General features: G+C 39.9%; 7 protein-coding genes and 1 pseudogene across 8 annotated transcripts in view; 6 read left to right on the forward strand and 2 right to left on the reverse strand.

Annotated features, from left to right (window-relative positions):
* LOC145491519 (uncharacterized) overlaps positions 1-4,828 on the forward strand; it is a 5,626-nt gene extending 798 nt beyond the window's left edge. The window contains exon 2 of the mRNA XM_081470764.1: positions 3,347-4,828. Coding sequence (XP_081326890.1) covers positions 3,382-4,794 — 1,413 coding nt within the window. The 5' untranslated portion in view covers positions 3,347-3,381 and the 3' untranslated portion in view covers positions 4,795-4,828. The remainder of the gene's footprint in view (positions 1-3,346) is intronic.
* A 9,989-nt stretch (positions 4,829-14,817) lies between these two features.
* LOC145490436 (uncharacterized) lies at positions 14,818-19,380 on the forward strand. Its single transcript, XM_081469556.1, has one exon. It carries the CDS (start codon positions 14,818-14,820, stop codon positions 17,635-17,637), a length of 2,820 nt encoding a protein of 939 aa, XP_081325682.1. The 3' UTR covers positions 17,638-19,380.
* A 3,591-nt stretch (positions 19,381-22,971) lies between these two features.
* Positions 22,972-31,094, forward strand: LOC145490155 (uncharacterized). The gene is made up of 2 exons (XM_081469266.1): positions 22,972-23,148; positions 27,245-31,094. The coding sequence occupies exon 2, from the start codon at positions 27,280-27,282 to the stop codon at positions 30,877-30,879; it is 3,600 nt and encodes a 1,199-aa protein (XP_081325392.1). The 5' UTR covers positions 22,972-23,148; positions 27,245-27,279; the 3' UTR covers positions 30,880-31,094.
* Positions 31,095-36,439: 5,345 nt separating this feature from the next.
* LOC145489870 (uncharacterized) lies at positions 36,440-58,177 on the forward strand. The gene is made up of 3 exons (XM_081468939.1): positions 36,440-36,787; positions 40,354-40,412; positions 56,371-58,177. The coding sequence occupies exons 2-3, from the start codon at positions 40,364-40,366 to the stop codon at positions 56,667-56,669; spliced, it is 348 nt and encodes a 115-aa protein (XP_081325065.1). The 5' UTR covers positions 36,440-36,787; positions 40,354-40,363; the 3' UTR covers positions 56,670-58,177.
* On the reverse strand, positions 45,323-47,938 carry LOC145490920 (uncharacterized; annotated as a pseudogene).
* Positions 49,922-51,683, forward strand: LOC145489287 (uncharacterized). Its single transcript, XM_081468249.1, has one exon. The coding sequence runs from the start codon at positions 49,986-49,988 to the stop codon at positions 51,681-51,683; it is 1,698 nt and encodes a 565-aa protein (XP_081324375.1). The 5' UTR covers positions 49,922-49,985.
* LOC145489290 (uncharacterized) lies at positions 51,649-55,703 on the reverse strand. Its single transcript, XM_081468251.1, has 4 exons — positions 54,794-55,703; positions 54,639-54,658; positions 53,907-54,502; positions 51,649-53,784 (listed from the first exon to the last, which is right to left on the reverse strand). The coding sequence occupies exons 1-4, from the start codon at positions 55,375-55,377 to the stop codon at positions 52,111-52,113; spliced, it is 2,874 nt and encodes a 957-aa protein (XP_081324377.1). The 5' UTR covers positions 55,378-55,703; the 3' UTR covers positions 51,649-52,110.
* Positions 58,178-62,876: 4,699 nt separating the features above from the next.
* On the forward strand, positions 62,877-69,990 carry LOC145490125 (uncharacterized). 2 transcript variants are annotated; one of them, XM_081469229.1, is made up of 5 exons: positions 63,279-64,159; positions 65,328-65,598; positions 66,533-66,683; positions 67,549-67,673; positions 68,598-69,990. In XM_081469229.1, exons 1-5 carry the CDS (start codon positions 64,047-64,049, stop codon positions 68,805-68,807), a joined length of 870 nt encoding a protein of 289 aa, XP_081325355.1. In that variant the 5' UTR covers positions 63,279-64,046; the 3' UTR covers positions 68,808-69,990. The 2 variants fall into 2 exon arrangements, with proteins under 2 accessions (XP_081325354.1, XP_081325355.1); XM_081469228.1 differs by lacking the exons at positions 67,549-67,673; positions 68,598-69,990 and having other exon boundaries at positions 62,877-64,159; positions 66,533-67,153.
* Positions 69,991-71,180: the final 1,190 nt, after the last annotated feature.

The following is a 71,180-nucleotide window of genomic DNA, read 5'->3' on the forward strand; positions in this document are numbered from 1 at the left end:
TTCACTCGACTACAAGCTCCTGCAACTTTTTTTTTCAAGCTTTGTAAACTTTGCTGCTGCTTATTTAATCGAAATTAAATTCGCAACTACGAGATTTCTTATTCTCACGTGTCGCTCGGTAATTAACCGCTACAATGATTTCGATATCAGAGAACAGACAGACAGACAGATTATTATTTAGGCACGATTAAAATTAAAGCTCAGTGGCTTATGGGGTCGTGCATTATAAAGGTTACTTGCTTTACACCCCTCAGCCAATTTTTGAGTTGTTGCTTGATAACTGAACATGCCATAATGTAAAGATAATCTATCATATCTGGACAGTGGAAATGTGAATGAGTGACATTCTTAGACAACAGTAACGTTGGCTATTGGAGTTGGAAGGTGGCCTGCCATATCAGGCCCTCCATATCAGACCCCAACATAAAATAGGAGACCCAGACCTACCATATCAGACCCCAGCGTACCATATCAGACCCCCGGGGGGGTACTTTGGGAATTTCTGGCTGGGGATGTTCCGCTGGGACCCTGGAACCCTTAGCCTATACCAGAGCTAGTTCAGCTGAATTTTGCTACCCTATACTAGAGTAAACTCCCCAAATCCCCCCATCTGTCGACACTGTTGAGGCTGATTTGCGTAAATTTAAACTTGCCGGTTTGATTTTTTTATATTTTTGAGTGGCAATTCCTGGTTTCCTTACTGTAGACAAAATCTTCAACCAACCAGTCAGTTTTGTGAAAAACGATACCCTATTCTAGACCCAAACCGCTCTGATTTATAAACCTTATCCTAGAGTAAACTGCTTGAAAACCATACCTTTCACAGCGTCACATACCTATATAGCGCATATATGGCAGTGCCTTCCCCCGGATCAGACCCCGATCATATTAGTCGGGTTTGAGCGTTTTATGTGTCGTGTTTAACTTTGTGTCAACTCTTGTTCTAAGTAATACAGTAATTTTTCAGTAGTGTATTGAAATTATGAAATATGGCTATTACGAATAACAAACTGCAAGTTCACTGGAAGAGAAAGTCGCCATTGTTGCTGCTTCCTTTCTAGCCTAAAGACTTAACAACATCGCGTTTCTTATTACCGTATTCTGGCACTATTTTTTTTTTAAGGAAATATATAAATTATAAATGCTTTTAAAATATAATTTTGAAGCAAACATCGGTCCCAGAACGTTCTAAGATAATTATATGCATCACTTTGTTTCAAGTCACGCAACCAGCGTCTTGAAACTTTTTTTGACCTCGAAATGCCTTTGTTTATGAGCAGACTTCGCTGACAGATTGGTATCATGTCCGTCTCAGAAGTTATTATCCGATTGCTTCATGTAGTCACGCAATTCTCACACTCGCATATTACTCGTTTAATGTACCGAAGCTTTTCTATGCAATAAGGTAGACCGACGAGAAGTGTATAACACGTTGATAAAGATCAAACGTAAGGTGATTTTATAGCATTCTTTGTTGGGATATTTGTATAATTTCACGCCCGAAATTTTTATAGTTATATTCATCGTCAGCACTGGAAGGCATCTTTCACTATTTTCAAATACCGATTTAAGCAATGTCTTACAGGTGAAAATACGTCGTCTGCTTGCAACCAGCGGGTATGGACTCCCATTAAATGACCAATTTATTCCACATAAATACATGTAATTGACTGAAAATTTTAAAATGAATTTTCACGTTTGGCCTCTCCTTAATTGTAACAAATTCTAATTTCCCCACAGGGACAAACCATTTGCTTGTACTTCACTTGTCTACTGTAAACTAGAAAGACGTAGTTAAAGTTGCTAAATATACCTCAGTTATAGAAATAACCTCAGAAACAAGCTTGTAGGACGACCTAATCGGAATGATAAACGAATTGCCAGTTTATTGAACTTCTTCTATTGAAAAAAAAAAGAAAAAAAACTGAATATAACAAGTTCCGGAGTCTCGCTTAAATACTAAAATCTCTCGTGTTCCTTTCAATTAATCACCTCATTTGGTTGTTCATCCTCATTCGGTGGTTCAGCCGCATTCAGTTGTTCCCAATCACTCTCGAGGGGATCCCAATAATTGCCGTACCTACTCGCACAAGACTATGTACAGTAACCTGGGTGTCTTGCGTCTCCGTCGTAGGAATAGAACGCCAACGCACTGCCTTTTCCCGACCCTCTGAAGCCCGGCATGTCTTTGGACTGTCGGTCACATCCCAGACACTCGTATGGAGTGGGTTCTGAGATTGTAGGTGTCATGTTCGGGGCCTGAAATTGTAGTCTCCCGCGAAAAGCGTGGGGTCTGACATTATCGGGGCCTGATATTGTAATCTCGCACGAAAAGCGTGGGGTCTGGAATTGTGGATGTCATGTTGGGGGCTAGGTTAATGGCTTGATCAATGACTCACTGCACGATTTAAATAACTGAAATCAGAAGCTTCTGCTGAGATCCATTGTTGGTTGCAGAAGGACGCCGTGATATGGTCACTTTTAGCATTGGCAACACAAGGCCGAAGTCAATATCTTAGTTATTTTTGAACAGATTTCGCTAAGTTATCAGCACAAGACGGTAGAACTTGAAAATTTACTCTGACATTTTCCAATCGTCTACACGGGGGGGGGGGGGGGGAGGGAGGGCGAAGATACTCCCTTATATGGGTTATATAGGTATGTGCTGCCCCAAAGGGTAGAGTTTTTTTGGCCATTTTGGTCTTAAATAGGGTAGGTTTTTGCACTCTAGTCTTGAATTGGGTATGTTTCTTAGACGAAACTACTTTTTCATCATTAACAATGAGACCGTCAACAAAAGCTCTTCATAACTTATGTTTAGGGCAACTGTGCCAGCCGCAACGGTCATAAATATGGTATCGAACTTTTGGTCTGGTCATAAATAGGCTAGCAAAAATCGCAGATTTTGGTCATAAATAGGGTAAGGGTATTGGGAAGTGGGCCGCACACCCCACCCAACTTTTCTGGGAATACCCCCTGGTCGTCTACAGTGTTACAGATCATAAATTGTTCAAAACTCAAGTGAAGTCACGAGCCGAGAGATTTGAACTCAAAGCTTTAGACAGTTTTATGACGTCAATAAGTGTTGGAAGATGTTCGAAGCAGACAAAAGTGATCTTTCACACTATAGCAACACCGTACGATTTCACACTGAGCTTTGTTTTATTCGCCGGCGAATTTTCGGTGTTATCTTGAAAACAAATCAGCGCAATAACGAGGTAACTGAGGCCTATCCATTGCAACGAAAATCAAAGGTCACCGCGTCGGCGAATTGAGTTTTGGTGTCAAAGGAAACTACCTGGAGCACTTTTTTCGCTCACTGTTTTCTTCTGTTTTATTTTTTCAGCTTAGTAACCGTTACTGGAGATAAAAGACATCAACATGGCTGGCCTTGTTGCAAGTTATATTTTACCACGACGCATCAAAAGCACCAAATTAATCGGAATCGTATCTTTTGGTTTAATAATATTTTTCACCAATCTTTACTTTCTTAAATTTTGGCCTGTGACGAAGGAAACACCAAAGATAAAAACGGCAATACCACAAAGTGGCAGCCATCTTAAGATTGCAAGTAATCTCACTTTCAAGGCGGTTTTACAAAAGAATGAAAACAGAACATGTGCACATAGAATAAATGTAATGGATGGAGGGATAGTACTTTTTAGAAATATCACAATTCAATCAAAGCTTGGCCGCGCCAGGGTTCTTGAAACTTCTTTGGAACAGCCTGCAGCCGAAGATGAATTTTTTCACCTAAAGAAAGGCTTCTTCACGTTGTATTGTGTTGGTAATGTCAACGACGCGAAGGAGAGATTACATTCAGCAGAAGGATATTACGCGTTAAGCAAATGGATCTCGGCTTTTGAAGTTGCAAACCCTTCAATTTCTGTACTTCTTGGAACGAAGCAATCATTTCATGCAGGCCAATACCTTGCTATCCAAAGGTTTGAATATGCCAACGTTTATTGGACAATTATTGACCTGCTGGACATTTTTATCACGACTCAACGATTGGGAATCGAACCAGAGAAGCTTAACATTGTGCTAATGGATGCTCATCCTCCCTCTTCACTGGATCCCTTCTGGAGTGTCTTGTTCCAGAGGCTGATAAAGCTCGGCACTGATGATATCTTTAAGCACTCAAATAACGTTATGTTTGAAAACTTGGTTTGGAGATATCCGCGAGTGAACTGTCCTTTATTGGACAGGAATGCAGTGACTCCCAATCTCATTCAACCATTTAGGTCTTTTGTGTTGAAGCGGTTTGGCATTCCATCTGAACCAAGATTCAGAGACTGCGGTCTGAAGAAACTTAACGTGCTGGTCACCTTCAGAAGAGATTACCAGAATCACCCAAGAAATTTAGAGGGTATTATCGACAGGAAAATTGCCAACGAGGAAGATGTGATGAATGAAATGGAGAATAGCTTTCCAAACTTAAATATTACTGCTGCCCAGTTAGATTCATTGCCATTAAAACGCCAATTGGAACTTGTTGCCTCAGCAGACATTTTCTTCGGAATGCACGGGGCTGCTCATGCATTTCCTATTTTTATGGCGCCAGGCGGAGCAGTAATTGAAATGTTTAATTTTCAATCCAATAATTGGCATATGAAGAGAATATCTACTCTTTCAGGACATTTTCACATCATTTGGACAAGCAAAGACTTGAAAGCATACAACCGGATAACAAAATCAACGACAATCCCTGCGGGAATACCCTCGGCTCTATTACGAAATGCAATTGAGGATATTTGTGCTCAAAAAGTCAACATGGAGAAAGACAAGCCTTAATTTGCCTTAAGCCATCCTCCCAAATCCTTACACGTCGGTTAGTTTGGTTTTCAGTTTGCTTTTTTTCTTAGATATCTTCAGTTTATATAAACATTATTACAAAGTTTACCTTACTCTGAATTTTTTATTTTGGGTGAAACACTCGCATCTTCCTCACGAAAGGTAAATGTTTTAACCGTACAAAGAACTGTCGTTCATTGAAACTATGCAACGTTTGTAACACCTTTCGATGTGGAAATGTAGAAATAAAGAAGTAAATAAAATAAATAAAAAATAAGATAAACAAATAAACAAGTATGTAGGAATCCTGGTTACGTTTTTCGACCTATTAGTACATACACTTCATTTGCTGATCTAGGGGTGTAGCACGATGTCTCGGAAGCTCCGAGCCCGATGTAGTATATACTTTTCCTGTATGAGGTGAATTTATAAATTGGCTCATCAGCGCTTTGGACACCCAATATTACATCGGTGCAAAGAGCTAGAAAGAGTGGCTCAACTTTTTCTTTATTTGTATACTCTTTCTGCATGGGGTGAACCAATGAATTGGCTCATCAGCGCTTTGGACGCTCCAATCTTACACCGGTGCAAAGAGCTAAATTGAGTGGCTCACCTCAGCGTTCTGCATAGCGAGATTTGGAGCGCACAGGGAAGTAATCACAAACCTCCATTTGGTCGTAGACCAATTTGTCATGTTAAAATAATTTTCACCCGTTGAATAATGCAATAAAACAACATGGTTCTAGTTTTGTCAGTGAGCACTTTCCATTCGACCAAACATTCCGATTTGTATTTCTGGAAATTGCCAGCGGCGACTTGAACAACATCTCCGGAATTTCCAGAAAAAGAGGACAACCTTGCAAGGTATACCGATATTTTCGGAAATTTCTTACCGAGAATTTTCGTGCCCTTTGACTTTCTCCCGGAATTTATTTTTGGCTTAATGGTTCATTCTCTCGATGGGCCATTTGGTTCGTATGCAGACTTTATTGCCTTGAATGTTTTATGCCACGTACAGAAACCTAAATCAAATTAAATAATCCAGTTCATGTGATATCGCTTTTCCACAGTATGATGATAACCAAACCAAAATACTGCAATTTTTTGTTTAAGACATGAATGAAGTACATTATGAGCCTACTGAGTGGGAGGGCCGGAGGGAAAAAAATCATCTGGTCCGAGTCCATAGCTCCTGTCACGTTTTCCATGTGAAATAAACAGAGACATTTTCCCATCCAGTCAAACCTAACACTGTCTAGTAATCAATACGTATTTAATAACACTAACTTTATTGAGCTTGATTTAGCTTGTCTTTCAATAGTTTTTGCATCCTTTGTGACTTTTGGCGTAAATTTCTGAACTACCAAATTTCCGGTTGATTCCAATTAAATTTTATGAATGGTGGTTTGGCGATGCAATCAGCTATGAGAAATATCTCCAGGTTGGAACAGAAACTCTAGGAGAGCAATTTAGGCTGAAAAGTCCTGTTCTAAAATATTAAACATTTTTAAAAGTTTCAGAAAAGATTTGGGTCATTTCTTTCCAGGGGCGAGTTTTCTTTACCGATGAACGGATAATTGCGTAGGGAATTATAATAATAATTGTTTCAGACGAAGTACTTTGGGTCATTTAATGTTGGACTTCGAGGAACTAATATTAGTTTCTTTGATTCGACCAACGTATATTGAATGTCGACTTTGTCTTCGGGATTAATCACGTACCGAACTTATTCATGAAAATGTTTGCCCAATATCGTCAAACTTGCTCGTATCCCTCATTGATTAATCGAATGTTTAAAGGTTAGGTATATCAATATTTTTTTCTATTTACCATTTACTTAAATATATTTAAAGAATAAAGAAAAAAGAAATTAATACTTAATTATGGTTCAAAATAGCTTGATGGCAGCTTCCAAATATTTTCAATTTCAAGCTGAAAGTGGTTTTATCCCCTTAGCAATATTCAGTTGCACCATGAAAGGCTTTGGTAACTATAACAAAGTATTGAAGTGCTGTGTAGCACTGTGCCGATGACATAATTGAAATTCAAAAAAAGACATGTGGGGTGCTATAAATTTCCGTTTTGGTAATTTATAGGGCTGAAAATCTAACAAAGACTTAGACGAATTATTCAGACTAAGAAGGAAATTTTAGGGACTGTTTATTTGAATGAGAATCCGTATGGTGTGTAGGTACGGAAAGAAAAAATCTCATAAAAGCATTTTGAATTGCATAAACACTGACTAAAGGCTTGCCAGATAGAAGTTTAGATAACTCTGAACAATTGCTCTTAGATATAACAGGGACTAGATGGTCAGGCCGTGAAAACAATTAAAAAAAAAAGAAAAAAAAAAATCAGGAGCCCTTCCGCATCTCCGTAAAGAATAATTCGAGACAAAAGTTTCACGCATTGTCCCTAGCAGCTTATTTTCTTCGCATGAACAAATCTTTGTTCCACGGATGAATTGCGTGTGCTAAAGAAAGTATTTCGTGGGTGATTCGTAACGCGATCTTCCGGACCAGCTTTAGGCGTATTCAAACAGAATTGAATTAAACTTGTTTTCAATTTATAGATTCTGCTTTGGTCGCGAAATACACCTCCATACTCCGCTCCCTTTGTGTAAATCTTATCACTGATAACCATATGCCTTGGATGTTGCTGGACTAACATCAGGCCCGCGTCAGGGGAAGTCATGCAAGGGTTGAAGGTTCACGATATACAAATGCACCAATAACTAGCGAAACAAGAAAGATAAAAATAAGATCAATTTTTCCAGCATATACTGAACAAGTAGCTCATTAAAGTTTTCGCCATCAGAGGCCCTTCACAATTTTGCTGAATCCGTGCAATTTCGTGCATCCAGTGTGTGGAAACGCGCGCAAGAAATTAAAACACAAATTATATCTACTTAGTGCATTTATCAAGCACTTTCTCAGTAGTTTATAATTAAATGAAATTATTAGAAAGTAGAAACGAGCCGACGAAAGTGAATACTTTAGTGCTGCCACTTAGCAGTCGATCCTTATTGAATATTTGGCTCCTGCAGGGGACCAATCGCAATGCTACACTTGCATCGGCGGTTCCTACATTTATACCTTGGAAGTTCTTTTAATGATGATTTCCCCTTGGCTCTGTCTGGCCGACCTGAAAATCCACAAAAGAGCAAATTATCATGTCTTTTGTTGCGATACGCATCTTGAATTATTTAACGAAAACGCAAAAAAGGGAAGAAATTTGCTCCCTTACGATGGATTAAAGTATTAAATGTAACATAATGAAACACCTTCAAAAGCGTTTACAACCTTTAATATATAAAAGTTTGTTTTGAAAATAACGTATGTAACGTATGTAAACAAGTATACGCGGCAGAAAAACCCGCGTATACTTTGTCGTAATTTTGAAACGAATGGCCAACCATATATTTTTAACCGTCAAAGGGACCCCCGCTCATCCCCACTCGCAATTGAGAGTCTCTCTATGTTCATCATCTCAGACTGGATATTTGTTTTTCATGAATACAACTACCATGATTCCGTGCAGGCGACTCTCATTGAGGGAATAGGCCCTTTGCAGGATTCGGTCACATGGTACGGAATAAATCACGCTTGGACACAAGTTACACAGTGGGACTTCCAAAACAAAGGAAAGTCGGGCTGGACTGGTACGAATTTTTTGTTTGCATAATTAATTCAGTACCATGTGACCGGATCGTGCAAAGGACCCATTGGCCGTTACGCCCAATACGAGTCACGAGCGGGATTGCGAGAAGTCCACGCGTGATTTGTTGCTGTTTAACGAAGTACTTGATTTTAAGGGAGGTGAAATATTTTATAGTCAAATTATTTTAAAGTCAAATTGAAACATATGATATTTTCTCGACCTTTCTCCTTTATGAATGGGCATAGAGTCTCCTACTTCATTACTCCGTGCTAAAAAGATCATTCAAGACAACCGGCACAATCAATTTAACAAGTTTTTTTTTTTTAAAAGATTTAATTAGGCACTGCTTTCGTGCGACTGCATAAGAGAATGTATAAGAATTTCCCTTTTCCTGAGAGCGCGAAAGTAACTCAACCTGCACCTCATCGCAGGTTTTAGAAAACGAAGTTAAAATGTGATTGTATTTCCTTGAGTATAACTCACTTGATGAAAGCTCGAACTCAAGAGTTCCGTGACTTTGCACTAAAAGGGGACTAAGCTGAGTAACAAAAATCGTATTTTGCTCCTAATTTTTTCTTCCCCAAATTTTGTTTTCAGCCATGAATTTTGAATTGGGGAACTTCTTTCAATATAAAGCAATTACTTCCATTTGGGGTTTAGGAGATATTATTTTTCCGAGTGGAATTAATTAAATCTTTCCCGCCAATTATAATCTAGCTAAGTTTACCTTAAATTTCTTTTCGTTAATGTGCAATTTACATGAAGAATCAAGTAGTAATCACAGCGATCTTTGGATTTGAACATCAATTTAAAAAAAGGTTTGCGCTTTTTCTTAGAAAACCACTGACAATAACTCTCTTAACTTAGTGTCATTTTCTTTTAATTCGTTTCTGGCTCTCCAGCCAGTAAGAAAAATTATAAAGTGAATAGTGTTTTGCCGTAAATACATATTTTCACTTTTGATCTTTTCCACTTTAACGCTGTCGGAAACTCCAATTAACACCAAGAAGTAATTTTCTTTCGCAAATCCTCGCGTAGGCGTTTGATAACGGCACTTGGAAGTAATTACAAGTAGATTAAGTTTTGGACTGTCTTGAGTACTGATCAGTCAAAACTAAAGAGCTAATCAGTTTTTCTTGGGGTGGACGGGAAGGTTAGGATATTGTCAATATTGGACAGATAAGGTGAAAAGGCCGCTGTGAATTTGTTTGATATTGAAAAGGAACAAAACTGGTCAGTTAGCTCTGGTCATAGAAGCTCAGCTAAGCAAATAGTTACCAGACTGTTTTGACTGCCAGGCGGCCTTCGACGGAAGCCCGTGGTGGGGGGGGGGGGGGGTAACTCCCTTATATGGGCTGTATAGGTATGTGCGGCCCCCAAGGGTAGGGTTTTTCAGTCGTTTGGTGATAAATAGGCTATCGATTTTGGCCATTTTGGTCTTAAATAGGGTATGGTTTTAGCACTCTTGTCTTGAATTGGGTATGTTTCTTAGAAGAAGCTACTTTTTCATCATTATCAATAAGAACATCGACAAAAGCCCTTCTTAACTTAAATTTAGGGCAACTGCGCCAGCCGCAACGGTCATAAATAGGGTATCGAAGTTTTGGCCAGGTCATAAATAAGGTATGGAAAATCGCAGATTTTGGTCATAAATAGGGTAAGAGTTTTGGGAAGTGGGCCGCCTACCCCTACCCAACTTTTCTTGGAGTACACCCCCCCCCCCCCGGGGGGACGGAAGTCAAAACATCTTTGTACAGCGGTACCTTTTATGAAATATTAGACTGCGAAAGTGAATTCCCTCACGGCGTAAATGTCGGGAACAAGGAAGGTAGCTTCGAACAAAGGGAATATCGTGCTTTGGAAGGAACACACAGACATTGAAAAGTCCGAATATAAAAGTAAGTTTCTTATTTACTGTCGCGTCATGAAATCAGTTTGTACTTGTGGTCGGCGGGCCGAATTATCGTGACCTTTGCCGCGATACTATTTTCATTTCTAATAACACTTGCAGAGAGAAGATGAAATTAAGACTGTTGTACAGAAAAACTTTAGGTGAAAAAGGTGAACGCTGCGTACACGCACCATTTCGTCTGCCACATCGCTGGACTTTAGAGCATGGTATAAGCTAATGTGTCCGCACAAAAAATAAGAGTGCGCAACAAGGAGATAAGCATATCGGCAACATGCCGACAGATTTCACTTCCCCCGACAACAACTAGAGACAAAGCTCAAGCAGGAATAAATCGTAGCTATCATCTCTGTTCGCTTTCAAACGTACCTAAGAGTTCGCCATCGCCAACATTTTCGCTGTGTGAAACCGCTTCGGCAGAACAGTATTCTATGAAAAGTACCGCTATTTGATTGACGGAGAACATTACAAAGAGCGTTTTGATTTCGAAAGTCGTGTAGAAGCAGCGAAAGCAGTAATACAACACACAGAAGTTTGTCTTCAGGGCTTAGTGATGAGCTTTATTAAGCGTCTTGAGTGACAAAATAACAGAGTCGCTGGTTGTTTCAGTTATGAACAAACCCAGTTACAAACTCTGCATGTAAACTGTGTTCAAACTGCACGGAAAATCACTCGCTCAAATTATTTTTCACGTACAATTTCGAATAAATGACCGCTTATGTATTACAAATTTCACTCGACTACAAGCTCCTGCAACTTTTTTTTTTCAAGCTTTGTAAACTTTGCTGCTGCTTATTTAATCGAAATTAAATTCGCAACTACGAGATTTCTTATTCTCACGTGTCGCTCGGTAATTAACCGCTACCATGATTTCGATATCACAGAACAGACAGAGACAGATTATTATTTAGGCACGATTAAAATTAAAGCTCAGTGGCTTATGGGGTCGTGCATTATAAAGGTTACTTGCTTTAGACCCCTCAGCCAATTTTTGAGTTGTTGCTTGATAACTGAACATGCCATAATGTAAAGATAGTCTATCATATCTGGACAGTGGAAATGTGAATGCCTGACATTCTTAGACAACAGTAACGTTGGCTATTGGAGTTGGAAGGTGGCCTGCCATATCAGGCCCTCCATATCAGACCCCAACATAAAATAGGAGACCCAGACCTACCATATCAGACCCCAGCGTACCATATCAGACCCCCGGAGGGGGGGTACTTTGGGAATTTCTGGCTGGGGATGTTCCGCTGGGACCCTGGAACCCTTTGCCTATACCAGAGCTAGTTCAGCTGAATTTTGCTACCCTATACTAGAGTAAACTCCCCAAATCCCCCCATCTGTCGACACTGTTGAGGCTGATTTGCGTAAATTTAAACTTGCCGGTTTGATTTTTTTATATTTTTGAGTGGCAATTCCTGGTTTCCTTACTGTAGATAAAATCTTCAACCAACCAGTCAGTTTTGTGAAAAACAATACCCTATTCTAGACCCAAACCACTCTGATTTGTAAACCCTATCCTAGAGTAAACTGCTTGAAAACCATACCTTTCATAGCGTCACATACCTATATAGCCCATATATGGCAGTGCCACCCCCCCCCGGATCAGACCCCGATCATATTAGTCGGGTTTGACCGTTTTATGTGTCGTGTTTAACTTTATGTCAACTGTTGTGCTAAGTAATACAGTAATTTTTCAGTAGTGGATTGAAATTATGAAATATGGCTATTACGAATAACAAACTGCAAGTTCACTGGAAGAGAAAGTCGCCATTGTTGCTACTTCCTTTCTAGCCTATAGACTTAACAGCATCGCGTTTCTTATTACCGTATTCTGGCACTACTTTTTTTTTAAAGGAAATATATAAATTATAAATGCTTTTAAAATATATTTTTGAAGCAAACATCGGTCCCAGAACGTTCTAAGATAATTATATGCATCACTTTGTTTCAAGTCACGCAACCAGCGTCTTGAAACTTTTTTTGACCTCGAAATGCCTTTGTTTATGAGCAGACTTCGCTGACAGATTGGCATCATGTCCGTCTCAGAAGTTATTATCCGATTGCTTCATGTAGTCACGCAATTCTCACACTCGCATATTACTCGTTTAATGTACCGAAGCTTTTCTATGCAATAAGGTAGACCGACGAGAAGTGTATAACACGTTGATAAAGATCAAGCGTAAGGTGATTTTATAGCATTTCTTTATTGGGATATTTGTATAATTTCACGCCCGAAATTTTTATAGTTATATTCATCGTCAGCACTGGAAGGCATCTTTCACTATTTTCAAATACCGATTTAAGCAATGTCTTACAGGTGAAAATAAGTCGTCTGCTTGCAACCAGCGGGTATGGACTCCCATTAAATGACCAATTTATTCCACATAAATACATGTAATTGACTGAAAATTTTAAAATGAAGTTTCACGTTTGGCCTCTCCTTAATTGTAACAAATTCTAATTTCCCCACAGGGACAAACCATTTGCTTGTACTTCACTTATCTACTGTAAACTAGAAAGACGTAGTTAAAGTTGCTAAATATACCTCAGTTATAGAAATAACCTCAGAAACAAGCTTGTAGGACGACCTAATCGGAATGATCAACGAATTGCTAGTTTATTGAACTTCTTTTATTGAAAAAAAAAAAAAAAGTGAATATAACAAGTTCCGGAGTCTCGCTTAAATACTAAAATCTCTCATGTTCCTTTCAATTAATCACCTCATTTGGTTGTTCATCCTCATTCGGTGGTTCAGCCGCATTCAGTTGTTCCCAATCACTCTCGAGGGGATCCCAATAATTGCCGTACCTACTCGCACAAGACTATGTACAGTAACCTGGGTGTCCTGCGTCTTCGTCGTAGGAATAGAACGCCAACGCACTGCCTTTTCCCGACCCTCTGAAGCCCGGCATGTCTTTGGACTGTCGGTCACATCCCAGACACTCGTATGGAGTGGGTTCTGAGATTGTAGGTGTCATGTTCGGGGCCTGAAATTGTAGTCTCCCGCGAAAAGCGTGGGGTCTGACATTATCGGGGCCTGATATTGTAATCTCGCACGAAAAGCGTGGGGTCTGAAATTGTGGATGTCATGTTGGGGGCTAGGTTAATGGCTTGATCAATGACTCACTGCACGATTTAAATAACTGAAATCAGAAGCTTCTGCTGAGATCCATTGTTGGTTGCAGAAGGACGCCGTGATATCGTCACTTTTAACATTGGCAACACAAGGCCGAAGTCAATATCTTAGTTATTTTTCAACAGATTTCGCTAAGTTATCAGCGCAAGACGGTAGAACTTGAGAATTCACGCTGTCATTTTCCAACCGTCTACACGGGCGGGGGTGGGGGGGGGGGGGCGAAGATACTCCCTTATATGGGCTATATAGGTATGTGCTGCCCCAAAGGGTAGAGTTTTTTTGGCCATTTCGGTCTTAAATAGGGTATGTTTTTGCACTCTAGTCTTGAATTGGGTATGTTTCTTAGAGGAAACTACTTTTTCATCATTAACAATGAGACCGTCAACAAAAGCTCTTTATAACTTATGTTTAGGGCAACTGTGCCAGCCGCAACGGTCATAAATATGGTATCGAACTTTTGGTCTGGTCATGAATAGGGTAGCAAAAATCGCAGATTTTGGTCATAAATAGGGTAAGGGTATTGGGAAGTGGGCCGCACACCCCACCCAACTTTTCTGGGAATACCCCCCGGTCGTCTACAGTGTTACAGATCATAAATTGTTCAAAACTCAAGTGGAGTCACGAGCCGAGAGATTTGATCACAAAGCTTTATACAGTTTTGTGACGTCAATAAGTGTTGGAAGACGTTCGAAGCAGACAAAAGTGATCTTTCACACTATAGCAACACCGTACGATTTCACACTGAGCTTTGTTTTATTCGCCGGCGAATTTTCGGTGTTATCTTGAAAACAAATCAGCGCAATAACGAGATAACTGAGGCCTATCCATTGCAACGAAAATCAAAGGTCATCGCGTCGGCGAATTGAGTTTTGGTGTCAAAGGAAACTACCTGGAGCACTTTTTTCGCTCACTGTTTTCTTCTGTTTTATTTTTTCAGCTTAGTAACTGTTACTGGAGAAAAAAGACATCAACATGGCTGGCCTTGTTGCAAGTTATATTTTACCACGACGCATCAAAAGCACCAAATTAATCGGAATCCTATCTTTTGGTTTAATAATATTTTTCACCAATCTTTTACTTTCTTAAATTTTGGCCTGTGACGAAGGAAACACCAAAGATAAATTGGAACAATAAAGAACAAGGTAAATGGACGATCCCATTAAGAACTGGACTAGTTGGGGCGATCCCTTTGGAACGAAGAAAGACTTCTAGGACTACTGAAAATTTGCCTAAGAAGACATTTACAAGTGACTTCGCGACGAAGGGAACATCAAAGATAAATTGGAACAATAAAGAACAAGGTAAAAGGACGATGCCATTAAGAACTGGACTAGTTGAGGCCATCCCTTTGGAACGAAGAAAGAATTTTACGACCACTGAAAACCTGCCCAGGAAGACATTAACAAGTGACTTCGCAACAAAGGGAACATCGAAGATAAATTGGAACAATAAAGAACAAGGTAAATGGACGATCCCATTAAGAACTGGACTAGTTGAGGCGATCCCTTCGGAACGAAGAAAGAATTTTACGACTACTGAAAATCTGCCCAAGAAGACATTTACAAGTGACTTCGCGACAAAGGGAAAGTCAAAGATGAATTGGAACAATAAAGAACAAGGTAAATGGACGATCCCATTAAGAACTGGACTAGTTGAGGCCATCCCTTTGGAACGAAGAAAGAATTTTACGACCACTGAAAATCTGCCCAACAAGACATTTACAAGTGTCTCCGCAACAAAGGGAACATCAAAGATAAATAAAGAACAAGGTAAATGGACGATCCCATTAAGAACTGGACTAATTGAGACGATCCCTTTGGAACGAAGAAAGAATTTTACGACCACTGAAAATCTGCCCAACAAGACATTTACAAGTGACTTCGCGACAAAGGGAACATCAGAAATAAATTGGAACAATAAAGAGCAAGGTAAATGGACGGTCCCATTAAGAACTGGACTAGTTGAGGCGATCCCTTCGGAACGAAGAAAGAATTTTACGACCTCTGAAAATCTGCCCAAGAAGACATTAACAAGTGTCTCCGCAACAAAGGGAACATCAAAGATAAATAAAGAACAAGGTAAATGGACGATCCCATTAAGAACTGGACTAGTTGAGGCCATCCCTTTGGAACGAAGAAAGAATTTTACGACCACTGAAAATCTGCCCAACAAGACATTTACAAGTGACTTCGCGACAAAGGGAACATCAGAGATAAATTGGAACAATAAAGAACAAGGTAAAAGGACGATCCCATTAAGAACTGGACTAGTTGAGGCGATCCCTTCGGAACGAAGAAAGAATTTTACGACCACTGAAAATCTGCCCAAGAAGACATTAACAAGTGTCTCCGCAACAAAGGGAACATCAAAGATAAATAAAGAACAAGGTAAATGGACGATCCCATTAAGAACTGGACTAATTGAGACGATCCCTTTGGAACGAAGAAAGAATTTTACGACCACTGAAAATCTGCCCAACAAGACATTTACAAGTGACTTCGCGACAAAGGGAACATCAAAGATGAATTGGAAGAATAAAGAACAAGGTAAATGGACGATCCCATTAAGAACTGGACTAGTTGAGGCCATCCCTTTGGAACGAAGAAAGAATTTTACGACTACTGAAAATCTGCCCAAGAAGACATTTACAAGTGACTTCGCGACAAAGGGAACATCAGAGATAAATTGGAACAATAAAGAACAAGGTAAATGGACGGTCCCATTAAGAACTGGACTAGTTGAGGCGATCCCTTCAGAACGAAGAAAGAATTTTACGACCACTGAAAATCTGCCTAAGAAGACATTTACAAGTGACTTCGCGACAAAAGGAACATCAAAGATAATTTGGGAGAATGAAGAACAAGTGAAAACGGCAATACCACAAAGTGGCAGCCATCTTACGATTGCAAGTAATCTCACTTTCAAGGCGGTTTTACAAAAGAATGAAAACAGATCATGTGCACATAGAATAAATGTAATGGATGGAGGGATAGTGCTTTTTAGAAATATCACAATTCAATCAAAGCTTGGCCGCGCCAGGGTTCTTGAAACTTCTTTGAAACAGCCTGCAGCCGAAGATGAATTTTTTCACCTAAAGAAAGGCTTCTTCACGTTGTATTGTGTTGGTAATGTCAACGACGCGAAGGAGAGATTACATTCAGCAGAAGGATATTACGCGTTAAGCAAATGGATCTCGGCTTTTGAAGTTGCAAGCCCTTCAATTTCTGTACTTCTTGGAACGAAGCAATCATTTCATGCAGGCCAATACCTTGCTATCCAAAGGTTTGAATATGCCAACGTTTATTGGACAATTATTGACCTGCTGGACATTTTTATCACGACTCAACGATTGGGAATCGAACCAGAGAAGCTTAACATTGTGCTAATGGATGCTCATCCTCCCTCTTCACTGGATCCCTTCTGGAGTGTCTTGTTCCAGAGGCTGATAAAGCTCGGCACTGATGATATCTTTAAGCACTCAAATAACGTTATGTTTGAAAACTTGGTTTGGAGATATCCGCGAGTGAACTGTCCTTTATTGGACAGGAATGCAGTGACTCCCAATCTCATTCAACCATTTAGGTCTTTTGTGTTGAAGCGGTTTGGCATTCCATCTGAACCAAGATTCAGAGACTGCGGTCAGAAGAAACTTAACGTGCTGGTCACCTTCAGAAGAGATTACCAGAATCACCCAAGAAATTTAGAGGGTATTATCGACAGGAAAATTGCCAACGAGGAAGATGTGATGAATGAAATGGAGAATAGCTTTCCAAACTTAAATATTACTGCTGCCCAGTTAGATTCATTGCCATTAAAACGCCAATTGGAACTTGTTGCCTCAGCAGACATTTTCTTCGGAATGCACGGGGCTGCTCATGCATTTCCTATTTTTATGGCGCCAGGCGGAGCAGTAATTGAAATGTTTAATTTTCAATCCAATAATTGGCATATGAAGAGAATATCTACTCTTTCAGGACATTTTCACATCATTTGGACAAGCAAAGACTTGAAAGCATACAACCGGATAACAAAATCAACGACAATCCCTGCGGGAATACCCTCGGCACTATTACGAAATGCAATTGAGGATATTTGTGCTCAAAAAGTCAACATGGAGAAAGACAAGCCTTAATTTGCCTTAAGCCATCCTCCCAAATCCTTACACGTCGGTTAGTTTGGTTTTCAGTTTGCTTTTTTTCTTAGATATCTTCAGTTTATTGAAACATTATTACAAAGTTTACCTTACTCTGAATTTTTTATTTTGGGTGAAACACTCGCATCTTCCTCACGAAAGGTAAATATTTTAACCGTACAAAGAACTGTCGTTCATTGAAACTATGCAACGTTTGTAACACCTTTCGATGTGGAAATGTAGAAATAAAGAAGTAAATAAAATAAATAAAAAATAAGATAAACAAATAAACAAGTATGTAGGAATCCTGGTTACGTTTTTCGACCTATTAGTACATACACTTCATTTGCTGATCTAGGGGTGTAGCACGATGTCTCGGAAGCTCCGAGACCGATGTAGTATATACTTTTCCTGCATGGGGTGAAGTTATAAATTGGCTCATCAGCGCTTTGGACACCCAATATTACATCGGTGCAAAGAGCTAAAAAGAGTGGCTCAACTTTTTCTTTATTTGTATACTCTTTCTGCATGGGGTGAACCAATGAATTGGCTCATCAGCGCTTTGGACGCTCCAATCTTACACCGGTGCAAAGAGCTAAATTGAGTGGCTCACCTCAGCGTTCTGCATAGCGAGATTTGGAGCGCACAGGGAAGTAATCACAAACCTCCGTTTGGTCGTAGACCAATTTGTCATGTTAAAATAATTTTCACCCGTTGAATAATGCAATAAAACAACATGGTTCTAGTTTTGTCAGTGGGCACTTTCCATTCGACCAAACATTCCGATTTGTATTTCTGGAAATTGCCAGCGGCGACTTGAACAACATCTCCGGAATTTCCAGAAAAAGAGGACAACCTTGCAAGGTATACCGATATTTTCGGAAATTTCTTACCGAGAATTTTCGTGCCCTTTGAGTTTCACCCGGAATTTATTTTTGGCTTAATGGTTCATTCTCTCGATGGGCCATTTGGTTCGTATGCAGACTTTATTGCCTTGAATGTTTTATGCCACGTACAGAAACCTAAATCAAATTAAATAATCCATTTCATGTGATATCGCTTTTCCACAGTATGATAATAACCAAACCAAAATACTGCAATTTTTTGTTTAAGACATGAATGAAGTACATTATGAGCCTACTGAGTGGGAGGGCCGGAGGGAAAAAAATCATCTGGTCCGAGTCCATAGCTCCTGTCACGTTTTCCATGTGAAATAAACAGAGACATTTTCCCATCCAGTCAAACCTAACACTGTCTAGTAATCAATACGTATTTAATAACACTAACTTTATTGAGCTTGATTTCGCTTGTCTTTCAGTAGTTTTTGCATCCTTTGTGACTTTTGGCGTAAATTTCTGAACTACCAAATTTTCCGGTTGATTCCAATTAAATTTTATGAATGATGGCTTGGCGATGCAATCAGCTATGAGAAATATCTCCAGGTTGGAACAGAAACTCTAGGAGAGCAATTTAGGCTGAAAAGTCCTGTTATAAAATATTAAACATTTTTAAAAGTTTCGGAAAAGATTTGGGTCATTTCTTTCCAGGGGCGAGTTTTCTTTACCGATGAACGGATAATTGCGTAGGGAATTATAATAATAATTGTTTCAGACGAAGTACTTTGGGTCATTTAATGTTGGACTTCGAGGAACTAATATTAGTTTCTTTGATTCGACCAACGTATATTGAATGTCGACTTTGTCTTCGGGATTAATCACGTACCGAACTTATTCATGAAAATGTTTGCCCAATATCGTCAAACTTGCTCGTATCCCTCATTGATTAATCGAATGTTTAAAGGTTAGGTATATCAATATTTTTTTCTATTTACCATTTACTTAAATATATTTAAAGAATAAAGAAAAAAGAAATTAATACTTAATTATGGTTCAAAATAGCTTGATGGCAGCTTCCAAATATTTTCAATTTCAAGCTGAAAGTAGTTTTATCCCCTTAGCAATATTCAGTTGCACCATGAAAGACTTTGGTAACTATAACAAAGTATTGAAGTGCTGTGTAGCACTGTGTCGATGATATAATTGAAATTCAAAAAAAGACACGTGGGGTGCTATAAATTTCCGGTTTGGTAATTTATAGGGCTGAAAATCTAACAAAGACTTAGACGAATTATTCAGACTAAGAAGGAAATTTTAGGGACTGTTTATTTGAATGAGAATCCGTATGGTGTGTAGGTACGGAAAGAAAAACTCTCATAAAAGCATTTTGAATTGCATAAACACTGACTAAAGGCTTGCCAGATAGAAGTTTAGATAACTCTTAACAATTTCCCTTAGATATAACAGGGACAGGCCCTTCCGCATCTCCGTAAAGAATAATTCGAGACAAAAGTTTCACGCATTGTCCCTAGCAGCTTATTTTCTTCGCATGAACAAATCTTTGTTCCACGGATGAATTGCGTGTGCTAAAGAAAGTATTTCGTGGGTGATTCGTAACGCGATCTTCCGGACCAGCTTTAGGCGTATTCAAACAGAATTAAATTAAACTTGTTTTCAATTTACAGATTCTGCTTTGGTCGCGAAATACGCCTCCATACTCCGCTCCCTTTGTGTAAATCTTATCACTGATAACCATATGCCTTGGATGTTGCTGGACTAACATCAGGCCCGCGTCAGGGGAAGTCATGCAAGGGTTGAAGGTTCACGATATACAAATGCACCAATAACTAGCGCAACAAGAAAGATAAAAATAAGATCAATTTTTCCAGCATATACTGAACAAGATAGCTCATTAAAGTTTTCGCCATCAGAGGCCCTTCACAATTTTGCTGAATCCGTCCAATTTCGTGCATCCAGTGTGTGGAAACGCGCGCAAGAAATTAAAACACAAATTATATCTACTTAGTGCATTTATCAAGCACTTTCTCAGTAGTTTATAATTAAATGAAATTATTAGAAAGTAGAAACGAGCCGACGAAAGTGAATACTTTAGTGCTGCCACTTAGCAGTCGATTCTTATTGAATATTTGGCCCCTGCAGGGGACCAATCGCAATGTTACACTTGCATCGGCGGTTCCTAAATTTATACCTTGGAAGTTCTTTTAATGATGATTTCCCCTTGGCTCTGTCTGGCCGACCTGAAAATCCACAAAAGAGCAAATTATCATGTCTTTTGTTGCGATACACATCTTGAATTATTTAACGAAAACGCGAAAAAGGGAAGAAATTTGCTCCCTTACGATGGATTAAAGTATTAAATGTAAAATAATGAAACACCGTCAAAAGCGTTTACAACCTTTAATATATAAAAGTTTGTTTTGAAAATAACGTATGTAACGTATGTAAACAAGTATACGCGGCAGAAAAACCCGCGTATACTTTGTCGTAATTTTGAAACGAATGGCCAACCATATATTTTTAACCGTCAAAGGGACCCCCGCTCATCCCCACTCGCAATTGAGAGTCTCTCTATGTTCATCATCTCAGACTGGATATTTGTTTTTCATGAATACAACTACCATGATTCCGTGCAGGCGACTCTCATTGAGGGAATAGGCCCTTTGCAGGATTCGGTCACATGGTACGGAATAAATCACGCTTGGACACAAGTTACACAGTGGGACTTCCAAAACAAAGGAAAGTCGGGCTGGACTGGTACGAATTTTTTGTTTGCATAATTAATTCAGTACCATGTGACCGGATCGTGCAAAGGGCCCATTGGCCGTTACGCCCAATACGAGTCACGAGCGGGATTGCGAGAAGTCCACGCGTGATTTGTTGCTGTTTAACCAAGTACTTGATTTTAAGGGAGGTGAAATATTTTAAAGTCAAATTATTTTAAAGTCAAATTGAAACATATGATATTTTCTCGACCTTTCTCCTTTATGAATGGGCATAGAGTCTCCTACTTCATTACTCCGTGCTAAAAAGATCATTCAAGACAACCGGCACAATCAATTTAACAAGTTTTTTTTTTAAAAAGATTTAATTAGGCACTGCTTTCGTGCGACTGCATAAGAGAATGTATAAGAATTTTCCTTTTCCTGAGAGCGCGAAAGTAACTCAACCTGCACCTCATCGCAGGTTTTAGAAAACGAAGTTAAAATGTGGTTGTATTTCCTTGAGTATAACTCACTTGATGAAAGCTCGAACTCAAGAGTTCCGTGACTTTGCACTAAAAGGGGACTAAGCTGAGTAACAAAAATCGTATTTTGCTCCTAATTTTTTTCTTCCCCAAATTTTGTTTTCGGCCATGAATTTTGAATTGGGGAACTTCTTTCAATATAAAGCAATTACTTCCATTTGGGGTTTAGGAGATATTATTTTTCCGAGTGGAATTAATTAAATCTTTCCCGCCAATTATAATCTAGCTAAGTTTACCTTAAATTTCTTTTCGTTAATGTGCAATTTACATGAAGAATCAAGTAGTAATCACAGCGATCTTTGGATTTGAACATCAATTTAAAAAAAGGTTTGCGCTTTTTCTTAGAAAACCACTGACAATAACTCTCTTAACTTAGTGTCATTTTCTTTTAATTCGTTTCTGGCTCTCCAGCCAGTAAGAAAAATTATAAAGTGAATAGTGTTTTGCCGTAAATACATATTTTCACTTTTGATCTTTTCCACTTTAACGCTGTCGGAAACTCCAATTAACACCAAGAAGTAATTTTCTTTCGCAAATCCTCGCGTAGGCGTTTGATAACGGCACTTGGAAGTAATTACAAGTAGATTAAGTTTTGGACTGTCTTGAGTACTGATCAGTCAAAACTAAAGAGCTAATCAGTTTTTCTTGGGGTGGACGGGAAGGTTAGGATATTGTCAATATTGGACAGATAAGGTGAAAAGGCCGCTGTGAATTTGTTTGATATTGAAAGGGAACAAAACTGGTCAGTTAGCTCTGGTCATAGAAGCTCAGCTAAGCAAATAGTTACCAGACTGTTTTGACTGCCAGGCGTCCTTCGACGGAAGCCCGTGGTGGGGGAGGGGGGGGGAGGGGGTACTCCCTTATATGGGCTGTATAGGTATGTGCAGCCCCCAAGGGTAGTGTTTTTCAGTCGTTTTGGTGATAAATAGGGTATCGATTTTGGCCATTTTGGTCTTAAATAGGGTATGGTTTTAGCACTTTTGTCTTGAATTGGGTATGTTTCTTAGAAGAAGCTACTTTTTCATCATTATCAATAAGAACATCGACAAAAGCCCTTCGTAACTTAAATTTAGGGCAACTGCGCCAGCCGCAACGGTCATAAATAGGGTATCGAAGTTTTGGCCAGGTCATAAATAAGGTATGGAAAATCGCAGATTTTGGTCATAAATAGGGTAAGGGTTTTGGGAAGTGGGCCGCCTACCCCTACCCAACTTTTCTTGGAGTACTCCCCCCCCCCGGGGGGACGGAAGTCAAAACATCTTTGTACAGCGGTACCTTTTATGAAATATTAGACTGCGAAAGTGAATTCCCTCACGGCGTAAATGTCGGGAACAAGGAAGGTAGCTTCGAATAAAGGGAATATCGTGCTTTGGAAGGAACACACAGACATTGAAAAGTCCGAATATAAAAGTAAGTTTCTTATTTACTGTCGCGTCATGAAATCAGTTTGTACTTGTGGTCGGCGGGCCGAATTATCGTGACCTTTGCCGCGATACTATTTTCATTTCTAATAACACTTGCAGAGAGAAGATGAAATTAAGACTGTTGTACAGAAAAACTTTAGGTGAAAAAGGTGAACGCTGCGTACACGCACCATTTCGTCTGCCACATCGCTGGACTTTAGAGCATGGTATAAGCTAATGTGTCCGCACAAAAAATAAGAGTGCGCAACAAGGAGATAAGCATATCGGCAACATGCCGACAGATTTCACTTCCCCCGACAACAACTAGAGACAAAGCTCAAGCAGGAATAAATCGTAGCTATCATCTCTGTTCGCTTTCAAACGTACCTAAGAGTTCGCCATCGCCAACATTTTCGCTGTGTGAAACCGCTTCGGCAGAACAGTATTCTATGAAAAGTACCGCTATTTGATTGACGGAGAACATTACAAAGAGCGTTTTGATTTCGAAAGTCGTGTAGAAGCAGCGAAAGCAGTAATACAACACACAGAAGTTTGTCTTCAGGGCTTAGTGATGAGCTTTATTAAGCGTCTTGAGTGACAAAATAACAGAGTCGCTGGTTGTTTCAGTTATGAACAAACCCAGTTACAAACTCTGCATGTAAACTGTGTTCAAACTGCACGGAAAATCACTCGCTCAAATTATTTTTCACGTACAATTTCGAATAAATGACCGCTTATGTATTACAAATTTCACTCGACTACAAGCTCCTGCAACTTTTTTTTTTCAAGCTTTGTAAACTTTGCTGCTGCTTATTTAATCGAAATTAAATTCGCAACTACGAGATTTCTTATTCTCACGTGTCGCTCGGTAATTAACCGCTACCATGATTTCGATATCACAGAACAGACAGAGACAGATTATTATTTAGGCACGATTAAAATTAAAGCTCAGTGGCTTATGGGGTCGTGCATTATAAAGGTTACTTGCTTTAGACCCCTCAGCCAATTTTTGAGTTGTTGCTTGATAACTGAACATGCCATAATGTAAAGATAGTCTATCATATCTGGACAGTGGAAATGTGAATGCCTGACATTCTTAGACAACAGTAACGTTGGCTATTGGAGTTGGAAGGTGGCCTGCCATATCAGGCCCTCCATATCAGACCCCAACATAAAATAGGAGACCCAGACCTACCATATCAGACCCCAGCGTACCATATCAGACCCCCGGGGGGGGGGGGTACTTTGGGAATTTCTGGCTGGGGATGTTCCGCTGGGAACCTGGAACCCTTTGCCTATACCAGAGCTAGTTCAGCTGAATTTTGCTACCCTATACTAGAGTAAACTCCCCAAATCCCCCTATCTGTCGACACTGTTGAGGCTGATTTGCGTAAATTTAAACTTGCCGGTTTGATTTTTTTATATTTTTGAGTGCCAATTCCTGGTTTCCTTACTGTAGATAAAATCTTCAACCAACCAGTCAGTTTTGTGAAAAACAATACCCTATTCTAGACCCAAACCACTCTGATTTGTAAACCCTATCCTAGAGTAAACTGCTTGAAAGCCATACCTTTCATAGCGTCACATACCTATATAGCCCATATATGGCAGTGCCACCCCCCCCGGATCAGACCCCGATCATATTAGTCGGGTTTGACCGTTTTATGTGTCGTGTTTAACTTTATGTCAACTGTTGTGCTAAGTAATACAGTAATTTTTCAGTAGTGGATTGAAATTATGAAATATGGCTATTACGAATAACAAACTGCAAGTTCACTGGAAGAGAAAGTCGCCATTGTTGCTACTTCCTTTCTAGCCTATAGACTTAACAGCATCGCGTTTCTTATTACCGTATTCTGGCACTACTTTTTTTTTTAAAGGAAATATATAAATTATAAATGCTTTTAAAATATATTTTTGAAGCAAACATCGGTCCCAGAACGTTCTAAGATAATTATATGCATCACTTTGTTTCAAGTCACGCAACCAGCGTCTTGAAACTTTTTTTGACCTCGAAATGCCTTTGTTTATGAGCAGACTTCGCTGACAGATTGGCATCATGTCCGTCTCAGAAGTTATTATCCGATTGCTTCATGTAGTCACGCAATTCTCACACTCGCAAATTACTCGTTTAATGTACCAAAGCTTTTCTATGCAATAAGGTAGACCGACGAGAAGTGTATAACACGTTGATAAAGATCAAGCGTAAGGTGATTTTATAGCATTTCTTTATTGGGATATTTGTATAATTTCACGCCCGAAATTTTTATAGTTATATTCATCGTCAGCACTGGAAGGCATCTTTCACTATTTTCAAATACCGATTTAAGCAATGTCTTACAGGTGAAAATAAGTCGTCTGCTTGCAACCAGCGGGTATGGACTCCTATTAAATGACCAATTTATTCCACATAAATACATGTAATTGACTGAAAATTTTAAAATGAATTTTCACGTTTGGCCTCTCCTTAATTGTAACAAATTCTAATTTCCCCACAGGGACAAACCATTTGCTTGTACTTCACTTATCTACTGTAAACTAGAAAGACGTAGTTAAAGTTGCTAAATATACCTCAGTTATAGAAATAACCTCAGAAACAAGCTTGTAGGACGACCTAATCGGAATGATCAACGAATTGCTAGTTTATTGAACTTCTTTTATTGAAAAAAAAAAAAAAAAGTGAATATAACAAGTTCCGGAGTCTCGCTTAAATACTAAAATCTCTCATGTTCCTTTCAATTAATCACCTCATTTGGTTGTTCATCCTCATTCGGTGGTTCAGCCGCATTCAGTTGTTCCCAATCACTCTCGAGGGGATCCCAATAATTGCCGTACCTACTCGCACAAGACTATGTACAGTAACCTGGGTGTCCTGCGTCTTCGTCGTAGGAATAGAACGCCAACGCACTGCCTTTTCCCGACCCTCTGAAGCCCGGCATGTCTTTGGACTGTCGGTCACATCCCAGACACTCGTATGGAGTGGGGTCTGAGATTGTAGGTGTCATGTTGGGGGCCTGAAATTGTAGTCTCCCGCGAAAAGCGTGGGGTCTGACATTGTCGGGGCCTGATATTGTAATCTCGCACGAAAAGCGTGGGGTCTGAAATTGTGGATGTCATGTTGGGGGCTAGGTTAATGGCTTGATCAATGACTCACTGCACGATTTAAATAACTGAAATCAGAAGCTTCTGCTGAGATCCATTGTTGGTTGCAGAAGGACGCCGTGATATCGTCACTTTTAACATTGGCAACACAAGGCCGAAGTCAATATCTTAGTTATTTTTCAACAGATTTCGCTAAGTTATCAGCGCAAGACGGTAGAACTTGAGAATTCACGCTGTCATTTTCCAACCGTCTACACGGGCGGGGGTGGGGGGGGGGGGGGGGCGAAGATACTCCCTTATATGGGCTATATAGGTATGTGCTGCCCCAAAGGGTAGAGTTTTTTTGGCCATTTCGGTCTTAAATAGGGTATGTTTTTGCACTCTAGTCTTGAATTGGGTATGTTTCTTAGAGGAAACTACTTTTTCATCATTAACAATGAGACCGTCAACAAAAGCTCTTTATAACTTATGTTTAGGGCAACTGTGCCAGCCGCAACGGTCATAAATATGGTATCGAACTTTTGGTCTGGTCATGAATAGGGTAGCAAAAATCGCAGATTTTGGTCATAAATAGGGTAAGGGTATTGGGAAGTGGGCCGCACACCCCACCCAACTTTTCTGGGAATACCCCCTGGTCGTCTACAGTGTTACAGATCATAAATTGTTCAAAACTCAAGTGGAGTCACGAGCCGAGAGATTTGATCACAAAGCTTTATACAGTTTTGTGACGTCAATAAGTGTTGGAAGACGTTCGAAGCAGACAAAAGTGATCTTTCACACTATAGCAACACCGTACGATTTCACACTGAGCTTTGTTTTATTCGCCGGCGAATTTTCGGTGTTATCTTGAAAACAAATCAGCGCAATAACGAGATAACTGAGGCCTATCCATTGCAACGAAAATCAAAGGTCATCGCGTCGGCGAATTGAGTTTTGGTGTCAAAGGAAACTACCTGGAGCACTTTTTTCGCTCACTGTTTTCTTCTGTTTTATTTTTTCAGCTTAGTAACTGTTACTGGAGAAAAAAGACATCAACATGGCTGGCCTTGTTGCAAGTTATATTTTACCACGACGCATCAAAAGCACCAAATTAATCGGAATCCTATCTTTTGGTTTAATAATATTTTTCACCAATCTTTACTTTCTTAAATTTTGGCCTGTGACGAAGGAAACACCAAAGATAAATTGGAACAATAAAGAACAAGGTAAATGGACGATCCTATTAAGAACTGGACTAGTTGGGGCGATCCCTTTGGAACGAAGAAAGACTTCTACGACTACTGAAAATCTGCCTAAGAAGACATTTACAAGTGACTTCGCGACGAAGGGAACATCAAAGATAAATTGGAACAATAAAGAACAAGGTAAAAGGACGATGCCATTAAGAACTGGACTAGTTGAGGCCATCCCTTTGGAACGAAGAAAGAATTTTAGGACCACTGAAAACCTGCCCAGGAAGACATTAACAAGTGACTTCGCAACAAAGGGAACATCGAAGATAAATTGGAACAATAAAGAACAAGGTAAATGGACGATCCCATTAAGAACTGGACTAGTTGAGGCGATCCCTTCGGAACGAAGAAAGAATTTTACGACCACTGAAAATCTGCCCAAGAAGACATTTACAAGTGACTTCGCGACAAAGGGAAAGTCAAAGATGAATTGGAACAATAAAGAACAAGGTAAATGGACGATCCCATTAAGAACTGGACTAGTTGAGGCGATCCCTTCGGAACGAAGAAAGAATTTTACGACCACTGAAAATCTGCCCAAGAAGACATTAACAAGTGTCTCCGCAACAAAGGGAACATCGAAGATAAATAAAGAACAAGGTAAATGGACGATCCCATTAAGAACTGGACTAATTGAGACGATCCCTTTGGAACGAAGAAAGAATTTTACGACCACTGAAAATCTGCCCAACAAGACATTTACAAGTGACTTCGCGACAAAGGGAACATCAGAGATAAATTGGAACAATAAAGAGCAAGGTAAATGGACGGTCCCATTAAGAACTGGACTAGTTGAGGCGATCCCTTCGGAACGAAGAAAGAATTTTACGACCTCTGAAAATCTGCCCAAGAAGACATTAACAAGTGTCTCCGCAACAAAGGGAACATCAAAGATAAATAAAGAACAAGGTAAATGGACGATCCCATTAAGAACTGGACTAGTTGAGGCAATCCCTTCGGAACGAAGAAAGAATTTTACGACCTCTGAAAATCTGCCCAAGAAGACATTAACAAGTGTCTCCGCAACAAAGGGAACATCAAAGATAAATAAAGAACAAGGTAAAAGGACGATCCCATTAAGAACTGGACTAATTGAGACGATCCCTTTGGAACGAAGAAAGAATTTTACGACCACTGAAAATCTGCCCAACAAGACATTTACAAGTGACTTCGCGACAAAGGGAACATCAGAGATAAATTGGAACAATAAAGAGCAAGGTAAATGGACGGTCCCATTAAGAACTGGACTAGTTGAGGCGATCCCTTCGGAACGAAGAAAGAATTTTACGACCTCTGAAAATCTGCCCAAGAAGACATTAACAAGTGTCTCCGCAACAAAGGGAACATCAAAGATAAATAAAGAACAAGGTAAATGGACGATCCCATTAAGAACTGGACTAGTTGAGGCAATCCCTTCGGAACGAAGAAAGAATTTTACGACCTCTGAAAATCTGCCCAAGAAGACATTAACAAGTGTCTCCGCAACAAAGGGAACATCAAAGATAAATAAAGAACAAGGTAAAAGGACGATCCCATTAAGAACTGGACTAATTGAGACGATCCCTTTGGAACGAAGAAAGAATTTTACGACCACTGAAAATCTGCCCAACAAGACATTTACAAGTGACTTCGCGACAAAGGGAACATCAGAGATAAATTGGAACAATAAAGAGCAAGGTAAATGGACGGTCCCATTAAGAACTGGACTAGTTGAGGCGATCCCTTCGGAACGAAGAAAGAATTTTACGACCTCTGAAAATCTGCCCAAGAAGACATTAACAAGTGTCTCCGCAACAAAGGGAACATCAAAGATAAATAAAGAACAAGGTAAATGGACGATCCTATTAAGAACTGGACTAGTTGAGGCGATCCCTTCGGAACGAAGAAAGAATTTTACGACCACTGAAAATCTGCCCAAGAAGACATTAACAAGTGTCTCCGCAACAAAGGGAACATCAAAGATAAATAAAGAACAAGGTAAATGGACGATCCCATTAAGAACTGGACTAATTGAGACGATCCCTTTGGAACGAAGAAAGAATTTTACGACCACTGAAAATCTGCCTAAGAAGACATTTACAAGTGACTTCGCGACAAAAGGAACATCAAAGATAATTTGGGAGAATGAAGAACAAGTGAAAACGGCAATACCACAAAGTGGCAGCCATCTTAAGATTACAAGTAATCTCACTTTCAAGGCGGTTTTACAAAAGAATGAAAACAGATCATGTGCACATAGAATAAATGTAATGGATGGAGGGATAGTGCTTTTTAGAAATATCACAATTCAATCAAAGCTTGGCCGCGCCAGGGTTCTTGAAACTTCTTTGGAACAGCCTGCAGCCGAAGATGAATTTTTTCACCTAAAGAAAGGCTTCTTCACGTTGTATTGTGTTGGTAATGTCAACGACGCGAAGGAGAGATTACATTCAGCAGAAGGATATTACGCGTTAAGCAAATGGATCTCGGCTTTTGAAGTTGCAAACCCTTCAATTTCTGTACTTCTTGGAACGAAGCAATCATTTCATGCAGGCCAATACCTTGCTATCCAAAGGTTTGAATATGCCAACGTTTATTGGACAATTATTGACCTGCTGGACATTTTTATCACGACTCAACGATTGGGAATCGAACCAGAGAAGCTTAACATTGTGCTAATGGATGCTCATCCTCCCTCTTCACTGGATCCCTTCTGGAGTGTCTTGTTCCAGAGGCTGATAAAGCTCGGCACTGATGATATCTTTAAGCACTCAAATAACGTTATGTTTGAAAACTTGGTTTGGAGATATCCGCGAGTGAACTGTCCTTTATTGGACAGGAATGCAGTGACTCCCAATCTCATTCAACCATTTAGGTCTTTTGTGTTGAAGCGGTTTGGCATTCCATCTGAACCAAGATTCAGAGACTGCGGTCAGAAGAAACTTAACGTGCTGGTCACCTTCAGAAGAGATTACCAGAATCACCCAAGAAATTTAGAGGGTGTTATCGACAGGAAAATTGTCAACGAGGAAGATGTGATGAATGAAATGGAGAATAGCTTTCCAAACTTAAATATTACTGCTGCCCAGTTAGATTCATTGCCATTAAAACGCCAATTGGAACTTGTTGCCTCAGCAGACATTTTCTTCGGAATGCACGGGGCTGCTCATGCATTTCCTATTTTTATGGCGCCAGGCGGAGCAGTAATTGAAATGTTTAATTTTCAATCCAATAATTGGCATATGAAGAAAATATCTACTCTTTCAGGACATTTCCACATCATTTGGACAAACAAAGACTTGAAAGCATACAACCGGATAACAAAATCAACGACAATCCCTGCGGGAATACCCTCGACACTATTACGAAATGCAATTAAGGATATTTGTGCTCAAAAAATCAACATGGAGAAAGACAAGCCTTAATTTGCCTTAAGCCATCCTCCCAAATCCTTACACGTCGGTTAGTGTGGTTTTAAGTTTGCTTTTTTTCTTAGATATCTTAAGTTTATTGAAACATTATTATAAAGTTTACCTTACTCTGAATTTTCTATTTTGGGTGAAACACTCGCATCTTCCTCACGAAAGGTAAATATTTTAACCGTACAAAGAACTGTCGTTCATTGAAACTATGCAACGTTTGTAACACCTTTCGATGTGGAAATGTAGAAATAAAGAAGTAAATAAAATAAATAAAAAATAAGGTAAACAAATAAACAAGTATGTAGGAATCCTGGTTACGTTTTTCGACCTATTAGTACATACACTTCATTTGCTGATCTAAGGGTGTAGCACGATGTCTCGGAAGCTCCACGCCCGATGTAGTATATACTTTTCCTGCATGGGGTGAATTTATAAATTGGCTCATCAGCGCTTTGGACGCTCCAATCTTACACCGGTGCAAAGAGCTAAATTGAGTGGCTCACCTCAGCGTTCTGCATAGCGAGATTTGGAGCGCACAGGGAAGTAATCACAAACCTCCATTTGGTCGTAGACCAATTTGTCATGTTAAAATAATTTTCACCCGTTGAATAATGCAATGAAACAACATGGTTCTAGTTTTGTCAGTGAGCACTTTCCATTCGACCAAACATTCCGATTTACATTTCTGGAAATTGCCAGCGGCGAATTGAACAACATCTCCGGAATTTCCAGAAAAAGAGGACAACCTTGCAAGGTATACCGATATTTTCGGAAATTTATTACCGAGAATTTTCGTGCCCTTTGACTTTCTCCCGGAATTTATTTTTGGCTTAATGGTTCATTTTTCAGAAATTCAGCAATTTCCGGATAATCTGGAAGCTTAAAACTAACTCAGGAAGCGAAATCTACATCTCCTTCCCATTTGTCGAGTCCCCGTTTCGAAAATGCAGAATTTGTGGTTGAATGAGAAGCACCCAGTGTCTATGGAGAGGGAAGCTACTTATTTAATAGCATTCCTGACAAAGCATAAACGAGGCTTGGGGTCGACTTTTGAACAAGTGTCGTTAATTATGGGTGAGATATATTACAAAATTGTTGTTGTTGATACATATATTGGAGACGATGTCCGAAGGGCTGTAGCTGCGAACCGTAGACAACGCATTATAAGCTGTGCAAACGATAAGAGCTTGGAAACAAACTTGTCAAAGTGGTGAATGTAAAAAGCTTCATAGATACCTACATAATTGGAGCAAGTTCTCGATTTTTGTCAGATGTAATCCACTAATCCGTTCGTGTACAGTAGAGTAAAGTAAACCTATTCTGACATCAAGCGGTTTGTTAAAACATCACCTACGAACAATGGCCTCGCTTGGAAAATTTTGCAGTGTAGTCGTATCCAATGTGTCTGAAGTTGATCTTGAGACCAGGAGTACAGACAGCTCTATTTGGGTCTATTTCTATTTCTTTTCAAGAAATGTTAGATGCGGTACGAGTGCAATTGTTGCCCAAAGATTTGAATATGTAGGTAGGGATATCTTTGTTTCCAATATTTGCTTCATTGGCAAAAAGAGCTTCAGTTTCTGATCGAGCAACAAAAGTGTCAGCTTTCAGTACTGAAGAGGCGTGGAACGATAAATTGCACCAAGAGAATTGACCCCGACGAATAAAAGGCGTTGTTTTCTGTGGCACGGGGCAATTTTAGTAAAACTCAACATTTTATAAAAATAAATAGCTTTATTAGTGCTTTTACTGCTCAGAAATTTTGCGGTTTTCAAAAACCCATCGAGAGTTTTAGATGCAAGTTTCCCGCTAACGGCGAACCTTTAAGGGGCACGTGACCAGTACCAGACGCCACGTTTGAGGTTTTCAACTCGCATTTTGAGCTTCAAGAGGTAGGTTTTCACGTAAATCATTTGCCTCTAGCTTTATTGCGCGGTGGCCTCATGGCCTCATCCAACCAGGTGCATAAATGGGTACCGGCGAACTTAGAGTTGGGGATAACGCTGCGATGGACTAGTATCCCATAAAGGGGGGAGTAGAAATACTCCTAGTTACTTCATACTTCAGAAGCCGGAATAAGCTCCGGCCTGATGGGCCATTTGGCTCGTATGCAGACTTTATTGCCTTGAATGTTTTATGCCACGTACAGAAACCTAAATCAAATTAAATAATCCATTTCATGTGATATCGCTTTTCCACAGTATGATGATAACCAAGCCAAAATACTGCCATTTTTTGTTTAAGACATGAATGAAGTACATTATGAGCCTACTGAGTGGGAGGGCCGGAGGGAAAAAAATCATCTGGTCCGAGTCCATAGCTCCTGTCACGTTTTCCATGTGAAATAAACAGAGACATTTCCCCATCCAGTCAAACCTAACACTGTCTAGTAATCAATACGTATTTAATAACACTAACTTTATTGAGCTTGATTTAGCTTGTCTTTCAGTAGCTTTTGCATCCTTTGTGACCTTTGGCGTAAATTTCTGAACTACCAAATTTTCCGGTTGATTCCAATTAAATTTTATGAATGGTGGTTTGGCGATGCAATCAGCTATGAGAAATATCTCCAGGTTGGAACAGAAACTCCAGGAGAGCAATTTAGGCTGAAAAGTCCTGTTATAAAATATTAAACATTTTTAAAAGTTTCGGAAAAGATTTGGGTCATTTCTTTCCAGGGGCGAGTTTTCTTTACCGATGAACGGATAATTGCGTAGTGAATTATAATAATAATTGTTTCATACGAAGCACTTTGGGTCATTTAATGTTGAACTTCGAGGAACTCAATATTAGTTTCTTTGATTCGACCAACGTATATTGAATGTCGACTTTGTCTTCGGGATTAATCACGTACCGAACTTATTCATGAAAATGTTTGCCCAATATCGTCAAACTTGCTCGTATCCCTCATTGATTAATCGAATGTTAAAAGGTTAGGTATATCAATATTTTTTTCTATTTACCATTTACTTAAATATATTTAAAGAATAAAGAAAAAGAAATTAATACTTAATTATGGTTCAAAATAGCTTGATGGCAGCTTCCAAATATTTTCAATTTCAAGCTGAAAGTAGTTTTATCCCCTTAGCAATATTCAGTTGCACCATGAAAGACTTTGGTAACTATAACAAAGTATTGAAGTGCTGTGTAGCACTGTGTCGATGACATAATTGAAATTCAAAAAAAGACACGTGTGGTGCTATAAATTTCCGTTTTGGTAAGTTATAGGGCTGAAAATCTAACAAAGACTTAGACGAATTATTCAGACTAAGAAGGAAATTTTAGGGACTGTTTATTTGAATGAGAATCCGTATGGTGTGTAGGTACGGAAAGAAAAAATCTCATAAAAGCATTTTGAATTGCATAAACACTGACTAAAGGCTTGCCAGATAGAAGTTTAGATAACTCTTAACAATTCCTCTTAGATACAACAGGGACTAGATGATCAGGCCGTGAAAAAAATTTAAAAAAAAGAAAAAAAAATATCAGGAGCCCTTCCGCATCTCCGTAAAGAATAATTCGAGACAAAAGTTTCACGCATTGCCCTAGCAGCTTATTTTCTTCGCATGAACAAATCTTTGTTTCACGGATGAATTGCGTGTGCTAAAGAAAGTATTTCGTGGGTGATTCGTAACGCGATCTTCCGGACCTGCTTTAGGCGTATTCAAACAGAATTAAATTAAACTTGTTTTCAATTTACAGATTCTGCTTTGGTCGCGAAATACGCCTCCATACTCCGCTCCCTTTGTGTAAATCTTATCACTGATAACCATATGCCTTGGATGTTGCTGGACTAACATCAGGCCCGCGTCAGGGAAAGTCATGCAAGGGTTGAAGGTTCACGATATACAAATGCACCAATAACTAGCGCAACAAGAAAGATAAAAATAAGATCAATTTTTCCAGTATATACTGAACAAGATAGCTCATTAAAGTTTTCGCCATCAGAGGCCCTTCACAATTTTGCTGAATCCGTCCAATTTCGTGCATCGATCCAGTGTGTGGAAACGCGTGCAAGAAATTAAAACACAAATTATATCTACTTAGTGCATTTATCAAGCACTTTCTCAGTAGTTTATAATTAAATGAAATTATTAGAAAGTAGAAACGAGCCGACGAAAGTGAATACTTTAGTGCTGCCACTTAGCAGTCGATTCTTATTGAATATTTGGCCCCTGCAGGGGACCAATCGCAATGCTACACTTGCATCGGCGGTTCCTAAATTTATACCTTGGAAGTTCTTTTAATGATGATTTCCCCTTGGCTCTGTCTGGCCGACCTGAAAATCCACAAAAGAGCAAATTATCATGTCTTTTGTTGCGATACGCATCTTGAATTATTTAACGAAAACGCGAAAAAGGGAAGAAATTTGCTCCCATACGATGGATTAAAGTATTAAATGTAACAATGAAACACTTTCAAAAGCGTTTACAACCTTTAATATATAAAAGTTTGTTTTGAAAATAATAAAAAAAAACCAAACAAACATCGACACAGGCTTAACAGGAACATAGCACAGTATCATTTGGAAACTATTTTGGAAACAAGCCAAGTCTTCTAATCAAAACTGTGCACTATACATAAGCGGAAGAGGGTTTACACTTAACAGTAAACAGTTTTCGTTGTGCAATGTTTCCATTAGAAATGCAAATCAGCGATATTAATTCGCGAGAGGTGTTAAATCTGCAAAATACGTACCTCTTAGGTAACCAATTAAAATGGTGAAACTTTTTCACACGCAATACATAGCGTATTCACTGAGCATTTTTCGTAAGACATCAGAATAAACGAGAGCTTTCTCTCACTTAAATCATAGTTTGTTTTTGTTGACTCCGGCAACTACCTTTAATGTCTTTGATTTCACAACGAGCTCTGTTTAGATCACTGAGGCCCATGCCTGTCAGTCAACACGGAGCGTGTGCTTATAGTGTGCCGTGTTTCAAATGAAGTTGAATAAAACAAGTTTAGAATTGAACATATAGTTAAGTGAAGCCGTTACATTAGCGATATAAAGGGGCAAGACTTCACAGGACTTCACAGTATCGAGAAATGCTCTGATCAGATATAAACTCAATTGGAGTTCATTACAGAAGAATATTGCAGCTGCTAACCAGCTAATGCGTAATGAAAAAGTATTATTCGATGTAGATCGGTTACCTACGTGGCATGTATGAAAGCTTTTTCAGTATTGCACAATTACTAACACAGAACGCATAAGATATGTTCGTTGAACAAAACGAATTTTATATCTTAATGTCAGTTTTCTTGTTGTAAAATCAAAAGTGCACCTGTAGGCCGCCTTTACATCGAAATTAGCATCTGCGGAAAAAGATCCTTTCTTTGCCTTTTTTTTTGAGTTGTCATGCACAAAAGAACTTCATCATCCAGCCGTTTTTAAAAGTCCCCCAGCCATCGATCATCACAATGCAAAATTTCAATTTTACTGCTGCTGTTTACATGCGAGTAAACTTTTAATATAAAATTGTCATTACCCGTTGTGTCAGTGGGGCAAATTTGGATGATTTCTTTGGCAACACCTATTTCCAAAAATCGTTTACCGCTTGACTGTAAATGGAAATGAGAGGCAATACGGAAATTTATCGACCTGGGTGCATTGTTTGCGGTGGGACGGGTATAATACAGGTATTATGTATGATTGACAGCTTTCAACGGTCGACTAATAACATCCACAGAAAAGCAGTTCTCTTGATGATGCGTTGAAAGTTTTTCATTTTTTTTTTAATCGACCAATAGAATGGCAGCTTTTTATAATCATCTTATGCCTTTATATTTGAGTAGTATTGTGTGGTCTTTGCCATTCGCTGAAAATTCTTAAAGTCCAAACGGGATCAAGACCAGAAGTAAAGTTTCCGCATCGTTTCGCTGGTATATACGACGATATCGTATCCAGGTATGCGAAATTTTCGACACAAAAAAACTTCTTCTTTATATCTATAAATATATATTTTTTCTTGTTTCTCCGGCGTATTTTTCAACCTAGTTTTCCGTGGCTGTTTTAAATATATATTTTCTTGCGTGTAACAATAGAAATGATTGATCATATTTCTATTTTGTGAACACAGCTCATTTTCCGCTATAACTTTTAGCCTTGAGATTTTCTGAACATTTTGATTTGAACAAACTGGACCTCAAAGCTTGATGTTTGAACTTAAGGGCGTTTCTACTCGTTGACTATTAATCAGTCGTTTCGCCTCCATGAGTCACCCACAAAATACAAAATTAACACCTAATTCAGCTCCAAAAAAAGGAAAAAAGGGCACTGTTCAGAGCTTTTCACAAACCGAATCAAGTAATTTTTATCCCAAAGTTTGGAAGTTCAGGATCTCCGATTTATCAGAGAGTTGTTTTTTAAAAGCAAATACTGCCATTGGCGTTCTTTTTCTGCTGTGTTTTATACAATATCTGGTCAACCAAAGCACCTGGGACATGCTGAGTAGGTTCCCACGATATTTATCAATCAAGAAAATGCGCGTTTCATAATTCAAAATAACCCAGAGCACAACAGTCTTTTAACTCTACGATTATATCTGACAAGCTAATATCGCAAATTCACCCCAAGGAAGGTTGAAATATTATGTTTATAATGGTTAAATTAAAAGACTGATTTTCCATTCAAATGCAATGGCAAGGACTGGCATTTGGAAGTAATTTTGGAATCTTAGTGTTAAATAACATATGGTCAGTGATCGTAACGCATGATATATCGCCTGTTATTGGCGAAATCCATTTTAAACATTGAAATTTAAAAGGTGTTTATATTTGTCAATACGTAGGTCACTGTTTGTATTTTTTATTAGTGGACTTCAGATAGGAGTTTGATAAACGAAAGGCTATTAATTTCAGTTGTCATCACGGTGTCAAAATGCGAGAAAGACTGAACAAGTTCTCAGTATAACAGAAACCCTCTGCTTCTGTTAGGTATTTGATGTTAACTCTTAACAGAGATTTAACTTATATAAAATGAATCGAATCAGAAAACCCCCGAGTCTTAAGTGCAAATATATCCTAGCTTCTGTACAAAGAGAGTTAAAAATTCCGATTCCTTAGGTGAAATTAGATTATAAGGTAATATTTGCTTTTTTCGAGCTACCAAAGTATTTTATATTATTTCTTTCGAACCTAGAAGATGCTGACTAAGATTGATCAAGATATTTTGTGTTGTTATCTTGGTTAACGATTTCAACGGATGTCTTAGATGTTTCATATTAATCAATTTCCTTCCAAGAACAATACCATTTTTCATTAAAATATGTAGAAAACGTGGGCAATTTTCCATTTTGAAAGTAAGACTTTTTAAAACGAAAAAGTAGAAGATTATCTCTCGATAAACTTCAACACGAGTTAAGGAGCAAGTAATACGTTATTTGGCGATGAGGTTTTTTTTTTCAAAAACATTTAGGGTGCAGAGTTGATGAAACAATAATTAAGTTTAGGCTGAAACATGTTTCGTTGTCAGTGTGATCTTAATCTTTCAAACATTATTCATCGGGTAGTTCCTGACATTCAATGCTTAATTAAAAGCAATATAGGATCGAATGGTTTAGATGCTTGTAAACTACTGGAAAACAAAGCACAAGAATTTACTGAATTATTTCAAGAACTTTTTAAACGCTGAAACCTGAGTCAAAGCGAATTTTAGTTCCTATCCATATTCTTTCACACACGCAGCATTTATTATTCAGTAAATCAACTGGATATAAACCCCTTAACATTGGCCTTATAAGTAATTAAAGCCTTTATCTTCCAATTAATTTCCATTCAAAGAAAATAGAAATTGCTGCAGGGATTCTATTTTTGGACTGAGAATAGAACTTTTCTTTGACTAAATGATTAGAATTGAGCTGTGTTTGGAGCGGTATCCACGGAGTTAAGTGATTGATTTAGGATAAAGTGATTGTTCGGTTTCTTTGAAGATTTTATTTGCTTCCTTCAAAACCACAGGCTAGTGGTTGTTCTTAAAAATTTGGCGGCAATATTAGTGAGGCTTAATGGACCTTATGGATTCAACAAGGACTGCTGACGCATGAAACAGCATGAGGAGCTGTTGACAATTAACTTGCTGATCGACCCAGCACGCAGACTGCAAGCCATCGTTTACCCGCTTTAATTTTACATTTGGCATAAAATTTAACACTCGCAGAATAGGTCGATTCTAAAGTTCAAGACTCGTCCTATTTTTCTGTTTATAAACGAGTAAAAAGCTACAAATGTGCAACTGAGGAAATGCGCTAAATCAACGACAAAACGACAGGAGGATTAGCTATGTTTGGTCTGTAGAAAACGGCTTTTAGCTGTAAACAGGACGTTTACAGATTTAAAATTGTTTACCACCTGTACTCGAAAATAAGTAAAATAGTAAAGTGAAACTAAAACCTATGTAGGACCCCGTGAAGGAAATCCTTTTTTTCTTTGAATTCATCGAAGAAAACAGATTTTGATAAAAAAACTGATCCCTTTGTGGTAATATTTGATGTTCAATCAGCGTTCTCACTTTTGAAAGATATTTTACTTTAGTCGAGAATATTTCCCGTCAGAGCCACTTGCGAGCAACCAGCTGTCGCAATTGGCTTGCATACCCGGTTCCAAATCTCGGCTTGACGTGCATTTATTTAGGCTATTTTCTGCTCCCTATATAAAACAATGGTTGTTTTAATTTCTCAGCTTGGGAGAATGCCTTTGTGTCGGTAGTCAAAATTTAAGCCTCTTCAAAGGCGAGCTTATTTCATTCAAACCATCAGTTTCTGTCATGATCACATCACCAAACAGAGTTTATTTTGTATGTTCTACGCAGAGAGGATGTAGGTTAATAGAGTTATCTACATAGTAGAGGTCCCGGGATCGGGATTTGACCAAAATACGGTGCTGGAATCGCGAGAAGGCTAATTAACGTGACGGGATTTGGGATTTGACTGCTACCCGGGATGCGGGCATAATTTGGGCATAGGATGCATGATTTTTTATTTCTATCTTTTGGGAATTCGGGAAATCGTCACTACCCATGCCAAATAAACGTTAACGTTCTAGCAGCCAAGGCGAATCAACCAGGTGAGCACTAAGTGGTCTCTCCTTTCAAACCAAACCTTAGAGTGTGACTGGTTGTAACCAGATTTTTACACTTATCCCCGGTGTAATACCTGAAATTTGGTTTGGCTTTACATGACGGCGTGCAACCCTTTAGTACAAACTGCGCACATACTCAGCCAAATAACACTGGTTGAAGGTGTCCTTTTATTCCCTTTCCTGCATTTTATTTCGTCATTTTGTAAAAAAAAAATTGGTTCTTCAGTATTCTTTAGGGGGAAGTGTTCTTTAGCCTTGAATTACAGTCTAACCGGCTCCTCTCGCGGGTGATGTACGTAACTTGCGGTTTTTGTTGTAAGTTTTGCGAAACTAGCCTAACAAAATTAGACAATTTCTTGTCCTTAAATCACAATCTCAATTTTTATATCATTTCAGATCCAACACAATGAGATTTACAGTTTTCGTGGTCCTTCTTCTTGGTTTTGCTGGTCTTGGTAAGGAATCTCCAGTATCTCACCTCTATTCTAGATCCTATATAAGGGCAAATGAAACAAGCTTGTCCCCAGACCCAAAAGTGAAGGTAAAGGTAACGGTTAAGTCTGCATGCGAGCCAAGTGGCCCATCAGGCCGGCGCTTATTTCCGGTTTCAGTAGCATGAAGCGACTAAGCGTTTTTCGTTTCCCTGTTGATAGATGCTACACCCAGCATTAAATTCGCCGGTACCAATGTATACACCTGGTTGGAGAGAGAGGCACAAAAACCCGAAGTAAAGTGTCTTGCCCAAGAACACAACACAATGACCCCGGGCAGGACTCAAACTGGGACCGCTCGATCGATCCAGAGGCGAGCGCTCTGACCATGAGGCAACCTCGCCTCCCAAAAGTTACTTCATGTGAACGAAGCTGACTAAAGACGTTATTTCGCATGTAACTTGTGTCAATTCAAATCGTGCACACTGATAAAATAATCCCTGAATTACAGAGGAAAAGCGATAAATGTCTGATTTAATTTGAGAATCAAGGATAACGATAACGACTCCTCCTTTCCTTCCAACTTTCCTTCTCTCCTTCCTTCCTTCTCTCCTTCCTTCCTTCCTTCCAACTTTCCCTCCTTCCTTTCTTCCTTCCTTCCTTCTTTCCATTTTTCCTTCCCTCCTTCCTTTCTTCCTTCCTTCCAACTTTTCTTCCCTCTTTCCTTCCTTCCTTCCTTCCAACTTTTCTTCCCCCCTTCCTTCCTTCCTTCCTGCCAACTTTTCTTCCCTCTTTCCTTCCTTCCTTCCTTTCTTTCAACTTTCCTTCCCTCCTTCCTGTCTTCCTTTGATCCTATACATTTCCCAAAAATTTATCATTGCGCGATTTGCTGCGTTTGAGTGAAACAAACTTCACCAGATTTTAAATATTGTTTTCATTTCACCTAAGCGCCTCACCTACGCTTTTTCGAGTATTTTTTAAGTCTTTGCCTCGTTTATTCGCCGATTTTAAGCTCCGTTGGCTGTTCCTATATTCCAAAAGGAACGTTCCTCAAGCATCGACTGTTCCTCGTTTTTGTGTTCCTATTGACCATAAGAGGACCAGATTTTTTACAAGGTAGGAACAAAACGTTCACTCTAGTGTAAAAGAGGAATATTTCGTTTCGAGTTCCAAACTGTAAATGGTACATATTAGACTCAAATTGATGAATTAAGACTGTTTTGTTCCAAGTTCCTATCTGTGCATGGAACACATTGTTCCGAAATTGATAAATTAGGACTGTTTTGTTCCGAGTTCCTATCTGTTAATGGAACACATTGTTCCCAAATTGGTCATTTAGGACTGTTTTGTTCCGAGTTTCTATCTGTTGATGGAACATATTGTTTCCAAATTGGTAAATTAGGACTGTTTTGTTCCGAATTCTCATATGCCAATGGAACATGTCGTTCCCAAATTGATATTTTAAAGATCGCTTTGTTCCGAATTCCCATCTGTAAATGGAACAGTTTGTTCCCAAATTGGCCATTTATTACCAAATTTTAGGACTGTTTTGTTCGGAGTTCCTATCTGTAAATGGAACAGTTTGTTAAACAATTGGACATTTAGGACTGTTTTGTTCCGAGTTCCTATCTGTAAATGGAACGTATTGTCCCCAAATTGGTTACTTGGGAACAGATTTCGGATCATTTTTTTTTTAACGCATTCTGATTTTGTTCCCAAATTAAGGTGCTCTTTGTGAATTAGGCAAACAATAGGGCGCACCTAGACCTGCTTGGGCAAGTTTGGTTGCATCTCACTGTCATGAATTGTGCACAATAGTAATGAGGGCGGGCAAGTAAGGGCATGCCTTGGCAAATACAAACATGTATGCAGTTCCTTTATTTGTCATCGACTCCTTGGTTATGGTTCAGATTTAAAGGAGATCGTGTTGACCAAATGCTCTTCAAAAGGCAAAGTGAGCAAGTAGTGCAAAGTCAATCGGATATCGATGGAGCATCACCCAAACCAAAACGGCTTCACCTGGAAAAGGATGAAACCGACAGCTTGTATCACTACCCAATACAAGAGTGTGACCATGATGGATTTCAAAGTCAAAGAGGGTGCAGAAAACATGTTAATACGAAACACAGTTGATTATTTTATTTCGATGAGAGGCCCAATTCGAAAGAAATCACAGAATCGCTAAAGGTAGCAAGAAATGTTCCAATTCCAATTCAAGATCAAACAAGTGAGACCACAAACACATGCCGGAAAGTTACTTCCCTCATTTTAATTGTCGTGTGACATTGGCAAAGTATTCACGAGATGGTTGACTGGAGTGGTGGCGGTTGCAAGAAAGATCGCGCAGCTCAACAAATAGTGACAAGATGCTTTAAGTTTCTTAGATTTTGTTTTGAAGACGAGGAAGAGTTGACCTTTGACGTGGTGGACTTTAGTTTGTGTTCTCCCAATTTCTTGTTCAAGTTTATCGACTACTTACGAGACGAATGCAAGCTTAAACATGGTTTGCGTTTAGGCTACATAGATGCCATTTCTGAAATAATCGACTTCAGAAAACTTCATGGCGCGCCGGAGGCAATTCTTCGAAAGTTCTCTTCAACAGAGTTGTACCTCAAAAGAGCGCGAAAGACGGTTGCAGAAATGACGAGATTGCAGTGGACGCAAGGTTTTGACATTGAAACACTGGAAGCAAGAGGCCACTGGGCAACAATGGAGTTGTTGGAGGTGGTGAAATTTCATCTGCCGCGTTACGAAAATACCCCGAAGATTTGCAAATCGAGTCCAGCTCAAGTTAATCCTTAAGACGTGACATTTGCCACGAAATTCGTTGCCATGTATCTGTTCATCAAAGTGAAGGGGCCGCGTCCCATGACTTATCAATATTTGACGGTGGACACGATTGCTACAGCTAAGGAAAAGGGTGGATTCATTGATCAGAAAACGTTCAAGACTGCTGGAAAGTGTGGATTTGATTCTTTGATTCTGACTGATGCAAACATGCAAGTTCTCAATGGCTACATCTTGTACGTCAGACCGCTGCTCAAACCCGAGTGTGATTTCGTTCTCGTCAAGAGAAATGGCGGCCAACACGGTAAATTGGGCGAAATTATGAGCAAACTGGTTTTGATGCTATTGGAAAGTACATTCATCCTACGCGTTATTGCCAAATTGTTGAGACGGAAAGCCTCAATCAACTCACCAGTGAGGAGCAAAGGATTTTGTCGGAAGACCAGAAGCACAGTTCTGCTGTTGCCAAAGTTCACTATCAAAAGCGGAGATCGCGCGAAGCTGCTGTGAAGGCTCGCGAGTGTCTACAAAAGCTTTAAGGAAGCAAGGGTTCAGAGATGGACGAAGATGTACAGGCGAGGTTTGGCGGTTCAACTTCTAGCTCGACACTGTAAGTTGAAACTATGGAAAAGGCAAGCCTGTCTCCTCCCAGGAAGGTTGTCATTCCCACTGAGAACCTGCGAAATCAGAGGAAACTTCATCGGGTGATGAAATTCACGGCAGACGAAGACGATTTTCTCAAGCAAGGAATTAACAGGCACGGATATGGACAATGGACGGCCATTCTTAGAGATCCCGATTTCAAATTTCAAGAGGGAAGAACAGCAGATTCTCTCTAGAAAAGGGCTGGACTCAAAATGCCGCTAGTTTAATAACACCACAAACGTGTACAAAAGTAGTCAGTCTTAACGTCAAACTCTGTTCCTCTTTCAACTGCATGTACATATATAATCATTAAACAATTAGATCAGTCAATCGTAACTTCAACTTAAACTCTTTCTGCGCCTAAACTTGGTACAATGATATTCGTTCCGTTATTAAGTGTCATTTCTATTTATGACTGAAGTAATTCAGCAGTGTTTTTTTGCGGCCTCTTCTCACTCACTTGACTGTGAGCACGACGCTTTGACCTCTTTCGCGTACTACCAGTGCTGTTACGCATTAACTCTTCTGAAACCGCCAGGTCGTAGACGTTTGAACTTGCACGCGACGGCGAGGTCAGTGGAGCATCCCTGGGCAGCGGCGTAATGAACAAGCTTCTTTCGTTCTCACTTTCTGACGCTGTCCCAGGCCGTGTCCCTCCTGTCTTCTGTTGTGAGTCTGTAGGCAAAGATCCAACTTCTTCTTTGGTTGGCAAGGCCTCAAAGACGCATTTCACCAAATGCTGGTGTCCCCTGTCTAATAGACCAAGGGAGACGCACGTGCGCCTCCGCTCCTCTAAGGCCTCTCTAGAGCCAAGCGTGCCAAGGTTTTTGTGGTGGTTTCTCGGCTTATCTTCCCATACTTCCCGGTATGCCTCCAATGAATTTCTTGTCGCGGGATGTTGGGTAGAGTGCAAGCGCCTTAAACAGTCCCGCAACTCTTTTTCCATCTCCTTCAGCCACGCACCCTCGAAGGCTTTCCGGGCAGATTGGCGACGCGTGTCTTGTTCGGCTTCCGTTCGGGCGCGTGTAAACCTCTCGAGATCTCTCGCGATCGGCGAGGGCATTGGTTCATCAGATTCCTCGGGAAGAAGCTCTGCGTTCTGGCTAGACACGCCTTTGTCCTTTAACCAGGCTTTTCGCTGAGCGTAACGCTCCTGCTCAAACAGGACTCGTCTTTGTTGCTTTGCCTGCTCCGTTTCCAGCATGTGGGTTATTATCCTATGTTGAAGACTCTCTGGCTTCAACGTTCCAAGCTGGTTTTCCAAGATATCTACGATGTCGCCTGATTGGCTGCACAAATCTGACTCACTTTCAGTGTCTGGCGCGGCGTCTTGTGGGGTTTCGTCTTCTCTAACAGATTGATTGCTTGTGTCGTCCGCTCCCTGGTCTAAACACAAAGCGCGTAGTTCGTCCTTTTCCTTTTCTTGCAAGATCCCTTCTTCCAGGAAAGATTGCTCTTCGTCTGTTTCAATTGGGTCTCCTTCACCATCATTTCTACGTGTCTTAGCCTTTTCGGTGGCCCAGAGTACACAGTCTATGGGGCCACGAGGCTGCACTCTTTTGTGGGTTTGGCAGGCTACGGAATTCGTACGTGGACAATCGTCTGTTCATTGCAGGCTGGTCGGAGGGACCGAAGTCGAGCTTCTGCTGGCTTATGATGATCATTGCGCATCTGTTGATAAATGATTTTGTCGCCTGGTATTTGACGTCGTATGCCGAGTAACCTCCTTGCGTCAACGTTTTCCAGTCGTCGATGTCAAGTATAGATTCTGTAGCTTCGTCTATGAATATCACTTCGGTGAACTCAGAGATCATAGACTTGTTGAATGCTCGTTGTTTAGTCACCGTGGCAACGTTTCCGTGGTGCACAAGGCCCAGGATTGGAAAAAAGAGACTTGCTTAACCGCTGTTTGCGTCTCCGACTAAACAAGGCACTTTATATTTGTGCTTCTTCTTGTTGTAGCTAAGCACCTTCAAGAAATCTACGCAGAAGTTTGACTGTTCTTCTGGACTTAGGCTGTTTTCGAGGATCTGGCGAAAGTATTTTGGATCTGGTTCTTACGTCGAGTCAAAGGGAGAAAACGCTCTGGGAGATACTTCTCCAATTTTATCTTCTTGGATGGCATCATTCACGAAGGACCTTTCTTTTAGCGACCAACAGACACCTTGGTTGACTTCGATTAGGTCGTAGTCAATTGCCAGTGGTCTAAACAATTCGCAGTAGGGGTCGGCTAATAGCTCCACCACTTTTCTCATTTCTCGAATGAGTCTAGGCCCTGCTTTCCTTTTTGTAGACCTTTCTCCTGTAAGTGGCATAATTGAACTTTTCCATTGCAATGGAAATGCCGTCAACTTATCTGAGAACCTCTTCTCGTCGGTTTGCACCATGGGGCTGAGTTGTCGCGCTGCGATGTTCGAGGATGTGAATCCGAACTTGTCAATTTGTAACTTTGACTCGATAAGGCGTTCTATCGCGCTGGCCAAAGATGATTGAAACTTCTTGCTGATGATGGTAACTCGCACTACATTCTCTTTGCCACACTCTTCCAATTCTTGCGAACTGATTAAGTCGATATCATCGCCAGTAACTTTCACGGCTTCTTGTTTGTAGCAATGCCGATACGATGATAGAACGAGGTCCTGCATATGTTGGTTTTTGTGGTCTTTTAAAACTTTATGAAGCTCTTTCATGGCAGGACATTCCTTTCCGTCTTGGAATTGAATCTAAAAGGCATAAAGTAGAGCGTTTTAAAAACTGTGTTGAAAATTTGCAAGATTTTAACCGGCTGTCTGACTCCTCTAGCACCCATGGTTATTCCAGACAGCCAGCACTTTATTTTTTTGCCATGTAGTTTGTTTTCCTTAAGACTGTAAACTTATTTAATTGACTATTAATAGGTGTTGTTTTCGTTTCTCGAAAACGTGTACACTCATAAATAAACAGTGTGCATTCTAAACAAGATGCTTTACCTGATCCACAATAACGTCCACTCCACAATTCAATAACGCTTTGTGCACGGAAATGGGACTTGCGGGAGCACCGTTTGGCGTCGTTAGCGCGACCCAATAGGAAATCGCCGGGCAAAGGGCTTTGTTGACAGAAGCCAAATTTCTATCGAGCCACTGCTGTGAAGTGGAACTAGGTACTTGGCTTGATTCGAATTCTTCGTTACTGTTATCACTTTCATCTTCACCTTCCTGGATACTTCCTTTTTTTTTTCTTGAGTGCAAATTGCACTGAAGAAGAACGCTACGTTTGATATATCTGAAAGAAAGTAGGATAATGTGCGTCAAGAATTGAACATGTGTTATACAATCTCATTCTGTCATTTCAGCCTTTGAACAATTACAAACCTGAAATCGCTCTACCACAAATATCACGTTGCTGGCAAATCGAGTTCCAAGCCTTTGGCAAAGCCTTTTCTTTCACGTTACAAATGCATTTTGCACTTACAACACTGCATCTCCCACTGATTACGGGAGCCAATTAACAGATTGCAGCGCTCTTGACCGTTTCGCTGTTAAGCTGTTGACATGGCTTCTTTGCTTTCCTCTGTCGATCGCTGGTTGTAAAAAAGCTACAAGTCTCCTGCTTAAATATCATTGATGGAAACTTGTGACTAAATCTGACAGATCTGGCACATACCTTACCATATATGTAATATGTGGAACGTTAAGGTGTCTCACTGATGACCTTGTGACCGCTACTATGCATGAAAAGTTGACACCGTTGTCATTTGCCTTTCAACTCGAGATCAACGTAAACAGTTCAAGTGTTACTGAAACCATGCGGCTTCTTTACCCTGACAATACTTTTTCCTTTTCATCCGGTGTATAATCTTTCAAATGAAATGTGTTAACGAGGAACCGATAACAGTAGCGTAATTATCCCAAAAGCCCTGGACTTGTTTTTGGGGCCCTTTCTGCACCTCTAGGATGAAAAGAGCTTGTTACTTCAACTAGATATGAAGGCGTTTCACGCCGCTCATCAATCTTAATTTGCCATTGATGATGAAACTAAGGTCAAATGCAAATCACTAACAACACTATTGTAATCAAGGGAGCCTTTTCTGCTTCAACAATAGATTTGTCTTTCCACATTTCTTTATTGCGTTCTCTGGAGAGTTTTCTAGTCATTCAGGCTAATTCACGTCGAACATAAAAAATAACAGATTATCATAATTTCAACACGTAAACAACTGCTTTCAAAAAGTTTAAAACTGTTTGTTAGAGTCTTTAAGGACTGAACTGATTTAACGAAATGAGCACTCAAAACAAGACGTTTCATACTTTCAATTTGTTGTACAAACATCTCTGAGTTATTTGAAGCTATTTCAGTCAGTCAGAGAAATTTAAGAGTCCGGAAAATCCGAATTTTCCGACCCCCAAGTAAAGAAGTTTGAAGTCTTGAAACTTACAGTATGATTTAACAGCGAGGGGAATACATTAAGCCATGAGGAGTTCATTTGAGATGGCGGAAAAGACGGATTTTCCGGATTTCACTATATTACTTCCGTTTATTCCTGTAAGTATCTTATATACTATTATAATAATAATATTATATAAGATACTTACAGAAATAAAATGAAGTAATATAATAACGGTGTTTAATATTCACATTTCCGTGAAATCCGGAAAATCCGTCTTTTCCGCCATCTCAAATAAACTCCTCCTGGCTTAATATATTCCGATCCCCTTGCTGTGAAATCATACTGCAAGTTCCCAGGCTTCAAACTTCTTTACTTGAGGGTCGGAAAAGTTGGATTTTACGGATTTGATGGAAATATAAGTAACCAAAATCCGTTATTACATTACTGCTCTTTTTTCTGTAGGTATCTTTAGAAATTATACGGTAGAAGTTCCGGTTAGGTTTGTTCCGTTTGGTTTGCAAGTATAACCCCAATAACTTGTAGCCGTTTCGCCGTTATCATAAATTGCCAATTTTGCATCAAAGTTTGAAAGAGGGCACGCCAGTAAGTCGCAAATTTGATCGGTAAATGGTCTGAAGGAGTGATACTTGAACCAAAGAGGAAAAGAACCGAAAAATTTTGGGAAACGATCCTCCACATTTCCCAAAATTTTTACAGGGTTTATTTTACTGCCTTCGAGAACATCAAAGTGCTCTAGATTTTGAAGCTTGGTTCTATTTTACCTAAACGTTTAATAGATGCTTTTTTAGCTTTAAAGCTGAACTTGTTGGTTTATTTTTCACAAATTTTAAGTTTTTTCGGCTGTTCCGATATTTGTAAAGGAACGTTCCTCTGGGATCGAGTGTTCCTCATTTTTGTGTTCCTATTAACCTTAAGAGGACCAGCTTTTTACAGAGTAGGAACATAGCGTTCACTGTAAGGTAAGACAAGAACATTTTATTCCGAGTTGTCAACTGCAAGTGGAACAAATTGTTCCCAAATGAGTGATTTAGGACTGTTTTGTTCCGAGTTCCTTTTTGTACATGGAACACATTGTTCCTAACTTGATAAATTGGGTCTGTTTTGTTCCGAGTTCCTATTTGTGCATGGAACACATTGTTCCTAACTTGATAAATTAGGACTGTTTTGTTCCGAGTTCCTATTTGTGCATGGAACACATTGTTCCTAACTTGATAAATTAGGACTGTTTTGTTCCGAGTTCCTATTTGTGCATGAAACACATTGTTCCTAACTTGATAAATTGGGTCTGTTTTGTTCCGAGTTCCTATTTGTGCATGAAACACATTGTTCCTAACTTGATAAATTGGGTCTGTATTGTTCCGAGTTCCTATTTGTGCATGGAACACATTGTTCCTAACTTGATAAATTAGGTCTGTTTTGTTCCGAGTTCCTATTTGTGCGTGGAACACATTGTTCCGAAATTAATAAAGAAAGACTGTGTTATTCCGATTTTGCTATCTGTGAATGGAATATATTGTTCCGAAATTGGTCATTAGGAACAAGTTTTGGACTTTATTGTTCCGATTTATCGACCCGTTAACTATGTATTGTGTCACTGAATAGGCGTGTACAGACCTGCCTGGGCAAGTTTGGGTTGTATCTCACTGTCATGAATTTTACACAATAGTAATGAGTGTAGGCAAGCAAGGGCATGTTTTGGCAAGTTGAAACGTCCTTTTGTTTCGGTTAAGATTTAAAGGCGATTGTGCTAGCCACATGTTGTTTAAAGGGAAAAAATGAGCAAGAAGTGCAAAGTCAATTGGTCAGATGTCCAAGGAGCATCACCCAAACCAAAGCGGCTTCACTTGGAAAAGGATGAAGCAGACAGCTTTTACCATTGCCCGATACAAGAGTGTGAACATGATGGATTTCAAAGTCAGAGAGGCTGTAGAAAACACGTTAGCACTAAACACAGTTGGTTCTTTTATTTTGACGAAAGGCCCGATTCTAAACAAGTAACAAAGTCGCTGACGATTGGAAGAAATGAAGATGAGACAAGCGAGACCACAAAGCACAACGTGAAGTTACTTTCTTCATTTCCATTATCATGTAACATTGGCGAAGTATTCACGAAATGGTTGACAGGAAGTGCTGGCGGTTGTAAGAAAGATCGTGCCGCTCAACAGATAGTGACAAGGTGCTTCAAGTTTCTTAGATTTTGCTGTGAAGATGAAGAGGAGTTAACGTTTGAAGTGGTCGACTTTAGTTTGTGTTCTCCAAATCTGTTGTTTAAATTTATCGACTACTTACAAGATGAATGTAAGCTCGGTCATGGTGGGCGTTTGGGCTACATAGATGCTATTTCTGAATTGATCGACTTCAGAAAACTTCATGGCGCATCAGAAGCAGTTCTAAGAAAGTTCTCTACGACAGAGTTGTACCTCGAGAGAGCCCGAAAAACAGTTGCAAAGATGATGAGATTGCAGTGGACACAAGATTTAGACATCGAGACTCTGGAAGCAAGAGGGCACTGGGCAACAATGGAGGAGTTATTGGAGGTGGTGAAATTTCATCTGCCGCGTTACGAAAATACCGTGAAAATGTGCAAAACCAGTCCAGCCCAAGTGAACCCCTCAGACCTAACATTTGCCACAAAATTTGTAGCCATGTATCTGTTCATCAAGGTGAAGGGATCGCGGCCCATGACGTACCAATATTTGACGGTGGACATGATTGCCACAGCTAAGGAAAACGGTGGATTTATCGATCAGAAAACGTTCAAGACGGCTGGAAAATATGGCTTCGATTCTTTGATTCTGACCGACGCAAACATGCACGTTCTTAACGGCTACATCTCGAACGTTAGACCGTTGCTTAAGCCCCAGTGTGATTTCGTTCTCGTCACCAGAAATGGAGGTCAGCATGGCAAACTGGGCGAAACTATGAGCAAACTGGTTTTTGATGCAATTGGAAAATACATTCATCCCACACGTTATCGCCAAATCGTCGAAACGCAAAGCCTCAATCAGCTCACTAGCGAAGAACAAAGGTTTTTGTCTGAGGACCAGAAACACAGTTCTGCGGTTGCTAAAGTTCAGTATCAAAAGCAACGATCGCGAGAAGTTGCCCTGAAGGGTCACGAGTGTCTTCAAAAACTTCAAGGTACCAAGGGTTCCGAGGTAGACGATGACGTACACGCAAGACTTGGCGGTTCAACGTCCAGCTCCGGGCCTTCAGTTGAGACAGCTCAGAATAAAAACAGCTCGACCCCCATAAAGGATACCCTGCCTAAGAGAAACTTGCACCTTCAGAGGAAAACTCGTCATGTTTTAAAATTCACGAAAGAAGAGGATGATTTTCTGAAGGAAGGGATAACTAAGCACGGGTTTGGACAGTGGACAGCTATTTTGAGAGATTCCGATTTCGCATTTCAAGACGGAAGAACGTCGGACTCTCTAAAGAAAAGGGCCGGAATGAAAATGTCGCTAGTTTGATAAAGAGACTGGAAAAGTGTGGACACTGACTTTCAATGTAAAGCTGATGGGTGTAAGCAGAGTTTGTTGTACACAAAACAGACAAAAATCAATTGCTTTATTGTAAATGCATCTTCCTGTCTCCAGATGACAGCAAACTCAACAAACATGTTATATTCTTTTGGAACTGGCCTATCGCCACTGTCAATATCACTGTAGCATAACGACTGTCTAGTTCACAGTGCTTTCAAGAACTATAATCTCTTAATGTAACTAATAGCCATAATATTTTTCCTTTAATTCACATCGTGTGCAAAATAGTCAAACGTAGCATAAGCGCAACGTGGTATTCCTTAACAATGCACACACTAATACATGTGCAAATATGAACATAGAAAGAATAAGTCGCACGCAAGCTGTCTTATTACAAGCCCATGAAACTACCAATCTACGGTTGCGTACTAGTCTGCATAAAACGAGTCAGGGTCATTTGCTGCTTGGATGGATGCGCCTGGCTTTGAAAGTGCGGCCTCTTCACTGACGTAGCTCCTACAGGGTTGTGAGCTCGAGCAATGCCTGGGGACGGTGGACAGATAGCTTCCACGTCGTCATTCGGAATGTACATTGGTGTCTTTGGTGCCGCCGACCAACATTCTTCGTCGTCTTCGTCTGAGCTCCTGCTTCTGGCAGGCAGATTTGCTGGACGCTGGCTGGGTGGGAAGACTCTCACTGGCAGCGGAGAGAACAGGTCTCGTATGAAATTCACGCAAGAACGGTCTACCAGCTCGTTGCTAAGGCAGAGCCTCTTGCGTTCTGCCAGGGCAGCCGGTAGTTTCAGCGTTCCATGACGCTCGTGATAACAGCGCAGTTTTTCGCAATTGATTTCCAGGAGACTTTGCATCACTCTTCGTTCTTCTTCGTCTCTTGGATCTTCCATTCTTTCGCTTTGCTCAGCCATTTCCTTCTCCATAGCTAAAAGCCACGGCTTCCCAAATGCTGTTCTGATCCTTTCCTGTTCCTGATCTTCTTGAAAGGCAGCGAGGTCCCTTCGAATCGGTGTGGGCAGCGGCTCGTTATGGTCGTGCGGGAGCAACGACACGTGCTCCACCGACACTCCCCTCGTTTGTAAGAAGTGTTGCCTCTTCTTATAGCACCTTTCTTCAACCCTTTTCAGCCTTTCCTTTTCAGCGAGATGACTTTCTAACATGTGGCTCAGTTGGCGGTGACGTAGAGAGCCAGGTGAGCATTGTGCCAGCCTAGCTTTCAAGGTCGTCAGGGTCTCGTCTTCATCGGAATCGCCGACATCTTCAATGGCGTCCTCTTCACAGCTTTCTTCTCGGGATTGCGGTTCTGTCAGAAGGCCGCAACTCTGTTCTCGTCTACAATCGCCCTGGGCGGTTCCGTCGACTTCTTCGTCTATTAAAGAAACGCTCAAAATGGTGCGCAACTCCTCCTCAGGCATACCACTTTCGTGCACAGTGGGCATTGTACTGGCCTGACTGCTCGGGCTGTCTCCTACGATATTGTGCGCCCACACAATGCAATCCATAGCATGTTTCCTCAGCCACTTGTTTGCTTCAGGTTCGACACGAGGAAGACTCTTGAAGTGGTACTTGCGCAGGCGTTTGTCCATAGCTTGATTGTGAGCTGCACCAAAATCCATTTCCACCTGGCAAGTTATGTACATGGTCGCAGTGCAATAGAAACCTTGAGCCTTTTTCCACTTCGCGTCGTGCGACGTGAAGCCCCCTTGACATATAATTTTCCAGTCATCTATGTCGAGCAGGGTGGCATATGCCTCGTCTAGGAAGATAACCTCTGTCAGGTTGTCGATCATAGCCTTGTTGAAACTCTTTTGCTTCGTGACGCGAGCAATTCGGCTTAGGGGAATGATCTGAAAAACAGGTGAGAAGAGGCTGGTCTTTCCGCTGTCAGCTGAGCCAATAGCACACAGCACAGGCTGTTTGTGTTCTTTGGGACGGAACAACGCCAGGAAATCTGCACAAAACTGCCGAATTTCATCTTCTGTTAGGCTGTTCCTTAGGATTGCCTCAAAATATCTTGGCTCCGGGTCCTTGAGTCGGTCGTAGTCCACAAACGCGCGTGGAGTTGTGAGACCCTTCTGTTGAAAAGAGCCAAAACAAAAGCACATCAGACAGTGCTACAGATCGTAAAGATTGGGTTTGAAAATTTGATTGTATCTTCTTATTTAAATGTTAAAACAGTCCAGTGTATTCTTCTCACCTGAGATTCTGAGATAATCCCTTGGACGAACGACCCAGAGGAAAAGCTCCAAAACCACCCGTCTTGTACTTCGATCAGGTCTCTGTCAATCTTAATTTGGCGTATGAAAGAGCTTTCTGGCTCGCTTAGTATGGGCAGAACACGTTGAATATGCTGGACCAGACGGTCTTTGAACGCTTCGTTTCCCATTAGGCTGTGGAGGAACGTTTTCATGGTACACAGATACTGGAACGTGAACTGCGATTTGGCCGCCAGTTTGTACACCTCGCCGCGATACACAGCATACTGCAGCTTTTTCATCACAATTTGTATATCGTTGCACAGGACTGTTACTGGACAGGATAGGGGTTTGTGCGGCGGATCTGGTAGTGCTGTCTGCGATGTACTTTGCAGGTTGTTATCAAATCCAAAGGTGTCTAACACGAGACCAGCTCGGCGTAATTCCGAAACGGATGCTGCCATCATCGTTTGAAAACTCTCAAGAACGACACGAAGGCGAACGACATTTTCCGTCGGCGTTGACTCTTGGGATTCTTCGTGGAAGTCACCATGAAGCTCCTCTTGCAGAGCCCTGCCAATCAAAACAAAAGGTTTTGCTTACGTAAGGCAATGCAATATCTCCCTGGTATTACTTTGTGAAAGTGAACTGCTGAAATCAAACTCGCGATGTTTTGAAAATGAGAAGATAAAAATTGATCAATTATCGATAATCGAATAACAGTCTCTTTTCACCGGGCAATGAAGCATGATTACTTTGATTTTTCAATGATGAATAGCATTTTTTACCTTTCTGACTATTTATGTTTGTTTATTATATATTTACTTTCATTAGCGTGCAATTTAACAGAAATTCAAAGAATATAAATTGGTCAAATTAATCTACTCACCCGAGGCAATGCTGGTACGATGACTCCACTAGTTGCATTAAGCAGAGGTTTTTGTGGTCCTTAAACACTTGACACAGCTGATTCAGGTTATGACAGCAGTTTTTCTTTCGTGACGCCCTTGATGCATAATATTCCAAACCGCAACTTGCGACAGCTCTTTGGATTCTAAGTGCATTAATGACCGAGCCATTGTTTGTTTGGCAAGCCACCCAGTAAGATATGGCTGGGAATGTTTGCTTTCCCGGCGATGAAAGCTGGGACGCATTGACGGGCGATTCGTCATTCGATTCGTCACTCTCTCTGGTCTCCTGCAATTGTGGCCTTTTTCGCTTCTTGCTGTCCAATGTTGACGTACTTATCGCCGAAAAAAAGAAGCAAATTTCCGCCAATTTTGACAAGGTTAAATCGCATTCGTCGCGTTTCTCGCATATCCAGTTCCATGCTCTTTCTCTTTCGGCGTCGCTAACCCGCCAAACGCACTTAAAAGCAACAACCGAACACAGCTTTTCAACCCTCGCAACTATCTCGCACTCCGCCTTATCTCTTATTGCCTTGCTATTTAACTGAGAGCAAGGTTTGCTCATCTTGCCACATGAACATGAGCATGAACTGAGCCGTTTGAAGTTCTGACTACCCTTAAATACTGTTCCGTCACAAACATGAACAAATTTTCATTCTCAAACCCGCCGGAGAGAATAGCAGAGCAAATCACAGGTGAAAGATTGAGAACTCCATTTGATCACCACCAATAGCTTTGCAATATTCTTTTTCTCTAAATTCTTTCGTTGAGCTCAAAAACAAATAATGGCTTTCACCTAAACACTCCACAATACAAATCTCCAAAACAAGTTAATGCTTTAATACATTTGATGAAGAAAAGATTACATAAGCGTTATGTAACCTATCAATAACTTTGATATCTCTGACAAATTTCTTGTGGTTAGTTCCTTTTGAAAATAATAACGGAAAAAAGCTGATAAAGTTAAACAAATGTATTCATGCGTATGTGATGTGATGAACAATAATAAGTTGATGAGGTGAATCTTACTCTGTTGTTGGCGTGTATACTGGGTATGGCGTATACTACGGATATGGCCAGAGTTGATTAACAAATTTACTCAAACCCGCTATATACGCTTAAACCGGTATATACGCCAACAACAGAGTGAGATTCACTTCATCAACTTACCTTTCATTTTTACTGTAAGTATTTTGATACTTACAGATCAAAACGTGATAGGGAACAGAAATTTTGGGAAACGATCCAACTTTCCTTCCGTTCTTCCTTTCTTCCTTCGATCCAACTTTGATTCCCTCCTTCCTTTCTTCCTTCCTCCCAACTCTCCTTCCCTCCTTCTAACTTTCCTTCCCTCCTTCCAATTTTCCTTCCCTCCTTCCTTTCTTCCTTCCTCCCAACTATCCTTCCCTCCTTCCAACTTTCCTTCACTCCTTCCTTTCTTCCTTCATTCCAACTTTCCCTCCCTCCTTCCAACTTTCCTTCCCTCCTCCCTTTCTTCCTTACTTCCAACTATCCTTCCTTTACATCTCAAAATTTGCTTATTTTCCTCTTTCCATAGGGCAAGCTGTCACGCGATGCCTGTCATGCCTCAGTGATGATAGCGTAGAGGACTGTGACGGAAAAGGAGAGGAAGTCATATGCCCAGAAGAAGAAGTTTGCACCATGTACATTATCTCAAAGGAATTGAAAGGAGTGTCAAATCACCGTTTCATAAGATTTTGTTCGTCCTCGGGACAAATTGAAGTCTTGCAAAAAATGTGCTCCCTTGGACCGTTGCCTATCCCGGGGCTGGGAACGACTAGGTGCATTGCCTATAAAGAACGCTGTAGTTCAGAAGGTTGCTTTTACGACGCATGAAGCAGTGATATGGTCACGCATGTAGTTTGCACTAGTTCATTAAGCGCAATTTCCTTGTAGAGAGGTAGAAACCGCCTAAAAACACACTGTATGTTGTTTGATCGAAGGAAAAACGTAAAGCTGCATTAAATACTATAAAATACTACCGCTCCCACTTTTTATTGATCTTTACTATACGGTATTGCAAGGTTTAAAAACCTGTCCAGGTGGGAACGATTTTGAGGCGAACGTGCACCATTGTTAAAAAGGGCTCAAAATGTAGTCAAATCAAAAAACGAGTCAAAAAGTCATACATTTTTGGTCCAGTCCACCAATCGCACTTTTGGATTTAATGATGCCAGGCGGCTGAAAATTGGTTGTCTATCTTAAGCGTTTTTTTTTTATCCTATGAAAATTCAATCAGCACACGACGTCATGAGATTCAATACGGTGATCATGAGAAGGCAATTAGTTGGGGCGGAGCGAATTAACCCCAGCAAAAATTGAAGCGTCGAAAGTTTATAACTGAGGCATTAAGAGGCCCTGGGACCTGGGTCTTTCCGGACCATTTCCAAAGGAGCTCTATAAACGCTGGATCCTGATTGGGCAAAAGAATGGTTGTACTTTTGTGCCCAATCGGCGAACAGCGACTTAAAAGAGTCGAGAATGTCCTGGTCCCTCTTAGCAGCCGAGGAATTGGCTCGAGGAAAGGATGGCTCCCGGTGAAACATAAAATAAAGAGATATCACCGTTTGGTTTGAAAGTGATTTTTATTCTCACAATCTGTTTCAACAACTCAGTGTACCAGTCCAGCGCATATATGGTCCCGAAAATGAGCTCCGAAAGACTTTTAGAGCCAAGAACATGATTTAATCCAAGACGTCCCCGAAAGTGGACTAACGAAATTTGGCAACTTCGTCATAGTCCATATAAAATGATTTCTGAGAGGAAGTTACCAGTCTAGCGCATGCATTAGCGTCAAAAATGAGCAAGGATATGATTTACACCAAGACGTCCCCGAAAAAGGAACTAACAAAATATAGCAACATTATCATACTCCATAGAAAGTGTATTCTGAAATAAAGTTACCATTCCAGCGCATCTGCTCCCGAAAATGAGTTCAGGGAAAGTTCCAGGGCCAAGGATATGATTTAAACCAAGACGTCGCCGAAAGTGGACTAGCGAAATTTGTCAACCTCGGCAAAATCCATGGAAAAGTTTTCTTGGAAAAAATGGCCGAGTTAGGGGTTAATGCGGGAAACGTGCAGCCGTGTAAAAAAGGCTAGATGTAGCTGATTAATAGACAAAAAAAACACACAAAATAAAGACAGGGCATACTTTGTGTACAAAAGGAGTTCGTAAAATTACAACAGTTGACCATACTCCGAAAATTAGTTCCAACAACGCTGATTGGCTACGGATAAGAATCAAACCAAGACGTCTCCGAAAATGGGCAAGCGAAAGTCTTATTCAAACCTCCCAACGAAACTGGAGAAATTTACGAACAGGTTAACTAAGAATTCGTGATGTGATCAGCTTGGAACACTGAATGTGAAATTATAAGTTGGTTTAGACAAAACCATCCGCCGGATGTGGTCTACCAACGCCCACAATTTGTAGACGGTCTAGCTTTCTACGCCTGCGAAGTGCAATGCAAGCGGATTCCTTAGAGAGGACAGTACCACGAGGAAAAGAGACGTGTATATCTGGCTGTTAACATTTCCCGTAAACGAGCCTCTCAGGAATTTTTAATTAACTTATAGGCTATCCTTACTAACTGTCAAATCTCTCGATAGATGAGGGTCTTTTCGTAGTATGCATCTTTTTGGTCAAGTGTCTGGCAAGTCGGGTTTGGAGGTCGCCTACGCTAAATCGTGTAAGAGATCTTCACTAGGGTGTGTGCTCTGTCCCAGATACCCCTTACACTAGAGTCTGTACTAATTACCTACTTGCAACTAGAAAACTTGCAGCTTAATGTAACAAGTGATGACAAAACAGTCCTACGTTAAGCGTTCGTTCTCTAGTTTCCTAAGTTTAAATTAATAAAATTAATTGTTCGTCTAGATGAACCTTGAGCCGAAATAATGACCCCGTTAATAACAGTGATAATGCTGCCATTAAAGGGAAAAGTTCTTGTCAGTAACAGTGATATTGCTGTCATTGAAAGGAACTCAGTAAGAAAAGAAAAGTCTTTTTCAACATTTAGAAAACACTAAGCGGGAGATTGCGCAGAAGTCGAAGTGATGACGCAACGAAGCCTAATTGTGCCGAAAAAAAGCCGAACATTAAATCTTGTGTCAAACATTAAATCTTGTGCCGAATAATTTGATTCAATTTGAAAGATGTTGTGTCTGAGTCGTGGCTTTGGGTAATTCGCTCAATCGCTACCTCCAGACTAAAATGAGCAAGGAAAACCAAATTGAATACTTCGCCAAGAACATTTCTGGTTGTGACTGAAATTGCTCGGTTGAAAGTTAACTTCGACACTGTCAGAATAAGAAAGTTTGGTTCATGTGAACTCAAACCAAAATATTGTATCTTACTTACCGAATCTTTCTCAACCATTAGGCTGTCTTGTGGGTTTAGACAGCTCTAAAGCTATTTAACCTTAGCTTGGTTCTGTTGTGACAAAAGTGCAAAGCTCCGGGAGTTTTAGTTTTCGACAAATTCGCCAGCGACTTCGTTCCTCCACGTGCACTGTATGAATAACTAATTAATCTGTAGCAGGGCTCCAATTGTCTTACTAAAAGTTCTTAACCAAAAGATGGCATGCGATTGGTTCACATTGCCAAAAGTCGCACGGGATTTCGCTGTGTGTTGAGTGCTATATGCTAATCAAATAATTGTCTCCTAGGTAAAAAAGCACGAAGTGTTGTGCGAGGTAAAAATATCTTTCTGAGGCCCGGTTCATACGTCGCATTTCTGCCGTGTCGAATTCAATTCAACGAATTAAATTCGACAGAAATTCGACGTATGAATCGGCTGCCGCATTTCTGCCGCACGTTCGACTGGTCTTGTCGCATTATCCGACAGAAATGCGACACCGATTCAGACGTCGAATTTCTGCTGTGTCGAATCTAATGCATACATTATGTTAATGTATTGAGCATGCGTAAATGTTTTCCCGTCAAAGAAAAAGAAGAAACTTGGCCATTCGCGACCCAATGCAACCTGAACATATTGCAACACATACTGCTCCGTTGTCAGCCTTCTCCTCGTTCCATTGGCGGTCAATTTTTCGCAAAATTAAAGTCCTCCACATTGAATACTCTACGTTTAAAATATTTTCCACTGGCCGACATACCCGACAGTATAAATTCTGAATTAAGTGCGACACAAGTGCGACGTATAAATCCACAGTCGCATTTCTGCCGCACTTAATTGAATTGAATTCGACACGGCAGAAATGCGACGTATGAACCGGGCCTGAGAGTCATATACGGTTCTTGGCGTTAAAAAAGAAAAGGAAAAAGAAAATCATTAGGAAAGAAAACATCTTGCGAGTGAAATATACAGCGATGCTACATACCAAAACATCTAATAAGATATATGTACAGAGAACTAACTCGAACTTTGGCTTACATAAGAATGGTGATAATGAAGTGAATATAGGTTTCGATAATCGAAATAAATATATATCTTATTAGATGTTTTGGTGTGTAGTATCGCTGTATATTTTTACGAGTTGTGCTGTATTTTGACGAGCCCGTAGAGCTCGTCAAAATACAAACACCGACTAAAAATATAAAGCGATACTACGCACCAAAACATCTAATAAGAGATTTGTTATCCAACTGCTGTAGTCAATAAATTTATCAGTGAAAGAGGGAGGGTGTGACAGTGTTGCGTGCGCGCCCACGTGTCTCGCAAACAGGTTTTCTACTGTACAAATAACTGTACAATTTGGATGGTATTCGCTGCAGTTGATAATAAACATAGTTAAATGAAATAAACGAGTGATTTTCCTATCGTTTTCTCGCAGTGTTTTCTAAAACGATAACACTGCATTTTGCTCTTGTTTTTAATGAGTTTTAGTGTAATTCTATTACGCTCTATCACGAATTCTCTAATTGAATACTCTACTCACTATATCTATTCTGTTGCGGATAACGAGTAGCCTAGCTGTGTGCGTAGCTTGTTTGTGCTTTCGAAGTCTCTGTGAAGAGGGTTTAGCTTAAGTTTTAAACGACTAGAAGATTTATACTAAAGCAACTAGAGTTTGCTCTTGGTCATAATCTAATATTTGTTTTATTTTATTTTATCTGAAACTAGAAACATTCTTGAAAGTTTGAGAGATCTCAAAAAAGCCGTGGACACACAGCATTTCTCGTTCTCCTCAACTTCCACTGGCGTCTCTATGACCGGATGGTGGCACGAAGGGTTGGGAGTAATTTGAACTTTATCTTACTTCATTTGTTGTCGATTCACAGGAACTAAAATACAATTTCTTTTTCAATTATAGGCTCTATCCATCTGTTGTGAAGTCCGCTGTGAATTATCCAGTCCATGCCGATCCTATTTCGCGATCCTAGATCCATGGTCATCATGATATTGAACCAATTTGAAAAGTGTGTTTCTTATAACTATAAATACTTAAAGGTTGGATGCTAACTAAGCAGACGCTAGACGATACTAAACGCTAATGCGATTAAAGGAACCATAGCCAAAGAAAATCACAAATAATGAAATTAATCACAAACGGAAATAGAAACTCAGATAAAACCCCTTAAATCTACTCAGTATCAAATGATACTTGATGCGCAATCAGTAGATTCAAGGGATGTCATGTGGAAAATAATTTTACCGATAAAATAATACAATCGTGGTACATAAAACTACGGCTACCATGTAGAGAAGGTTAATATCTTAACGTTTGTTCTGCTGGGCGAGTTATATCTTCCTTCTCTCTGAGTTTACTATTTTCGCGAAGAAACAGTCGCTGATATAGTTGATTATATATGAGCAGTAGCTTCCATTTGGCGCGAAATTGCCCGTTATCTGTTTCGAGAAGCAAACAATTTTCCGAGAGCGAAGCTCGAGAAAAGAATGCGGAAAACGGTGCGCTTCGAGAAACAGATGATGTCCAAAGACCTTGATATTCGAACACATTTTTAAGTCAAATGGGGATACTGTGTTATCCTTCAAATATCTTCCGCAACACGAGGGATCTATTTGTTAATTGGGCCATGGCGAATACCACTCGGATATTCCACAGTTATATAACTAGAGCATATTCAGTCTCGTGACGCGTTTAAACCAATCTCGTGCGAGCGAAAATTTTTGATGGATTATAATTTTTGACATTGCCTGACAGGTGGAAAGCAAGAATAGAGGGTTAAACTTGGCAAAATCGTTGTTAGATTTTTTTTAAAACAACTGAGTCTTGGACATCGTTTATTAAAACCTTTTTTTGGTCGATCGTTACAGCAGTACAGTAACGCAAAATGGAATTTGCGATGCATAGCAAAAGTGACCTTAACTAAATCGGGTGAACTGAAAAAACTACATTGTAATATACTTTTGTATTACAAAGAACATAATGCTAGGGCTTCATTTACGTGTTTTGGAAACTCGTAAGGTGAATCAGTGTCAAATTAAATTTATTTTCATGTAACTGTATTGAAAACGTTCTTGCATGATTAGTGAGTGATTGCGAAAACCGCCACTTTTCATCGCTCCAGGCCTCGCTTGCATTTGCAGGCCACACGCCTGATGAATCTTGTCTTTAATAAACCCGCACTAAAAGTGAGATACAATGTAAGTCTTGAGTTTCATCTTCAGGAGGTGCGGATGCAGTCGTTTAGCGCCAAATGTTGCTCATGTATTACAGTCATCTTGCCCTGATCCTGTAGCAAAATAATTTCACCCTCTCATTAGTTGGAGCCATCAACGTAAATGTATCTGTCCACTTGTTGATTGAACTATGTACCGTTGACTAAGAGCAGTTCAGTGCAGGAAATGCTGATTGGATGTTAATTTTTTTCACATTTATGACGAGTTACAGCGTCTACCTACGTGCATTATCAAACAGGAAGTTTGTCAGTGACACAAAATATTTCGCTTGGCACACTAATGACTACTCATCTCGAGAACCCGGTCTCAGTCAACCGTGCAGGTGCCTGTAGAAAGCAGATATCTAAATGTAAATGTGAAGTCCATCGGTCGCCGCGTTTAATTCGCGTTTAAAAACTCATCTTTTCAGAATTGCTTTTAGATAATTATTTCTATCTTATAAAGTTTATACTTAATTTAGTTCAAATTATTATATTTAGTTTTACTTTCGTGACTGGAAAGCGATATAGAGCTTTGTATGTACTCGCTATATAAATAAAGTTATTGTTATTGTTACTGTAAAGTGATTTGGGTTTTGCCCCGAGCGAATTGAAACAAACCAAAAAAAAAAAAAAAAAAAAGAAAGAAAACAAAGAGAGAAAAAACCCCGTCAATTTAGCTAGAGTCTATACAACTTGATCATGACGATTTAAGGTTAAGTGGAGTGTTGATGATTCTGAGCCAAATCAACCCAGTCAACAGGTGATTCATGTCTCTACATAACATGGAGATATGCACATGTACAATCATCTCCCCAGTAACGCTTTCTTCTTTTTAAAAAAAAAAAACGTCTCCCCAATAACGCTTTCTTCTATTAAAAAAAAAAGCAAAACAAAACAAAAAAGCAAAAAACTAAAGGAGAAAAGAGGAAAAAACTGGTGTGCTACAAGTCAGTACAGTCAACACACACAAACTCAACGGTATGCACAGAGAGCGACAGTCCAAAATATTACGATCGTGACCGCGCCGAAAGGATCAAATATTTGTAGACATGCCATATTGTCAACGGCGTAGTCTCTGTTTACCGTTTGTCAGTGCTCGCTCACTAATTGTACAACTTAAGTCTTAACAGGTTTAATTTGATAATATTGGCTTTGTGTCAGTTGTACAGAGAAGTTCCGGGGCTGCGTCAAGAGTACGCCGTACTCATTCAAAACAAAACATCCGGTCGCTGAGTGTTATGTGAAGATCAGGTATATCCTGTGGATAAAGAAATACCGAAGTACCCTGAAACAAAGATGTTTACTACACCTGAACGAATGCTATGGAGCAATAATTAGTGGTATCTATGTTAAAAAATTCCAAATGCCTTCCAAGAACAAAAAAGAACAAACGGTCACGCATTATTTCATTCCTGTTCGATCTGACCAGGGAAGAACAAGTACAAGAGATTCGTTCACTTGGCCAGACAAATTCTATGTTGTTCCACGTTTGTGTTCTGACTTGTCAAAGGAAGTTGATTATAAATAATCTTGTCCTTTAGTGTTTTGGTCAGTATATTTCCTACACACTTGAATTGCTATAATACTGGGCGAAGCAGTACACTGTAATCTTTCTACAAGCGACATGCTAAATACGAGTAAGATGTGGTCTCTACTTCGTGCCATTCTGAGAGTCCTTCAGCGCCCGAAGGTTTTGATATTCTTGTCGGTAGTAACAGTTTTTTTCTTCCTGAACAGGTGAGCTCAAGTTAGTAATTAGGTTTTCTGACGCATTCGTTCCCTTTTTATAATCACTTTATTTATACTCGCTACTATACAAAGTAACAAGTTTAAATGATTCAGTTATTGTCAAGCGGCGATTAATGCATTCAAGAAGCATATAATAATCTGCATTACAAACCCCGTAGTTAAATTACATCATTTCTAAGGCAAAATGCGGGAATTTCCGATCGATTTTGGGACGTGCTTAGTTCTTACCGATGCTCGTTGATAAAAGAAATGGAAGTCTTACTGCTCGTTGATAATAGAAATGGAAGTCTCATTGTAAACACAACCTACGTCAATAAAGACTTGAGGGTGTCTATACAAATTGATTGTCGTCAATTTGCAGTATTTTGTCGGATTTGTACACGTAATAAACTTAATTTGTAATATATATACCTCTAGAGGCACCCTTGGCTTCAGTATAGCACCACTTACTAAATTCACCAGCTGTTTACGTGTTCGGAGTCAAAACACAGGAGTGATCTAGCACGATGCTTTCTGTACGGAAATTTCAGGCCCTGACCACACTCTTGCGTTTTCGTTCGAAAAAGTATACTTCTTGATGCGTTTTCGCTAGCTTGGTTTTCGCCTATCATCCACTTTAAAGACGGCCGAAAACGGGAGGGAGGGGGGGGGGGGGGAAGGGGCTTTTGAAAGAGTGTGCCCCAAATTTTTCGACTTCTCTGGTATATCTGGAAACAATATGGTATGAGTGAAGAATCTTGATGTTTCCATGGCAACCATATTTTTGTAGGACTGTTTCTCACATTTTTTACATTTTATTGCTTTTTTGAATTTTACCATGTATTGTTGGAAAAAAAAATTGTGTTTAGTTATGTTTTTTCCTTTCTTTATGTAGTGGTTTTCGAAACGTTTTTAACAGTATTATACAGTTCATTACAATCCAAAGTGTCATTTTCAATTATGATGACGTTGCTGTGCTTTAGACCTCAAAGGGAATATTTTTCGACGTGCGATAAATCTTCCAAGTTTCATTGTTATAGCTCTAATGCACTAAAAGTTACGTGGGGAGGGCTTCAAAAGCAACTGTCCCCTTCGATCCCAGCAGACTTAAAAAAGTCGGGTCTCACTTAAAACTACGCAAAGAAAGGCTAATCCGACTACGCTTTTTCTCAAACAGGTCGAACGATCCTGTGGTACTCAAAGCCAAGGTGGATTTTAAAGGAATCAAGCGCAGTGTGTCTTTCGAAAAAGGCGATTTGGTGTTGAAACTACGATACCTTATCATGGTAGCTTTTAGCGATGTAGGTTTGAATAAAGTGCCTCCAGCGAGTGTCGAGTTACTAAAGTACCATCATGGTGTTCAGGATTATGTCAGTCTCCCTCTTGATAAGAAGCTTGAGGATAATATACAGGTTAAAATGAGGTCTTCCTACAAACAAAACGGCCAGGTACAGTAGACCCTGTCTGAGTTACATGTATACGTAGATAGTTGCAAAATACATGTCATCGAAAAAACAAACAAGCAAACAAACAAAGAAACTGACCAATTTTCCAAATTAAAATCGAAATTATTCCGGGTATTGTGTCCATCTCGTAAACGCGCTCAAAGGGTCGCCCCGGCCGTTGTCATGGTCGTTCAGTTTTTTGGTCGAGACATAAGCTCCGAGTTTTTCATTTTCTGGAAACTCCATTTATCTCGGGGTACAAGAAGGCAGGAAGGGGCGGAAACCGGCATCTCTCTTTAGTTCAATCCAAGTTTGATTTAACATTTCTGGCATAAGGAATACTGAAAAGGTAGATGAACGGGAAGCAAATTAATTTTAACTTTCACCGTTGCCAAGATAAAGCTCTGGCCGATTTATTAGAAGCTTGTGAGACAGAGGAGGCCTTGATGCGAAACATTGAATGTATTGTCAGTCAGCTAATGGATATCTCGCATAGGAAAGAAGAGAAATATTGTGTCTTGGACACATGCAGAAAGTCAATCCCCGATCGTACAGAAGAAAGGGGGGAAAGCACCATCGTCGTTTTTCTTCTGAGAAAATAGTGAAATTCAGGATTGCGGATCCAAGACGCTGACCTACTGACGTTATGTGAAGTCAGATGACGTCATGACGAACACAATATATCAAGCCGTGGGCTATCTGTTGGATGTACATGTAAAATGATTTTGAAAAAATTTATTTCAATGCAATGAGAGCCCGGAGAAGGGGTTCCATCCATCCCCTTCTTGTGCCAAGGTAGGCCTGTGTACGTCCAAGGGTTAAACCTACCGAATCTTACCATCGTCGTTGCAAAAGTTATAGTAGTTAGTAAGTTGCTCAAGTAGGGAATCTAACTTCTGCGTTACTATGATCAAACTAAATACCTATGCTTTTACAGAGCAACAGTTCTAACGGGCCAGAACTGTACCATCCAGTGATTAGAAACACTCCCTATCGACTATGGAATCCAGCAAGCACGTCCTTGCTTCAGCGAGACTCTAACAATGTCATCCGTTGTAATGGTAGTTTCAAGGACATGGATTACAATAGTAAGTTTACGATAGCCGAGAATCTCGAACTTTATGGAGTGAAGATAGCATCGGTCTTTGCTTGGTCTTTCGCCTGTAATTACTTCGTGACCTTTTTCCACAATTTGCCAATAGCTCTATTTGATATTCTTCTGAAAGAAATATCCGCGAGATATCCGTGCGATCTGCTTTCAGATCAAAGACACGGGATAGGTTTAGCTCGTGCTTACACTGTAAAACTCGGGTCAGTTTTTATACGTCATTTCTATAATCTAACGGGTGCTTATCACGCGAAAATGCAACTCATATGGTTAACATGCCTGTTGGCAATAGGGGAATCTTTAGCTTGTTTACAATATTTGACTCATTAGCATAAGCAATTCAGTTTCTGATGGAGCTACAAATAAATCAGTTCTGAATATTGAAAGGTCATGGTATGATTAACTCTACCAATGAATATGAGCCTGATTTATTGAACATTTTTTGTGCAACACGGGTTTAAAAACTCAAAATTTTACAAAGAATGTACGAGCTCATTAGCGCTTTTGCCACCCAGAAATTTTGCAGTATTTGAAAGACAATATCTCCTTGAATATTACACCCAAAGAGCTAAAAATTTCACCACGTATTACGTTTTGCTAGCTCTTTAGCTGCCTGGAGTTAATTCATATCGAACATGTTTCCTTCTGTACTCAAAGCCGTATGCAAATGAGAAAAAATGCAGACAATGACGTCAGCATGAATCCCCCTATAAGACTAAATAATCTGAAAAATGTACGAGTAGGGTTTCAAATATTTGTGTCTTTGTTTAATGTGATGTTATGATGATTATATGTAATGTTATGATTATACTGGGAGTAACAGTATTTCCTTGATTTCTTTGTAGCCGTTGCCAAAACAACAAAAAAAGGCTCAACCACAACAGGATTTGGCCTTCTCTTTAGAGATACAGAGACGTCGAAGACTTACATTTTGAATGCCACGAATGGAGGCAAGAGCCTATTAGCCGTGGTTAGTATTTAGCCATGATCATTAGAGGGACTACTTTTCAGTAAGCTTGGTTACCATTTATCGATGTTAAGCCTGCCACAAAGAAAAAAAAAAGGACAATGCGCTAGAGCTGATAACAATTGCAAACAAACATCGCGAGTACATTTCGCTGTATAGTGTTGGTGGTGTTCCCGTAAGGAGGTGGGGGGGGGGGGGGGGGGTACTCAGAAAAAAAAATTGGGTGAGGGTGAGCGGCCCCCTTCCCAAAACCCATACCCTCATCGTCGTCGGCGTTGGCTCGTGTCCGAGCATCAGTTTCTTCCTTTACCCCATTTAAGACGAAAATCTGCTATTTTTCTTACCCAATTTATGACTTGATGAAAAATTCGATATCCTATTTAAGACCTGCCTTATAATTAGTTCCATAGTTCAGAACGATGTTAAAGGTATTATGAAGGGCTTTTGTTGATGATCTTCTCGCTAATGATGAAAAAGTAGCTTCTTCTAAAACAGACATACCCTATCCAAGACTAGTGTGCAAAAACCGTATCCTATTTTGCAAAATCGACACTGACCAAAACGGTAAAAACAAAACAAAAAACAAACCAAAAAAAAAAAAATACCCTTTGGGGCCGCACATACCTATATAGCTCATATAAGGGAGTAACCCCACCCCCCCCCCCCCCATGATTAGATGTTTCCCGTGCCACCTCCTGTAACTATTTTAGCGCTTAAAATTTGGTTTATGCAGGGATATCAAAGAAACGTACTGGTGTTGGATGAAATACTGTTAGACTAAGCACCGGAGAAACGCGCCGGTTTGATGGGCCACTAGGCGCTAAAACTGACTTTTATTCAAGCTAATTAAAATTGGCCCACTCTCAAAATGTTTTTCGTCAACTTTTGTCAGCTAATGTTAAATTTTTTCTCATGTTTACCTTTAAGGAACACAAGGGAACAATAGAGAAGTCAATGAAATTCAAGCCGTCCTATTACTGGAGCTTTACTGTTTTTAAAAACAGTCAGTACAAAACTTTGTACCTGGGCTGCGGTAGCGACGGAGAACTCTTATTGCCAATGAACAGCAAAAAATATCCGGATCCCAGAACTTTATTCATTACCAACAAATATGTCCCAGTCGGCCCGTCGATTTAGCTATGTCAGAGTTCAGAGACAGCAAAGAGATGTTCAATGATTTGCCCAAAGACACCAAATTAATACATAAGGGATTGCTTTTATTTTCGATTGAACTCCTGTTGTAACGGTCTTGTTTTCGTGCATGACAAACTGATGGAAAAAATCTTGTGTCTGTAATAACAAATTAAATGTAGCGGTAGTAATTTAAGTTACCCATTTTTAACACACAACTAAGTAAGTTCAGACGGGCAAGCTAAAATCAACCAATCCGATTGCTCAATTGCTTGTCTAACATTTTTAATTATTGAACCGTTTCTCGTAATGCTAAATGAAAACATTGGCAGCCATATCAACAGAGTTATCCACAGATTGTTGCGATTACTCTTCTGTTACAATGGCTTTGCAATCACACCAATATCATTAACTACATTTCTGATTAGGCTTTGAGTGACGTCAGACCGACAGCCCAATTTTAACAAATGGTAAACGCCATAGCGTGTACTATTGAGTTATGGATGCACGTGGGAGGTTGCTAAGCACGAAAGAAGCGTAAGAGTCGCACGAGGCGATAGCCGAGTGCGACTCTAGCTTCTTGAGTGCTTAGCAAACCTCCCAAGTGCATCCATAACTCAATAGTGCACGCTATGGCGTTTACCATTTGTTTTATAACATAACATTGAGACATTGGAACAACAGAAGTCCTTTTATTGAGCTACATCACACAAAAAAAATGTTCGTGTAGTCTTACATGACAAGAGAAAACAAGCGCGCGAAAATTCATTCATGACAACCGACTGTACACCAGTAACTCAATAAAGTTTCATCTTCACACAACTGTGAAGACAGTTTCGCATTTCTGGGAGATGGACGTCGGCCATTACTTTGGAAACAATGTCTGTCAAAAGATTTGCTTTGTAAACATTAGCACACACGTCAGCAGCGTACACCCATGGGCAAATAGTAGATGCTAAATTAACCAATCAGAGCGCGCGCTTTGCTTTAGTTATGTTATAAAATTAGTTAGCATAATTGGTCAAATTACACGTAATGCTTACGCATTATGTTAACTCTTCCTTGTTTTTACCTCGTTATCTTTCAGGCTTCGGTTTTGATATATATATTTTTTATAATTAAGCACATCTCACCCCTGCTAGAATGTATTCTTGATGGCGTTTTCTTGAAGATGTAACCAAGGCATCCTGCTTTGGTATTGCTTTGGTTAGTTTGCATTATTTTTGATCACCGAGGTATGAATTTCCTAACTATAGTAAGAGTGAATGGAGAAAAGGTCACTCTAGATAATAGAGAATAATGGTTATGAAACCTGGGAAAGTTCTTTGTTGTATGTTTTTGTTGGCTATTTTGGAGGTTGACCCTGCAGAAAATCTGTAAAATACAAAAGCTGGTTATTTTTGCCCATACAACTAACCAATAGAAGCATTGCGATTATGTAATTAATGCATAGTCTATGAACATAAAACAAAAAATGTGCAGGGTCAAGGACCTTCCAACATAAATCTTAGCCTGCTTGTTCGCTTCTTTGATGTCTACCGGGTTTCTTAATCATTCCTTCTATTAACTATGCACTACCGAAATAGCAATCTAAAGTGATCTCTGCCTCAACAACTTTAGATTGTAGCCTTGACTTCACAACAGCCATTAACTTGGTCTTAAATATATGTTACATATTACATAAATGGAATCATTGCGTGGATCAAAAATATCCATTTTAAGGAAATGAAGCAGGTAAATATATTTTCTGTGATGACGAAATTCATGATCAAACTCGAATTTGAGCTCTGTTAAAGAAACGCGAACTATTGAAATAGTTCCGAATTGAAATTTTGGATATAGAACTACCGAAGGAAATGCAGTCGACAATCGTTTTGTCTATTTTCGCTGGCTGTGATTGGATCCGTTTTTATTATCGTAAGTTTGCTTCCAGTAAATACTGGGTGATTTAATGACGATGTTATCTATTTTTACTACACGGTTTAATGTTGTCAATAGAAAATAAAGAAGGGGCAACCTTGTACCAACCTTCGTATGCCAGTGAGAGCTGGGACTATGGCTGAGGGAATTAAACTTTGTAAGTTTTTGTAAGTGGAAATAAAGATCATTGATGGCATCAATTATGAGTGTATGTTTTGCTTACAGAGTGTTTCCGAACAAAACTTGGGAGTAAAAGATCTGTGCAATTACTTGTATTTTGTGACGAAAGGTAGTCTGCTTGAAAACCGTTGACTTGTTCGCCACGTACGCAATGCTTTCCTCCACGTTCTTCGGTGGCGACACAAAATCAGAAGGTCCCAATGGCCAGCATCAAGGCATTGTATCTGACTGCTAGCTACCTGCGTACGATATGCAGGAAATGAGGATATTATGTGCACT

Source organism: Orbicella franksi, chromosome 6 (genome assembly GCF_964199315.1).
Source record: "Orbicella franksi chromosome 6, jaOrbFran1.1, whole genome shotgun sequence".
Taxonomy (NCBI): domain Eukaryota; kingdom Metazoa; phylum Cnidaria; class Anthozoa; order Scleractinia; family Merulinidae; genus Orbicella; species Orbicella franksi.

Excerpts from the sequence above, each read along its gene's own strand:
- LOC145490436 (XM_081469556.1), top strand. The coding sequence starts at position 14,818 with ATGCCATTAAGAACTGGACTAGTTGAGGCCATCCCTTTGGAACGAAGA.
- LOC145490155 (XM_081469266.1), top strand. The coding sequence starts at position 27,280 with ATGGCTGGCCTTGTTGCAAGTTATATTTTACCACGACGCATCAAAAGC.
- LOC145489870 (XM_081468939.1), top strand. The coding sequence starts at position 40,364 with ATGAGATTTACAGTTTTCGTGGTCCTTCTTCTTGGTTTTGCTGGTCTT. Across the intron at positions 40,413-56,370 it reads TCTTGGTTTTGCTGGTCTTG|GGCAAGCTGTCACGCGATGC; the intron begins GTAAGGAATCTC and ends CTCTTTCCATAG.
- LOC145489287 (XM_081468249.1), top strand. The coding sequence starts at position 49,986 with ATGAGCAAGAAGTGCAAAGTCAATTGGTCAGATGTCCAAGGAGCATCA.
- LOC145489290 (XM_081468251.1), bottom strand. The coding sequence starts at position 55,377 with ATGAGCAAACCTTGCTCTCAGTTAAATAGCAAGGCAATAAGAGATAAG. Across the intron at positions 54,503-54,638 it reads TAATCATGCTTCATTGCCCG|CAAAACCTTTTGTTTTGATT; the intron begins GTGAAAAGAGAC and ends GCCTTACGTAAG. Across the intron at positions 53,785-53,906 it reads GGATTATCTCAGAATCTCAG|AAGGGTCTCACAACTCCACG; the intron begins GTGAGAAGAATA and ends TCTTTTCAACAG.
- LOC145490125 (XM_081469228.1), top strand. The coding sequence starts at position 64,047 with ATGCTAAATACGAGTAAGATGTGGTCTCTACTTCGTGCCATTCTGAGA. Across the intron at positions 64,160-65,327 it reads GTTTTTTTCTTCCTGAACAG|GTCGAACGATCCTGTGGTAC; the intron begins GTGAGCTCAAGT and ends TTTCTCAAACAG. Across the intron at positions 65,599-66,532 it reads CCTACAAACAAAACGGCCAG|AGCAACAGTTCTAACGGGCC; the intron begins GTACAGTAGACC and ends ATGCTTTTACAG.